General features: G+C 36.3%; 2 protein-coding genes across 12 annotated transcripts; one reads left to right on the plus strand and one right to left on the minus strand.

The window, feature by feature from the left end:
• Nucleotides 1-33524: 33524 nt before the first annotated feature.
• Nucleotides 33525-53528, plus strand: GNPDA2 (glucosamine-6-phosphate deaminase 2). 7 transcript variants are annotated; one of them, XM_085545476.1, is made up of 7 exons: nucleotides 33525-33553; nucleotides 34675-34836; nucleotides 35153-35250; nucleotides 35719-35901; nucleotides 36251-36435; nucleotides 36531-36705; nucleotides 39023-40333. In XM_085545476.1, the coding sequence occupies exons 2-7, from the start codon at nucleotides 34709-34711 to the stop codon at nucleotides 39079-39081; spliced, it is 828 nt and encodes a 275-aa protein (XP_085401602.1). In that variant the 5' UTR covers nucleotides 33525-33553; nucleotides 34675-34708; the 3' UTR covers nucleotides 39082-40333. The 7 variants fall into 7 exon arrangements, with proteins under 7 accessions (XP_085401602.1, XP_085401599.1, XP_085401603.1 ...); XM_085545473.1 differs by lacking the exon at nucleotides 39023-40333 and adding an exon at nucleotides 53295-53528 and having other exon boundaries at nucleotides 33552-33651; XM_085545477.1 differs by lacking the exon at nucleotides 39023-40333 and adding an exon at nucleotides 53295-53528 and having other exon boundaries at nucleotides 33552-33643.
• GUF1 (GTP binding elongation factor GUF1) lies at nucleotides 37878-56498 on the minus strand. Of its 5 annotated transcripts, XM_015862440.3 has the most exons (18): nucleotides 56236-56498; nucleotides 55540-55651; nucleotides 54019-54167; nucleotides 53697-53777; nucleotides 53164-53241; nucleotides 52160-52243; nucleotides 51638-51702; nucleotides 50964-51167; nucleotides 49276-49415; nucleotides 48006-48129; nucleotides 46909-47041; nucleotides 46115-46258; nucleotides 45609-45742; nucleotides 45028-45129; nucleotides 43302-43421; nucleotides 42461-42497; nucleotides 41284-41428; nucleotides 37878-38002 (listed from the first exon to the last, which is right to left on the minus strand). In XM_015862440.3, the coding sequence occupies exons 1-17, from the start codon at nucleotides 56371-56373 to the stop codon at nucleotides 41291-41293; spliced, it is 1983 nt and encodes a 660-aa protein (XP_015717926.2). In that variant the 5' UTR covers nucleotides 56374-56498; the 3' UTR covers nucleotides 37878-38002; nucleotides 41284-41290. The 5 variants fall into 5 exon arrangements, with proteins under 5 accessions (XP_015717926.2, XP_085401596.1, XP_085401595.1 ...); XM_085545470.1 differs by lacking the exon at nucleotides 46115-46258; XM_085545469.1 differs by lacking the exon at nucleotides 37878-38002 and having other exon boundaries at nucleotides 41005-41428.
• Nucleotides 56499-68734: the final 12236 nt, after the last annotated feature.

Genomic DNA, 68734 nt, shown 5'->3' on the forward strand with positions numbered 1-68734 from the left:
CTGGGGTAGAAAATTACTAAATTTTCTTTTCTCTTAAATCTTGCTGCTAGCTGTGCAGAGGTAGGTCTTCCATTTTCCGCTCTCCTGTGCTAAGTGCTAAACTGCTTTCTGGCTCCTTCTGCCTATTCTTTCCTTTATATTTATTTTTCATGTTCAGTCTGTAATGGCACCATCTTCCTTCCTCTCTCATGTTGTGTGTCAGCAACTATCCTAGCAATCACAATATAAGGGAATCAAAATTTAGCCTGTAGTTCCTCCAGAATGGTCAAGGGTTCTATCAGCTAAAATGGGCATTCAGTCTTGATGACCATCTATCTCATACATTCATATCTTAGAATCATAGAATGTCTTGGGTTGGAAGGACCCTTAAATATTATCCAGTTCCAAACCCCAGCCACAAACAGAGTTGCCACACACTAGGTAAGGTACTAGATTCACTAGATCATACTTTATTCCCAGTCACAGTTCTTTACAGGGAGTTCTAATAAAGAATAATATGCCTACACAATTGACAGCTTTTTGGATCAGGCTGAACTAATTATCCAACAGTTATCCAAGGCCATTGTCTGACATGTCATATGAAAACCTCTGCTTTACTTGGAACACTTGCAAAGGCTGATGAAACTCAAAAGTTAAACCTAGAAGAAAAATATTATTTTCTTCTTTGTGGGATATCTATAATTTAATCATTTTAGGTATTAGAACTTGATTCTATTTTTAGCACTCTTTTGTATCATTCATCAAACCAGAATCTTCTGAGAATAAAACATCTGAGCAGGTTAGCGGAATTTATGCTACACTGCCTCAGATTATCTCTTTGTAGAATTTTTCCATTCTTATATAAAGCAAGGACTATGCAGACACAAAATGAGTTCATTTGGGATTTTTTAAGTACCTTAATTACTTATTAATATGTATATATACCATAACATCAATAGAGGAAGAAAGAATTAGAGAGAGAAAGTGAATAAGATAGAAAGGACCATAAAAGGGAAAAATATATACGCTTAGAGTAATGGTTTATCTGCTTTAGGGACCAGGTTGGGTAAGATGCCAACAAGATGCAGAGATGGCCTTTTTTTTAGTTTTCTTCAACAAAGCGAAGGTGAATTATCTCCACAATTAATAGCAAGTGGCTAAAAATATTGGTTTTATATATGCACTAGTAAATAATTCTTCTACAGTTACTGAGAAATCTGCAGTTTCTCTGGAGATTCTCAAGGAAAAAGTCTGCTCAGCTGCTGGAATAACTCTGGCAGGTAACTACATGTTATTGATCTGCATTTCCTCAATATCCAGCTAAGGGACTCAGAGTACAATTTTTTGTTCTTTGTGCTTCAGAGCTATTGCAGCAAAAGCTCCATTTAAGCAGACTTACTGACTGTGGTACATTCAGATGGATGACAGTTAACTGTGAGAAGTCTACAGGATCCTTCAGAAAATGAATTACTTATGCATATAGTGAGTAGAAATAAGTTACCTGAAGATCACGTTGCTCTAACTGTTAACTTCAATCAGAGGACAAGGGATGTCTGACAGGGCATTTTCCCTCCGAATGAAATCATAATAAGATGTACAAGGTTCAAATATGTATACACATAGGAAAAAATACATAGACATTCTGCAAAAAAGCCATAAGAAGTAGTGAACACTTGTAACACTATGTAGGAGCCACAGTGTGATGTCTTAAATCAATTGCCTCTTGTAATACTTTTATAAAATTCCAATTCTTATTCTTCCAAAACCTTAAAATAATAAAATTGTTTGAGTTGAAAGTGATGTTTAAAGACCATCTAGTCCAAGCCCCATGCAACGAACAAAGAGACCTACAGCTACATCAGGTTCCTCAGTGCTCATCCAGCCTGACCTTAGATGTCTCCAAGGGCAGGGCATCTACCACCTCTCTGGGCAACCTGTTCCAGTGCCACACCACTGTAAAAAAGTTTTCATTTTTACAGCTCTCCCAGTCAGTTCCTGAAACACCCACAAACAAATTACTCCTCACTACAGCCAAATCCCATGAAGAGCTGGGACTTGTAGTCTCCTACATAGAACCAAAGACCAAGTAAGGCAGGTACATGAGAAGCTCATTAATGCTGATTAACAGAAACTACTAAAGGTAGTGGTGGTATAGGCTTCCAGTATTCCTCATAGCTAGGTGCCTGAGTCTGTGTGGTAGAAGCAGCTCTCCTTGTGGGATACTGGAAACCAATATCTGCATGTTGGAAATAAGTGAGTAGGAAGTTCTTTATTTTCTTTTAAAATGTACCAAGAAGAATCAGTCATCAGTCTCTTTTATATAAAGTGGAGGTAGAGAAGCTGAAAAATGAGGTATAAGTTGTTTGCATGTATCTTGAATACTTCAGAGTTGAAGCTTTGTATATGTGCTTTTTGCTTTGAGGAAGATTGGTGAATTTGAGATGGGTCTATCCGTTTTAATAGGAAGTGAGTTGCAGGGAAAGAAAACTCTCTTCCCTGTGGGAGAGAGTACATGGGAGAGCAAATTAGGAAGGAAGGAATTGGAATTTTTCCCCTTCTTTCAGTCAGGTTGGTATAACGTAAAATGTTTTCAACAGTCTTGAAAATAGTTTGATAGGAAAATATATATGTACATATAGCCTAGTAATACAACATTATGGTAAAAAGGCTTGAGGCTTTAATGAGAGCGTTTGGCTGAATTTTTTCTTGACCTTACCACAACAACATTTTTTTCATGAATATGCATCTTCTTGGCAGACAGTGGTTTAAAATGATGGTTTTCTTCTCTGTGACAAAGGAGAAAATGCTTTTATTTGTCAAAGGGAACATGGGAATAAACCTAGTCTTCTTCCCATGGTAACATGGGCATTTCAAGAAAGTACTGTGCTAAGAGACCCTGAAAAAGCATGCGCTATTTGTCTTCTTCATAGAAATAAATACAAAGGTAAAACCTAAATAGACTGTGTGCAACATCTTGGGCGTTAAGAGAGGAGTTTGAAGACTTTTAGTTTGTTGGCACTTCCACTAATGCTTGGTTGAACAGGGGTGCTTAATACAAAGCAGAAAATAACTACTTCATTTCAAGTGAAATATATATTATCAGAATGTGATCTGACAGTGATGCAGCCTATTCACAACATCCTGTGGATGGACTGACTGGAACACATTTTGCCTTAGGAGTTTCTAAAGTGAACAAAGAACACAGGTGTTTTTATCTGAAAAGAATTCACTCAAGCATTAAGTAATTTCCTCAGAAGAAATCCTGACAAGTCCTTTGAGAGTTTAAAATTTTATAGAGATTTCCTCTCCACCTTTTAATTTGTTTTGATATTTTGACTAAACACACATTTTATTCTTCAGTTTATTTTACATGTGTTTTTAGATCTTTGGTCAGGTTCTATGAAAGAGACTGTCATCAATTAGTTGAATTGAATACAGACAGTGAATTTCATGTGTTTCCAGACCAGCTGAGTGTGAAACCATCTAAATGCTGTCTTTGATTTTTGGTCTGCCAGCAATGTGCAGGTTAGCATGCCTCTTTTAATAGTGCAGTCCTGTGTTCAGCTGGAATGCTGATAAATCCACATCATTCTAACAATCTCTGTTTCTGAGCTCTTTATATTTATTTCAAAATGAGAAATGTAGAATCTGCATTGAAAGTTTTCAAGTCACAAGTACACAAGATGCAAGGTCTTTACCTGCAGAAACAGAAGTATTTCAAGAGCCACAAAAACAGATGCTTGTGTGTGGGTTTATCACAGCTCTTAATGCTTCACTAGGCTTTTAGCAAGTATCTTTGCTTCCTTGTGTTCATTGCCTAAATGTTCATACAATACAGTATAATTTTAAAAACAAAAAATAAATTGTTAAGTACACATAGACACACATATAATAATAATAATAATTAATTTATAAAAGAAGACAGTAAGAGAACTGATAGCTAACTCCAAAACTGAAGGTCCTCTTGATATCAGGATGTACATATGTATTTCATACAGTGGCGTAAACATATTTTGTAAAGTTAAAATGGTAAAAGCATTTTGGTAATTAAACCAGATTTATTTTTTTTTTTTTAAGTTCAAAATCACTAACATTGTAAACACACAAAAAACTTGTTAATCCTAAATTTGCCAGACTTCTTCATTTTAACTCTAAAAATACATTAGGCAGTGGCTGTTGTGAGTAGCTAAGCCCCTCCTGAAACCCTAGGTTGCATGGTATAAATGCAATGGTATAAATTGCTTTATAATGTTGATTTTGAGAATGTTAAATCTTCTTAAGATCAGTTTTGCTGTGCACTTGACTAAGCAATGTGTAGGTGTATCTGTAGATTGTCCTAAATGGGATTGCAGGAGTTACCCACTACTACCATTTCTGCTCACCTGAGCCTCGTGATGGCTTGCCTTGGTATAAGTGTGACTGCTCAGCTTATTATTGAATGCCACTAAGAAATACTTCTGTAAATGGGTACCCTTTATTAGCTTTTTTTTTTTTTTTTTAATCGGAACTGGTTTCTTGTTTTCTTAAAATCATTTATTTTCTTAAGATCATACATCTGTACCCATGCACAGCAGATTCATCCATATCAACAACCCAGAGTCAGTTCAATTGCATAGAGGTCACGTTTGGAGTCTGTCTAGGAGAAGGCAGTATGTCTTTCCATGGCCTTTCTGTGCCAGTATTTTAATTGTTATTCAAAGTCCAGCAATGCTATGCTTTTAATTTAGTTGATAGATCCGCTAAAACCTGTGAAATAAGAAATGACTGAGCCCATTAAAGGGTTTGAAAAATGAAGCATTTCATTTGGGAGCCATTAGGTTTCAGTGCCCCTGAATCACTTACTGGATTTTCAGCTTAACAGATTTGATTTATCAGGACAGAACTAAGAAATATTGGTCTTCCTGTTGATGGCCTGAATAAATGCTGTGGCATGGAATGACTCAACTTGTAATGGCAGCAACTAAGCAAAGCTGATGCGCTCTCATAAGCAGAGCTCAGAATGGGTTCACATGGGGCTTGTATCTGGATGTTAAACAAAAAGATGCAGCAGTCAGTCGGCAACATTTAGAAACAATGTAAGATATTGTAAATTGTAAGAACTTGATCTCTGTAGATCGAGACAGCTTAGAGTTTATCCATGATATCAAATTACTGCAGATTTTAAACTTGTTACAGCAAGTAATTTTGTCTTTCCATAAAACAACAATAACAAAAAAGAAGTAGATGAAGGAACAGAAGATTCATTTGTCCTAAATCTGATTATACTGATTGTATTTATACTACAAAATTCTCAGCATTTCAGCTAGGGACAAAACACTGCAAAAGATCCCACATTCTGTCTGTGCTTGGAAGTGTTAAATTTTAAATTGAAATAACTACTGCTTTTTCCTAAATCATGTGTGAAAATATTGGACAAATAATGGACAACAAATAATGGAAAATAATGAGTCTGTGTTCTTTGCTGTATTCAATTTGAGTGCACAAATTGATATTTACTTGAATGATTTTGTTAATTTTATTTTAAAAGAAAATGAACAAAACCAAAGCTCACATCTTAGCAAGAATAATTGCCTAGTTCAGTTTAAATCAAAAGTCATAGCTTTCTTTGGGACTATAAAAGGAAAGTTTGCCAAAGCCATTAGTGTTAGAAGGCTCGTGTAGGAATTGCCATGGGCTGACATGCACGTAGCATTTGTCTTGTGTGTGATCTCAGAAGTCCTGGACTCTTAAGCAAACCTATTAATGGGGGAGAGAAGAGCAGGGTATGTGAACATCATGTGAAAGTATATAGTACCCCCTGCTGACCAGGAAACACTCCTGACCAGCACTCAGTAGATGAAGCATACCGAATATTTATCTTCCTGCTCTCATTAGAATATTAGATGCACTGGAAAGCCAACAGAAAATAATTCTTTGTCATTAAGGTTGTTTTTGCAGAAAAAAAAAAAAAAAAAGAAAAGAAAAAAAAAAAAAGTTTTTAACTGGTATTGCAGCTGAGCTTGAGTTGAAATGACCCCAGTTTGCACTGTAGCTCAGCACAGTCATCCTAACTTGAGTTTTCTATAAATGGGTGCTTTTAGGGGCAGTATTCCCAACTCCTGGGGCTGCAGAATATGGGAACACATTAGGCAACTTGAATACCAGATTGCTTCTTTCTTCCTTCAAAAGGCATTGGTTCCAAACAATTAACAAAGCGTCCCAGCAGCCCTTGAAATATGAGACTACCTGGATGCACTGCACCCTCTCTTTAAGTCTGGTACAATCAGTCTGATTACAGTGAGGGGGGAAAAAAAAATTATTCAGCTACCACTTGACTTGGATGACACATGGAACTCATTGCTGGACTTATCACTACCTTTTGAAATATAGGCTATCCATCAACTTCTCTCCATATGTACCCAGAAAGCCATCTGTCAGGCAGGCTGATGTCAGCAAATTAAATATGGTGTAATCACCACCTGCCAAACGTAGCTGCAGTTTTAAATTATAGTGCAGCTTCGAGGATGGCATTACTAAAGAACTGTGCAAAAGATCTTGCCCCATCTGATTATACACTTGTGCCTTAAATGCTGAAATGAGTTTAATACCAATAAAGAAGAAAGCATATCTTTTTCCAATGTGCTTTACTATAGTACTTAATATTATCCTTTTTGCTACTCCATTAAAAATTCATGAGGAGAAATATTACAAGATCCTGTATAGCTTGACTTCATAAAGTTGCATAGGCAGGATGTGACTGAAGAAAGCCAACTGCTTCTAGAGAAGGAATCACATTCTTATGTGATTCTAATATACCACTGTGGGGATACAAGAAAAGCTGTTCAGAGCAGCAGATGTGGAGCAAGATAAACAGCATCGTACCATTACAAATACCTTTGTAATGCTTGTAGTTGCACTTTTATTATACTGTCTGCAGAATTACTCAAGTACTTCTCACTCATCTAGAAAATGTTATCGTTAATGTAACTGAGCAGAAATCTGTACTCAGCCTTGGTGGTTCCCTTTCAGCTAAGGAAGCTGAAAAAGGAATCTAGCTGGGAGAGAAGATAACTCAAAAACCAACTCAGTAAACATCATGTAGCCATTAGAAACATGTGTGCTCATAGCTTTCCTTCAACCAGAGCATCCCAGACGTAGAGATGGCACTGAACTGTCTTAACACTGCACTGTCAGAGAAATGTGTAACAAGGAAGGTGTTGAGGTCAAATATGTTATAGCCAGATGGTAGTTGTTCCAAAAGTGGGGTGTTCTAAAATTGTCTTAAACTAAATCTTGAGATGTCTGGAAAATTTCTGGAAAAATTAATATTTAAACAGAGCAATATTTACTGTATTAGAATCAATTTAATTAGAGGCATGTAGTGAGAACTTAGTGGTAGATGTTAAGCCTGTTTAGTGCAACCTTGTGTAGCAGCAGGATCTGTTCAATATCCTTGAATTTTGTGTTTTTTGTAATAGTTAGCTTTGGGGCTAATCAGTTCTTCACAGTGACACATCAGGCTCTTCTGTGAAATGAGACCACTTTTAGCTGAAAAACCATCTGTCCAATTGAAATTACTCTCTTTGCCAAGCATCTTTATGAATTTCTCCACTCTGATAATCTGCTGGTATATAGTCAAATTAACAGTCTTTTTAAGGTATTTCCTAAGATTATTGCAACTGTCTGCAGACTAAAACAAATATTTTTATCACCTCTCTGCTAGGTCTCTCTTTCCATGGTGTGAATGGAAAAATCATTCAGGTTTATGAGGTGCAATCTGTTTTTCCCAGGCTCATACTGTTGCTGTTTATTTAGCAGTTTTCTGCCTCATGCATTCAGATTAATTCCCTTATCATTTGGCCTATTGTTTTCACCATCTCAAACTAAGTGATAATGTTCTAGGCTTTGACCTTTATTACATATTGATACCACATTTCCACTCTCAGCTGTTTCTAATTAATTTTAAATAAGCATATGCTTATGTTATCTGTTTCTCCTACTTGGCAGCTAGGAAAAAAAGTAAGTTAGCAGGGGTGTGAACTTGCTGCCTTGGGTCTTGGAGGAGTCACTGCACGAGCCTGAGGGCAAACAGTCTCTTCCAGGGATGCTGGCTCCTCAGCGCTCGGCAGTTGGCCCTAGGATGATGTCCATGGTCCATTTGTTTTACAAGTATAAACATAAACTCTTCTCACCTCAGAACATAGTGGCCACATTCCAACTGAGATCTGTCTGCTGGCAAGGAGTTTGTCCAGGTCCTTTGGACTCATATAGTCTAGCATATACCAAACTCCTAAAATACTATGTGCATTCAGTATACTTTTCTTAAAATGGACTCCTAAATAAATACATACAGAAAATCAGTTTATACATGAGGGATGTTTTGCAATCCAGATGGCTTAGGTTGGATTTTCTGCGCAAGTTCCATCTTCCAGTTATACTGCCAAAGTCAGTAAGTAGTATCTCTAATGGCAAATATGAGGTAGAAACTTGAATTTATTTACTGAAGTGTTTTCACTTCCAGTCAGTCAGCAAATATATAGAACAGGATTCTGTCTTAAAATGCATCAAATTATGTAAGCAATCTTTTTTAACTATATCCTCAGACATACCAGAACCCACATATAATGAAAATCACTGCTGTCACGAGTAAAGCTTAGGATTAGTCATTAAATCCTTAAAAGTGATTTGTTTAAAAGGTAATTCAGAAACTTAGTAATGTATTTCCCTTCTTAAAGAGAAAATGAACCCATATTGGGTTTTACAATGCTGACTGTCAACCTGATAATTGAGTTGTCAGATTAAACCTCTTAGTTCCAGATTGACAGCATTTTCCTAACTTCTAATTGCTACTACAAAAAAATTAAGACTTGTCTTTTGAATCATCTTGATTCTATATTTATAGCTTACAACTTCATCACCTTCCTTCTCTTGCAGTTTTCTTTCTCATTCATCTTTTCTCATTTATTTATGCCTCAGCACTCTTCCATCATGATGCTCCTCCATTCTACCTACAAAACACAGCAATGTGTTCCTGTAGAAAAAAATGCATTAGGCTAGAGTTGTGTTGCTTTACGATGTCAGATAAATATGTGAAAGAATTAATAATTGTATCCAATCCAGAGCAATCTTTATCTGTAACCTATAGGCACAGTTGGGTTGTTGTTGATAAAGATTATTGTCTATATACTAGGGCTGCATTTTGTGAGTCTCTACTGAATTTGAAATTTTGCTACATGGAAAAAGTTTATGATCAGTTACATTTTGCTTTATGGAACAGTCATATATATAAAGTAGATGCATTTTCCCATAAAGATGACTAATGGTGACAGCAAGAAACAAGCCGAGTTGATCTGAGTCTTTGTCACCTTAGAAATAAAAGCACAAATACTGTAATCTCAGAGCCTTTCTGGTTTGGTGGTAAAAAGGCAAACATACATTTGTGCTGATACTGTCCATTCAGAGCCAGAAAATATTATTTAGAGAACAGAAACACTAGCATAATTGAAGAAGTAAGCCTTCCAGTTTCTTCATGGTGCTGGACAGTGAAGAATATTAATAAACTATTGAAAATCAGTTGTAAGATTCTTCATCTTTTTTCTTTGTATTTAATTTCTCCACTGAAGCCTATAATATTCATTGTATAGCTTATTTAATATTTAAAATACTAGCATCAGATTTGCAGAATCAATTCACACACATGCCTTTTTATCCAAATGGTAGAAAAGGCAGAGGAAATTTAGTGATATCTGAAATATGCCTTTGAAGATGGTATATGACATCAGCTACCTTTGAAATAAGCATCTCTTAGATAAAGGTGTTTCCTTTGGAGTGCATGTCTTTTAAACTTACTAAATCTGAAAACAGGATATGAAAATCAAATAAGAATAAGCTGAAATTCTGAATCGTCTTAGTAGTTGCTTCAACTTTTAAACAAATCACATGATTTCACAATACACAACAGCCTATCAGAAAGATCATTCTGAACATGATCTGTAAGCATAACTAGCAGTTCATTTTCTTTTATTATTTTCAGAGGTTTGGGTTAGACATTTGGAATTACTTCTCTGAGACGGTGGGTCAGGAGCTGGAATGGGCTGCCCAGGGAGGTGGTGGAGTCACCATCCCTGGAGGTGTTCAAGAAACTTTCAGATGTTGTACTGAGGGACATGGTTTAGTGCAAAATATTGCTGATAGGTAAACAGTTGGACTGGATGATCGTGGAGGTCTTTTCCAACCTTACTGATTCTATGACTCAAGTTTGTTGACTGTCTGATGAAGTGAGAGAGTCGGAGGCTGCACTCTAAAAGACAATGTGAATTACAAAATGCATTTCTATTTTTCCTCACTCAAAGACACATTTAGTTCAATCTCTTGCTTTCAGCATTCCAGGTCTCAAAATTAAGGTGATGTAAGGAAGTTGGTTAGACTTCATAAAATGATTTGTATATGCACTGTATTTCAACTGCACTATAACAAAATTAAAATTTTAACTTTGGCTGTTGTCCAAACCTTTCCAATATGCCTTCCATTTCCTTTGTAGTACATCAATTAGAGAGGTCATCTCTCTTCTCAATTAAAGTTAAGGAGCTGGTGTATGAAAAGCACCAGCTTTTTCTGAAGGAATTTTCCCCACTGCTTTGTATTCCTCAAATTTAATAGTGATCACACTGATGCTTGTGATTCTTCCTTACATATTCTTAAATACTGATACTTTTACCATTAAATTGTTTGGGTTTTTTTGTTTTTTTGTTGGTTTTTTTTCTTGACTGAAGCACTCTGAGAAGCAGTTGTCTAGTACAATCTGACATTCTTTCAGGAAGATATTTCCCTCTGGTTTGAAAATAACATATGTGTAGGATGAAAACTACTTACTGCTTAGAGGATTAGCTATTTTTAACTATTTCAAATATGTATGTTTTATTGATGTTCTATAAAAGATGAATGTAAAAGGCTTTTTTTACTTGTTTGAAATTCTTGGGAAAAGTCTATAACAGTTCTTCTGATAACAGAAAGAAATTATGCCACAGAAATGTATTCAAAAGTGACATGGAATAGATTCTGTTGTGAAAGAGAAATAATAGATATATCCCAGCTGAGTTTCTGGACTCTATTACTTTTCATTTACTTTCATCTGTTCAATCCTTTGCAGTGCTCTGTGGCATCTGATATAATACATCAGGGAAATTACAGCTGTTTTCTAAAGCCTCTTTAAATGGAAGTGCTGAATGAAACTAAAGACTCAGCACAAAAGTTATAGGAAGAGATGTCTTTCCTACTCGCCCAAATTTAAGGGTTGTACTGCAAATCACTGTAAAGACTGAGGGAGGTGATTCTATCCCTCTGCTTCGTACTGGTAAGGCCTCATCTGGAGTACTGTGTCCAGATGTGGTGCCCTCAGTACAAGAGAGATGTAGAATTGTTGGAGAGCATCCAGAGGCTGGCCATAGAAATGTCCCAAGAGATGGAATACCTCTCGTATGAGAACAGGTTGAAAGAGCTGGGGCTGCTCAGCCTGGAGATGAACAGACTTTGAGGTGAACTGATAGTGGCCTTTCAATTTCTAAAGGGGAGCTTCAGGGAAGAAGGGGACAGACTCTTTAGCAGGTTCTATGATGATAGAACAAGGGGAAATAGATTCACGCTTAAAGGGGGAAGATTTAAGTTGGATATAAGGAAAAAGCCATAAACACTAAGACTGGTGAGACACCTGTAAGAGGTTAACCAGAGATGTGGTGGATACTTAATCCCTGGAAACTTTCAAGGCAAGGCTGAATCAGGCCCTGGGCAATCTGATTGAACTGTGCATGTCTCCGCTCTTTGCTGGGGAGATGGACTTTTAAAGGTTTCTTCCAACTCTAGGGGTTCTATGATTCCATGTTTCCTTCCTTAATAACTGTAAAGTCACAACCTTGGACTGTCAGCACCTTCCAAGGTAAAGATGATCAGAATACTGAAGTAAATAAACAAATGTTGTGAATATTGCTTAAAAAGAAAAAGATATATAAAATGCTATATGTTAGTGAAGACTTCTTGTTAAGCTTTTGATAAAGCCTAAAACACACAAACAAACAAACAAACAAAAATACACAAACAACAATAACAAAAAAGCTTTAAAATTCCCAAATATTCAAAAAATAGCTAAATACCTTTCAGTGTGATTTTGTATTTTTTCTTGTGTCCAGAATTACAACTTATTCTTTCACATTTGATTATAATCTTTCTCTTTCTCCTATACTTGTAGGAAGAGGTTAGCTAATCTATATAAAGATTTTTGGCACTAATCTCCGTGCCAACTGGATTATATGTAATTAAAAGAAAACCACCTGCAAAGAAGTATCTTATTTTCTTGACTAATTTCTGTAGTGTAGTTTAACAGATCCTTGCACCACTACCACAGGATTTCTGTGTTTAGAAGACAAGAATGAGTGCTTTATTTCATGAGAGAAACATAATATATATAGCCTGGAGGATAAGATTTTCCTTCCAAGACTTTGACATTTTGTACTTTCTCAGTCAGATAAACTGAAGACTGAGAATGAGGTTTCTCTGGTGACAGTTAATTGATTTCAGAAGTGCAATTATAGAAAATCTTTTTAGCGTTACTATTTCTTACAGCAGTATATTATGAATATAACATTATAAATAGCACAACTTATTATATGGTACAGAGAGGAAAAAATGTATTAATACAATTCTTTGCATAAGGATGTTTTGAAAGGTCTGTCTCTGGTTTCCAGCTTAGATTGTTTCGCATGTATTTTTTTTTTTTTTTCATGGATACTGACTGGTCACTGTTTCCAAATTTCTTATCACTTTTGACAATTATTTCAGTCTGGATTAATTTTTCTCATATATAGATAGACCAATCAAAATTCCAGCTTTTAAACTGATTCCATATTTCAGGGGAGTATTGACAGAAGGGAATTTGGTGCACTAAAGTAAAAATTTAACAACAGCAATCCATTTTTATCTTTTTTTCCAGAGGATTTGAGCCAGACTTATTTAATTCTATTTTACTTCTATTTCTCTCTTTTGAATAAACATACGTAGCTCAAATTCTTAAACTTTTCAATAGCTAAAAATTTTTTTTGTAGCTAGGGTCAAGCTGTGTTTTCCTTATGTTGTTAGCAGTTTAAACAAAGCAAGAAAATGGTGCTGTCTTCTAATTACTGTATATCAGTAAGACACTTTTAGAAGATTGTTAGACAAGCAAAATGCATATGCTACATGTGTCTGTGAAACACGTGTCTTAATCCAAAGGGTAGACACTGAGATCAGAATGTATGAATTATGATTTTGCAGTCAGTACTCAAATTCTCTTCAGTAGAAGAAATTATATTTTTAGGTTTTTTGTTTGTTTTTTTTTTTTAATCACACTTATGCATAATGGATGAACTAGGGGGAAAAAAAAAAAAAAAGAAAAAGATTGTTTTCCATGGAAAGCTACAGGGCCTTCCTCAAATCTCAGGGAGCAGCAGGCTGTAGTGCCGCTTCTCAACACCATCTGTTCTTTGAGTTTTAAATGCTTCATGGGAATTGAATTGTTCGGGTTTTCCTGTTGACAGCTCAACTTCAGCAGTATGCTCTCAGGCAGCAATGAAAATCTAAGCAAATATATATTATCTCAAAATTTTATGTTCTTGAAAGGGTTATGCCATATAGTGAATATAAAACACATATCAATAAATGTAAACTATATATTAATAAATTGTCATTTAACACAGTGTGTAAGTACACTGGCAGTTGGGGGGGAAAGCTGCTAGAGTGATTCCACCCTACCAGTCACTTTGGATGCATATTTCAAGTATTTAAGTGTTCTTAAAACAAAACAAAAAAAGTAGCCAATTCCCATGAAAGAATGAAAACTGTTCAATATTAAAAAGTATGTCCCTTTCTGCAGGAAATCAAATTTTAAAACCATCTGTATGGAGAAAGAATTCTGTGAGTGGAAAAACATGAAAAATGCTTAGAGGATACAATATGCATTTGTAAGAACAGCTAGTTTGCAAGAACTAATAATTTGCTGGCATAGGCTGATTCTTTTCTTCCCTTGCATTGATAAAAATCTGTCTTTCAGTGAAAAACAGATTAAAATCCTGCTTATCTTCTGTGGTGGGTATTATTTAATACATACTCCCATTTTACCTCACTATTACCTTGTTGCCAATGAGAGATAATTTTAAACTATGCTAGATCTCTTTTCTTACACTTAAAACTCTGAATGCTTATTCAAAGCATACAGTCTGATGAGAATGTGTCTCTTCATAACATTTTTTTTTTTTTTTTTAATGAAGTGACAGATGATGCTCATGTTCCCAAAGCACAATCAGATGTAACATTTTGGTTCTGCATAATCATCTGTGGGGTTTTTTTGTTTCACATTTCATGTGAAACTGTGATGGCATATTGAGGGGGGAAAAAATAAATATGTAAAAACCTGGTCTAATGTACAAGTGAAAGCACATATTTACTGAAAAAATGCAGAACATTATATGTAATAATTGTACATAACATTGCTGTTCATTTGCTGCCCTGTGTATTACTGTTTCCATTTTCTATTTATTGCATTTCCAGTTTGTCTGGATCTGATGTAGAAGCTTGAAAATTGAGCAGCAGAATATTTTCTCACCCTCCCCAGTTCTTGGAAGAACAGTTCTTCCACAGCTTCCATACTGATCCTTTCTGGATGACTGCATAAGATGTATTTCTTCATTTCCTAGGGAATATTGCAGTAACAAGAATTTCTGTGGGAAGAAACAAAATAAACAGTGGGGGAAAAAAACCAACGTGCAATTCCTTTCTCACTCTGAGGAGATTTAAATGTTAGTATTTAATGTAACATCTTCAAATGTTTGGTGCCAACATTATGCAAACTAGGAATGCAGAAGATAATTTAGGTAACAGGACTGCATGCAGTAAAACCTCAAAAATAAATGATAGATATGAAGGTGTGGGTTTTAGGTCTAAATTCTGATTTCAAGCTGGAATTACCAAGGTTTGCCTCAAATTTCTCAGCACATCTTGTCACAGCTGTAGCACCTGTTTTATCATGTTGTGTTCTAACCCAAATGCAAATCACATAGCAGGTGTTAGGAGTAACAGTTACCCTAAAAGCATTCTGTTAGAGATATTGTTACACTTAGCTTTCATGTATCTTCAACAAACTAGGAATAAGGCCTTCAAGAGCTTTAGTACTCTGAGATGAGAATGAACAAATTGCACTTTGTGAAACCAGTATGACAGTTTTCACAAATTGCCATTCATATCAGCTCTAATTGGATGTGGAACATGCTGTTCAACTGAGTACATACTGTACATTTTCTGTAGAGCCTGTTAGGTGACATTAACAAAAAGCAGAATTCCTGGTCTAAAAACCTAATGACTCCTGATTTTTATTATATTTCTTTGAAGAGTCATAATATCTAAAACCAGCAAAGCATTTCTGTCAGCAACTTCTGTCTAGTTTTACTTTGTGGACAAAGTAGAAATTGACTGACTACTACCTTAGTAGTATCCTCACTTAAATTTATTCTTTTATTTTCTTATTAATAATGAGATAACTTTGTGTAAGAGATCTACCAGGGCTCTGTCTTATTATTTTTCTACTTCAGTGAACTCAACTGACTCTCTTTGACTCAAAGAACAATTTTGCAAGAGAAGAATTCTATCTCTTAGCACCATTAAGACTGCAGGCTGAACAAGATGCAGATCACAGAAAAGACCTCCAAGACTGTCTAGTCCAACTGACCAGCTACCACCGTTATTTCCACAGTAAACAATGTCCCTTAGTACAGCATCTATGTATTTATTGAATGTCCCAAGTGATGCTGACATAACCATCTCCCTGGACAGCCTACTCCAGTGACTGACCACTCTTTTGGAGAATAAATTTTTCCTGATATCCAACCTGTACCAATATGAGCTTCCCTAGAGTGACTTGAGGCCATTCACTCCAGTCTTATCACCAAATGACCCCTTTCAGAAATGCTGGAAATTTTGAACTACAGAAAAATGCAAAAGGAGAGACTCCCTAAAATCAAAAAACAGCATAGAGGCAAGGGGCAAAATAATTGGGATTCAGTGCCAGCAGTAAGAAGTCAGAGTATAGAAGCAAAGGCAGCATGACTTTCATGTTCTCTCCCCAGAGGCTGTGGCTGGAACATCAAATTCTGACCATGAACTGCTAGAATAAGAACAAGATGAGTGCTGAACTGTGGGATGGCATGCCAGCATGTCCCGGAGGGCTGCTGTGTAGTCAGCTGCCCTTTTAGCTGTTCTGCATTTCAGCCTTCATTGCTACACAGTCCTACTTTTTAAAACCAGAAACTGAAGTATTCCATTCACCATTTCTTAAATGAAGCAGAAGTTTTCTCCAGTGCAAAAAAAAAAAAAAAAAAAAAAAAAAAACCAAAGTGGAGCAGAATTCAGGATTCTGATGTACACTTAAGTCATAGTGTAATCATGAGTGTTGACGGTATCTGGAGAGCAGAAAAGACGGTAAGTGTGATCATATCATGATACTGGTTTTGGTTGTGAGAATGAAAATATGGTTAGCAGGTAGGACAGGAGAGTGAGGGGGTTACGTGGCAGAGTTCTTACGCAAGCCCAAGCCCTGGTCCTTGCTCTTCTATGAGGTGAAGGGAATGCACACTTGTGTGTCTAGGTGTGATGCCTTTGTTTCTGCGTAGGAGTCACTTGCTTTCAAATTCATGAGGAAACATTGACTGCAGAAAAGGTTTATTACAGACATTCATTCATGCCTGGTGAGTCAATTTCAAAGTGGCCTGCAAACTAGAGAAAAGGCATTTGGCTGTTGCTAAAATGGGTTTTAAGTTAAAGAATTTGTAATGACAGCTATTCCCTGTGGTATTTGCAGTGGTAATATTTCACTGAACAGGAAATAAGCTATATATTTCTTAAAGGGATATATTTATCTCACATTTAAGATGACGAGCAAAAGAGGGAAGGGTCTTTTATCTGACATGCTAGAGGGAAGAAATGCTATTCAGATGGTCCTGTACAGACAGAGGTGGGGCTGTGCCAACCTCATGAAGTTCAACAAGGCCAAGTACAAGGTCCTTCACCTGGGTCAGGGCAATTCCAAGCACAAATACAGTCTGGGTGGAGAATGCCTTGAGAGCAGCATCCCTGATGAGAAGGGTTTGTTGATATGAGTTGATGAAAGAGTCATCACTAGCTGGCAATGTGCTTGCAGCCCAGAAGGCCAACTACATGCTGGGTTGCATCAAGAGAAATGTGACTAAGCAGGTCAGGGGAGGCAATTCTGCCCCTCTACTCTGCTGTCATGAGAGTCCACCTGGAGTACTGCATCCAGTTGTGGAGTCCCAACACAAGAAATATATTTTGCTTCTGGAGTGGATCCAGAGGAGGGTCATGATTGGGGGCTGGATCATCTCTCTGTGGGGGCAGACTGACAGAGTAGGATATTTTCAGCCTGGAGAAGACTTCAGGGAGACCTTACAGCAGCCTTCCAGTACTTGAGGGTGGTCTTTCAGAAGAGATAGGAAGGGACTTCTTATAAGGGCACGTAGTAGTAGGACAAGAGGAAATGGCTTTAAACTTCAGTGGGTAGATTTAGACTAGAAATTAGGAAATAATTTTTTTTTTTTTTTTCTGTGAGGGTGGTGAGACACTGTAGCAGCTTGCCCAGAGAGGTTATGATTATCTCAAACACTTGTTATTTCTTTTGATCCAGTCCTTAAACATAATTATGTATGGAAGTTTCCTTCCTGACCAATGTTCCGCTAATACTTGTGGCTGAGTTTTCTCTCATGTAGAGAAGGACTCAGATGAACTCCTTAGAGACTGACTATTCTAGCTTTATTCTGTTGATTCATTTGAATAAATAATGATAACTGAAGAATGTGATTTAGTTAGCATAATGGAAAAAAATTAAAACTAGATAGATCTGCATGGGTGTGTCATGAGAATGCTCACGCACAATTGAAAGATTCATTAAGTTGATAAATATATCATAGAAAATATATCTTCAATAGTACATAGACAGTTTAGAGGCCCACAGTTAAAGTTGTGGTGACACTTACCCAGAAAAAAATTTTATACTGTTGTCAGTAGTAAACATAGAAGTTCTGCTATGCTCTTGTTCTGGGTTCCAATGAGATAGATAAGTTTCACTGTTGTTTGTTTATATTGATTTTTTTTTTTTTTTTTTTTTTTTTTAAGATTAATGGAGGAAATCTGTGCACTTGTCTATGTTACATACTACACTAATCATAGAGGAATATCTGACAGAAAACCATACATCATCATTCTCTACTCAAAGACTAATAATTTGACAAACACCTGCTGCAAATTAATGCAAACGTACATGGCAAGGCAGGGCTCCTGTGTCTTCAGGCTCCTATGTTGACTACCAAAATCCTGCTCCTCCAGGCAGCACTTGCAACTGCTACTCACTGTTCAGTCTTCTTCTGTCCTTTCAAATGCATGTGAACTGTTAGCTGAACGGTGAGTTTTAGAAAGAGAATCCATGGCTAATTCTTATGTATTTCTGGAGGTTTCTCTTTGTTTGTTTTTAAATACATAGATTTATGTATCCCAAATATTTGTCTTGGCAACATGACATTGGCTAAGATAGATGCAAAAATGAAATATAATAATAACGCTGAATCAATTAACAGAAGACAGACAATAAGCTTTAAGAAAAACACAGTCTCAGTTGATACAGCATGTCTTTGAAGCACTGAATGAAGTCAGTAACTTCATTAAGAGGGACAAGTAAGGTAGTGAAGATCAGTATTTCACCATTTCGCTTGGCTTCTCTTACTCATTGCCTTACTCTGTCTGTTGCCTGGAGTCACAACAGAGGTAAATAGTAGAGCAGAGATTAGAAAGCTGGTTTTACAGTTCCTAGAACATATTTACTTTCTTAATGTGTTCTAGAAGTATGCCTTACTCTGTTCAAGAGACCTGAGGGTCTAAGGAATCAGTAAATCCAGGAAAAAAGGTGTGAAAGTAAAGCTTCAAAGCGGTGTGAATTAAGCTGTTTTTTCACTGGTTTAGGTACATTATTTTCCTGCAAAGTGAAATCTGTTTCTGAAAATCATACGCAACACACTACTAAGGAAGGACTGAGTTTTCTATCATCTTTGTAAATGTCTTTAGAAACTTAAGAATGGAAATAATAAAAGTTTGATTTTTAATGAAATAGAAGTTTGCTCCATCTGTGATCTTTCTAAATGTGATGTGATTTTGAAGTTCCAGACATTTGTTTGAAAGTACTATGTTCTTCCCTATTCATTCAATTTCTAATAGCTGCTGACCTATCAAGCCATTAAACTAAGAACATTTTCTTTGTTAAAGGATGACACATGGGAAGACTGCAGTTATTCCTCAAAACAACTTTCACTGAAGTAAATAGATTAATGGGGTTCAATCATATTTAACATTGATTGCTTTTGCTAATTCTGAAGATATAAAGTAACTTTGTATTATCACAGTGAATGTATATAATAACAGAAAAACTGTTAAAATGTTGCTGCATCTAATCTACCAATTTCATAGATTTAGAACTGTTTTGAAAGCCATGTATCGCATACTTGGAATCAGTAATCCAGGAATATTTATTCACCAACATTACTATGCTGGTGGTAGTTCAGTGAATGCTGCCTCTTACTCATTTAGTGGCTTAACTGCTGTCAGAAAATGTTGCCATCCATTTTTATTTTACGTAGCCAAGTGATTTTTTTCATCCCCTAAAAATATCATTAGTGTTATTCCTATAGTAAATTATGTATGGCTTTTGAATATTTAAAATTTTAGAGCTTTTCATCCAGCCCTCACAATCTGATATTCTAGTAATTTACATATTCCAAACATGATTTATAAAGCAAATATATGCTATTCTTATCTGCAGGAAGAACATGTTGTAATTCATTTCTATGATTTTTTTTTTTTTTCCTTTTATTTGCCGTGACAACCTAAGCCTTGATTACTCAGTATAAATTCTAATTATTAGGGAAAGATGACAGATTCAGGATGGAGAAAAGAAGTAAGAGGCCAAAAGCAAAAGGCTATTTCCAGGATAAAGAAGCTATCAAAATGCTAATAAACCCTATTCCAAAAGGGTAATATTGTTTCTTTGTTCAGCTTTATTTATAAACATACAAATCTGCAGCAATGGTTGCACAGACTAAAAAGCACCATGTCCAAAATGCACATTGTTCCAGAACCTACAGAGAATAAAAGCCCTGCTCAGTTATAAAGTTTTCAGAACAAGCACTGGAATGAAAAATGACAAAACTCTCTGGAAATCTGAAGTTTGATACAAAAGGCCTTCATTGTACAGAGGTTATTCTGAATCAACTAGACAGGAGAGAACTGAATATTTGTTCTCATCTCGGTCCGGTGGGTATTCCACTGAAGATAAGCAATAACTCAGCACCAGCCTTTACATTCTCCTAGAAGGAAAGAAAACCATCTGACTTATCTGATTACCTGATGGACAGGCTGGGTCATATATTGAAAGAAGGAAGTGAAAATTCTGTGCTAATTCTTGACATGTCATCACAGCATCTCAAAAATTGCCAGGAAAGCAGGAAAAAAAGAAACTGATTGAGTGGGACATGGATGGGGAAAAAAATAAAAGGGAAAACCAGAAAATGATTCAAGAGAGTACAGTAATGTTGAAAGAACATTTCTAACTATTTCTTGGGGGGAGGGGGTAGGAAGTGAAGGGTACAGCAGGAAGAATACAGACAAATGTCTGGAAAGAATGACTAATGAGAAATATCTTTTGCACACTTATGTGCCAGGATGTTTGGATAGGTGTTCTTTAAAAGACAAGAAAAATTCAATACTTCCTTTGGGGACATGTTTTTCTCAAATGCCAAGGGCTTTTAATTTTTATTTGGTTTTAATCTTTTATTTTGGGATAGTTAACAAGAACATACAAATGAAATCTTGAGGATAGAGTGGGTATGCAGGTTTACATGTACATCATTTCAATCTTAGGTAAGCAGCTTAAAGAAACTTTGTGTCCCCTTGTAAGAGATGCTTAGTTGAAGTGAACCAAACATGCAGGAGACACGATGTGTTCCAAGGACTAATTAACACAGCAAAATACACTAATAGATTATAAACAAACAAGCTGTTTATATCAGTCCTAATTTAAGTTTGGAAAAGTGTCTGAGGAGGAAGAATGAGAGATTTAACTGCCTAAGGCAGCTTTCTGTGAGTGCTTCAAGAAACTGATGTTAGCCTAGACATAGAAAAAACAAAAATTGCCTCATAGCTGTAACTGCTGCTAAATCTCTTCTGCTAATCAAACCAAGCCCACCACCAAGAGGCAAGCTCTAAGTCATCCCTGCCTAGCCCCAGTGCTCAGGAGGGGAGAGAACAGAGCCAGGATCACTGCAACTGTCTCTAGCTCCACATCTGGCCTGGTCTCATCTCTGCATCCACATGTCATGCCCTAATGCTGGGACATCACAACACAGAAGAAATGCCAGAAGTCTTCTGCATTCTTTTTGCATACCTGTATCCACATCAATCTCAGCCTTGGCCAAAATAAGGAATGGAGATGTATGTTCTGTAGAATTTTAAGTAACCCTCACTGTCAGACTGTGGCTTCACTTTCTGGCTTGTACCTGTAGAAGTAGCTCCTATATTAGGAGAAAAGGGAAAAACTGAAGTTCTGTCTCCATGTGCTACTATATTATTATCAGTGCCATTAGTAATATGGTTATTTTTAATGTGGCATGGTTTGGGTTTGTGTGCTGCATGAAGTTTATTGAATCCATACATATACATGTATGTCTCAGAACAGTGTTTTGGGAAGGCAGGTATTATTTCACTCAGTAACTTTCACATTTGTGAAGCTACATTGCCTATTATATCTTCTTCACTGAGTTACTAACTTCAGCCAGTGATAGCAAATCAGAATTCAGTACCTAGAAGTTCTGCAGATAAAAAAAAGCTATTTCTCCTGTTGTGGGCTCATACCAGTAGGGAATATTCTTGTCTGGAGCTGCTGCTTGTCTGGGATTTTCAGCAGCTTTTCATTTTCTCTTCTGTATTTTTGTCCTCCTTTACATAAGGGGTTATCTGAGGCAGACCAAGTCAGTGCAAAGACTTAAGACAAATAGCTCCAAACTTGATACTTAGAATGAACAGCCCAATTAGTAGAAAGTGTACCTTTCTGTATACTAGAAAGATTAGCCACAGTAAGAAGGAACCCTTTGGAGTATATATACAGACAGCTCCAGAAAACAAAACAATACAATACAGGATTACTTAACTGTCCTAAAAATGTTTGCTGAAATTCTGTTTGCCCCAGGAGAAGGAAAAAAAAAAAAAAGAAAAAAAAAGAAAAACAAAGAAAAAAAAAAAAAAAGCAAATATCCTGAAATCAACAAACACACACCAGGTTGTCAATGTCTAACCAAGAACCTGAACTTTGTTTCCATTCTCATCTAAAGCAGGGTACAGAGCAGCTAGAGTAGCCAAGATCCTCTGGAACACACTTTGTATGTCTCAGGGTTTTCACCTTGTTCTCAGTGCTGAGAACTGAGTAATAGTTCTCATAGTATTGAGCATTTTCTTCCAGCTTTATCTATAAGCATGGGTATATTACTTCAGCGTCTTACTCTGTTATGAAGTGCTGACATACAAAGAGCATCACTTGCATGCTTTGCAGGTCCACAAGTGTGACAGATCCCAGGTCTTGATAAATTAAAACATATAGCAGGATGTCTTCCCACCCATTTTCAGTAGACAACACACCTACGCTTAGAGGAACTGAGCAAGCATGGGATGATATTTCTGCCTCCTGTGAGGCATTCAGAAAACTGCGTGGAACTTGGCAGTTGAAAAAGAAGTCTCTGGCTTGAGGTGTCAGTGAATCTCTTTGACAAACTTGTTGGGATCCGCTTCTGGTCCTGTCTCATCTTAAACCCTTCTAATCCCACTATTTTCACCTACAATCTAACACCATTAGATAGAGTTCCAGAGCCAAAGCAACACAGGATACTACAAGAAACAAACAAAAAAAGCAAACAAACAAACAATCAAAAAACACAATTTTGATACATTTTTAACTATGGTAAGTAAAGAATTCATTGGCATCACTTTTGCTACAGATATGAAGAGATTACTTTTTAATGGTATAGATTTTGATATTCTGATATAGTATATATAGTATATATGTTAGGCAACTGTATTTTTAGAACTGCAGTCTTGTAACTTCAATGTTAACAATTCTTATAATTGCTTAAAAATCTTATCTAGGCAGAGAAAATGGAAATTCAACATTCAATACTCAGAATGAATACAAGATTACATTTATTTCAGAGAACGACTGTACTCAGAAACAACCAGCCACAGGAACATTATTACTTCCAAACATTTAAAACAGATAGTTCTGTTATTCCTATTTCCATCATACATTGTGTACCTTCCTCCTTTACTTTTTTTCCCCTCAATTATATGAGGAATAACATCCATATGCAGGGGATGTCACACATGCAGCTGCTTCTCCTAGCTTAAGAAAATTTCTTACTTTGGCTTGCAATGAAAGATAGTAGCACCAACTCAAACCACCTTGCATTTGCTAAAGAGTAAGAGCAACGAAAGTGACAGACCTCAAGTACCATCCTTTTGTGCTTTAAGACATGAAATACAGGCTTTTCTTCAAAACCACAAATGTGGCATGATTCTGGGTGACTGTTTTAACTTAAAAACTGTATTTCAAGCCAGAGCTTAGTAATTCAGGATCCTTGAAAAAAAGAGCAGATAAGGCTGATCACAAATATCTTTCAGAGTATAACAGTTCCTCTAACACCTTCATTTTATACATACTATAAAGAATAGTCTTTCTCTCCTTATAAGCCAAAGTCCTTCCCTGCTGTTTTTCAAAGATAGTTATATAAATGTCATTTCAGTCAGCTTAATGACATTCAGTTGATCTTTCTTAGTAGTGTGCAGAGTAAGAGTTTTCTTACCCTTTCCCACACATTGTTAACTCTAATAGCAGATTTAGCATGTTTATGAGAATGATTCAGGGATGGGGGAGGAGGAGAACCAACAATAAATGGAGCGAGTTGGGAGAGCTAGGTAGGAGTTCCTATTTTGTTTGCTTGTTTGTTTTATGTTAAAATTGGCTGACATTCTGGGTAGACACAAACTGTTGAACAAGACCAATCAAGGGTCATATCTCAGAAGTGATGATGGAGAAGGGTTTGAAGTTTCTTCAACTTGATTGGTCATCAAGTGAGTATGAATTTGAAACTGCAGTTTCTTTTATATCTCTGTAAAATAAATAGAAACTGCACCTCAGACAAAAGACATGGATAGAATCAAATGTGATTTATATTCATAGGTTTTTATTATGTCTCTGTGGATGTGTGTCAGTCACTCACTGATCCCTGTAAATTAAATTTCAAAGAGCAGTTGGGCATGCAAATAAGATCTCTGAGGGGAGTTAACAGCACGGTTTACAGATGGCACTAGGCGAAACAAGAATAGAAATTAAAGAAATCATTACTATTTAACTGCAGTATTGCCCATCTCTACATATGAAGACAATGTAGATGCCTGTGACTGAGAGCTACTCAAAGTGGAGGAAAAGAAAAACAAACTCAAGAAGCAACAACTATAATCATGAAATGAATAATACTCTGAATAGTTATTTGAGGTTTAAATGTATATATTCATGCAGCTGGATGATGTTTTCTTGCTTTTTTTTTTTCCTGTGAGTGTATTCAAGTTGTACTGTGTACTACAAAATTAATCTGAACAATCTTATTAAAAGAACAACAAACTAAAATTCATTTCTTGCTTTCTAAAGATCAGAATTACCAATATATTAGAGCAGAATTGCTGCTCTGCATATCCTAAGATATTAAAGACCTTAAATTAGGCAGCTGGAGCTGGTTTGACTTGCTGTCCTTTCAATCCTTCTAAAATGTATTTTCTTCAATGACACCAGACTTTCAAAGTTCTTTTCTACATCTCCAGTCTCATTTGTTACTCTCTTATCTCCCCTGCTTTTCTTAAATCACCTTCCACTTTATATATTATTCCATTCTTTGGTTTTGCTCATGCCTTCATGATTTGTCTTCTAAATAATTAATGCTTTGGTACATATTGAACTTTGTAACATATTTTCCATTCTTGAACCATTCCAAAAACTTCACTAGTAAAATGGTAGGATAAGAGCACATCGAACTAGAAGTTGATTTAGTGCAGTGCTTTCTGTTCCTATTGTAAGGTCACAATTGGATTTCATTAGAGACTAAGAATAAAGGTGGTGGCATGCTGTCATTGTTCTGTTCTTATTTAAAATTTTCAAGAAAAATAAAAGCTAGCATTTAAAATGCCAAGAAGAGTAAATTACTAGGCACTAGAGATATTCACTTAGCAGGACTTCAGACAGGTCAAGCCCTTCAGCTATACTAGTTTATACTGGATTACACTGGTAAGTGCATTATTGATGTATCACGCAGTGGGGATCTTTTCAGACATAAGCTTATTGATGTCAGCAGCTGACTGGTGTGCAGTCAAATTGGATTCTAAGGATGGAGCACTGAGTCATTAGCAGCAGAATACTGGATCAATCTTAAATCATTCCAGAAGAAATCCCTGTGCAATACATCAGTACAGTCCCATAGCAAGAGTTGATTACACACCAATACCTAATCTTCCCCTGACATTAGGAACTTTGAATTTGCTTTGCTTTCTTCTTTTAAGACTGTGTTGATTTAAGTCAGGCTTAAAGCTTCTATTGCACCCTTACACTATTCTGCTCATTTAAAATATGGGAATAACACTTAACTGTGTTCTCTTATATTCTATACAACAAATCTTTCCCTCTTTAGTAGGAAATAGTTATATAAGCTATTTGTAGCAGTAAATAAAAACCTCTTACCAGTCTTCCCAAAGCAGACTACTGGGTCTGGAGGATTAAGATCAGTCAGACCACTGGTCTCAGTAACAGCATCATCCTCAGTTATTCAAGGTCTACTGAGTAGAAAGAAGAGGGGAATTTGTTCTTATCTAAGCATCACCCATTACTTTCCTTGTCTTTACAGCGACACATCTCCTTCTATTCCTTATGCTTTCACCAATATAAAAGAAATTGAAATGCTCTGGAGGATCAAACATTAGCATTGTACCAATGCTTAGATTTGCAAAGGTTACAAAAACAACTGTACCATCTATTTGGTACTCCTGAAAAAAAAAAAAAAAAAAAAAAAAAAATTCCTTATGGCAGGTAGGGATGCTAGGGATCCTTTTCATTCCTTTCAACATTTTTTTTTTTTCCTGACATATCTTTATTAACTTTTCAAGTGTTTGAAAGGAAGAAAAAACATCAGGTTTTTTTTTTTTTTCACCAGAAGGTCTAGAGCAGTATTTTTCTTGTTATCATTCATAACAGATCTGCAGCCTTCTGCTCTTTAACCATACCTCTCTAGAAGAAATGGTGCAACAATCAAGAGAAGTTCTTAAAAGAAGAAGGAAAGAAATGGATGGGTATAATCAGAAGAGAATCATTTAATCATCTCATTGCTGAGGCAGAAGTCAAGTCACCTCCCAGTGGGACATCCCTTTCACTTACTTTTTCACTTCATGCAGAACACCTTTATAGACGTGAAACTCTAAATTGAAATCTTGTATGTCTTGCTTTCCTTTTCCATAGTTTTTAAGCAGTTTATGACTCTATCATATCCTGTTTTTGCTAGTTGGGAAATGGGCCTGGTCAGAAAATGACTCCAAACAGTTAATGAACAGTGGAGGTACAGCATGTACTTAATATTCTCAACACACAACTAATCAAAGAAATAGGAAAAGAAAGCTGTTTTTCTCCTCTTACACAGAAGCAAGAAAAAAAAAACTTTTATCACTGAGACAAAAAGACTGAAATCTGTTTTGTCTAGAGAAGGGGGAACAGAGAGGAAACATCACAGTGGTCTTCAAAAACAATAAAGGATTCTGCCAAGACAAAAGGAATCCTTGATACTATGACCTTTGTGTAATGAGTAAAAGAAAACATCAAATGACACAAAGTGAAAATCTGGGTTACACATCAGACCAGACTTTCCAACTGCAAGGATAACAGAGAACTGAAGGAGACTATGAAATATCCAATGGAGAAGGTTTTAAATGGAGTAGATAATAATCAGCCTACAATGGTAGTACTATGTATGATGCAAAGTGATAGACTAAATGGTCTTTCACAGTCCCTTCCACTTTTTTCCAGAACATCTTTTGTCTCCATGTGGCCCAGATTGGTCCTTGGTATGGAACACTCAGCTGTTTTATTCTATATGAACGATTTACCATTCTCATTATGCATCTGTTTTTATTACCGAATAGTTTCAGTGACATCAGAAAATAAAGGACAGCACTTTTGTATGACAAAATAAGAGAGACAAAAGAGAAGCATTTCCTTGAAACAGAAAAGGTCTCAATTTTATGTTTGGGTTGCTGCTTTCTGAAAGAATCCTTATCATACTACAAGTTATGTAATTAGCACCAGCAGCAGAAAACCATGGTCTAAAAAAACCACTCTCAAGGAGAGCTCTATAGCTTCCATACATTGAGCCTGCTATGTACAGGGTCACCAACCACTGGACCGGACTGCCCAGAGCCACATCCAGCCTGGCCTTGAATGCCTCCAGGGGTGGGGCATCCACAACCTCTCTGGACAACCTGTTCTAGTGCATTAAAACCCGAGTGCAAATACTCCTCTTATATATAACCTAAATCTCCCTTATTACTTTAAAACCACCCCCACTTATCCATTGCTATCAACCCACATAAATTGTTGTTCCCCATCTGGTTTATATGCTCCCTTCAAGTACTGGAAGGTCACAATGAGGTCTTCCCAGAGCCTTCTCATCTCTATGTCCTTCTCCACAGAGCTGCTATCAAGAAATTCTTTCCCCAGTCTATATAAATATCTGGCATTGCCCCAGCCCAAGTGCAACACCTTGCACTTGGCCTTGTTGAACCTCATTAAATTCACACGGGCTCACCTCTCCAACCCATCCAGGTCCCTCTGGATGGCTTCCCTTCCCCCTGCCATAGCAACTGCATTGCATATCTTGATGCCATCTGCCAGCTTGCCGAGGGGGCACACAATTCCATCATCTGTCACTGATAAACATGTTGAATCCAGTAAGGAGAGTAGCCACATATGATAGATTGGAAGAACAGCAGGAGAAATGTTTACTATTTCCACAACAGGAGACACAATGAGAATTTTATTTTTGCATTAAAAGCTTCATTTGGATCTTTCCTCCATCAGATGGTTCAGTTGCTTTTGGAAGCCTATACATAGACTATAAAACAAAGCACAGCACAGCTTTTAAGCTCTTGCCATCTCACTGAATACATCCCTTATGGCAAACATTGCATTTAACACCATCTCCCCCTTCCTGAGATCCCTTGCGATGGGTCTTGAAGTTTGTGAGACCATTCCTGTTCCCTCTATACCTGTATGCATAACAAGTTTCATGCAATCTTTGCACACACATAAATTTGCTAAGAAACATTACTTGGCCACAGGATAAGAGGACAAAGGGTAGAGCATGAACAGCCAGAATTTCCAAAGAGCAGTTTATGAAGAAAAAAGTGGAATTGGAGAACAAAATCCTTTGTGAAAGGACCAGTTCCTATGTACAGAAACAGCACAGGGGTTTTGACTACCTCAACAGTTCATGAGACATATCTCAATTTGGTCTACTAGGGAGAAGGCTTTCTGAGGGGAAAAGGAATTTAGCATTGTGTGCCATTTGTTTTTGAATTGGAAACAGCTGAAAGGATGAAGATAACTGTCCCTTATTCTTAGTTAGAACAGATGACACATCCCCAGAACTACCAGAAAAAGCCTTCCTTTAGCATAAGAGGATGTCTGTACGCAAAAAAAAATTGCATGATTCTCAGTACTGTCTTACCATAGATCAGTGAATCAGTTAAGAGATGACTCTTTACATCCGTTTCTATCTTCTAAAGTCACTTGTTTGTGGATTCACACCTTGCCTAAATTGAAATCAGCAGGAACATCTACTCCTAGACATTTTCTGGCTGTGTCAGTTGCCAAAAGCAATTACAGAAACTCATGGGGAACACTGGATGCAAGTTACTGAAACAGATGTCAGTTGTAGCAATACAGGCATGAGACTGAATATCTGAACACAAGGAACTCCACGTGTCATGTATAAGTTACAACAGCTGAAGCCTAAAATCAGACCAACAGCTAAAAATTACACTTTTTAACTACCATTCATATTCAGAACACTCCCTACATTTACTTGCATTGTGAAATCCGGTATATATCTCAGTATATCTCAGTATGAAAATGAATTTTTATTTCCTCTGGTAGAAACCTTATCAGAGGTAGGTAAAGCAGAGAAGTAGAGATGTGACAATAAGCAATTAGACATAGAGGCTCACTCCTGTTGCAAGAGAGCAGTCATTTTAGCAATAAAGCTAATCAAATTTTGAGGCCAGTCATAAAAGCAGATTCTTATTTCTTGGATCTATTGAATTCTAAAGCACACGGTGAGAAACATTTCTACAAGCTTTATGTTATCATCACTCACAAATACGCACCATTTTAAATTCAGATATTGGAAAATAGGAAAACATCTAGGAAAATGCTGAATACACTAATCCATGAAGACAAGACTATCTTATTTTAAGATCTGGTAGGAATATACTCCATTTTGCTTCTGTTCACAGTTGTACTGTCACAAGCCCAGTCTCCAGGCCTTCTAAAGTAAAAACGCTGACATGAGAACAGGATCAACATAGCAGAGTGTTTTAGCATTGTTTTGTATGCAGTAAAAGTCAGGCTTTGTACTTACAATTCTTCAGATGCTTTACAAATCTTCAGGTCATCCAAACTCTCCTAGAGAATGTTCTCTACTCCCTGATGCGCCCCTCAGAGAAAGCTATGGGAGGTAATATGCAGCCTGCTTTCTGTATTATCAAAACATCCTGAGAGAGTGCTAGAGAAACCTGAAGATACTACTCCAGCTATCATCAGACAAACTGCCAAACAAAGGCAAACTTCCAAAGAGTTCAGAACAAAGCATAAGTTTGAAAGAAAAACCACTGATGAAACACAGCATAAGAAAATAGGGCACTGTCATAAACATTGTTTAGCATAATGAAAATATGATCTTAAATTAATTTGATGAAAATGAAAATGATTTTAAGGAGGCCAAAATGACAATAAGAAACAGTATGGCAGCTCCAAAAAACTGGGAGCTGTTTTACATAGAGTTTGACAAATTAATTGCTGAAAACTGTCTTCAGCAGTTGTCTGTGCAGTTGAAACCAACATTAGGAAAGGTTCTATCCTTCCTACCAGAAGGCCTCAGCATGGTAAAGCCACAGCAGAGAATGGTGTGAAAGGAATGCGAAATGAAGATGTGCATGCTCTTCAAGGGTGACACAATGATAATGGAGAGGCATTAGAACCTTAACCAAAGACTCGTGACATAGCACACCTCCCTGCTCACGTCAGTTGTTTGGATGTGACCAAATCACTTTCTTCCACATCCACAGGCAGATAGATCTTCTCTCCAGGTACTGACTACTCAGCACACAGTATTTGCCTACATCACCTGCTTTTCATAGATAGTGACTGTGATTTGACTACACTGCTAGAAGATGCAGGAGATGTTGGAGAAGTGGATTATTTCTGCATGTTCTGCCTACTGTGGTCACTCCTGACATAACTTCAAGTCTCTCTGATTGCTCACTAAAAACAATATTTAAAGACAAAAGGTTGTGTAAACCATAGATTTATTATCCATCCCAAAACTACACTACCCTTGAGGTGCATTACGAGTTGCACTTTTTCATATTCTGTCTCTTGGGACAACACTATCTGAGCTGTTGAATATGAATAGACATTATGGACTTTAATATAAGTTGATTACATTCTATATATTTTTAGATCTTCAAAAAAGAATGCATATTTGGAAAGCCAAGGACTTTGTTAAAGAAATAAAGGGTGCAGTACCAGAGAGTCAATCCTGGCCTCAGGTACTTTCACTCCTCTTCTTGCAGATCAGTACCCCTTTAGTTGTGAGGTAGCAACAGAAATCAGATAAGCCAATCAAATAACATGCTGAAGTTGTTCACTATAATAAAAAAAAATACTTTCTGGAGGGTTTGTTGTGCCTAAATACCCTCTCTTATCCCATGGGCTTGTTCAGCCTGGAAAAGAAAAAAGGCAGGGAGACTTCACTGCAGCCTTCCAGTATTTTAAGGAATCTTCTATCTTCCCTCCCCTCCCCTCCCCTCCCCTCCCCTCCCCTCCCCTTCCCTTCTTCCCCCCCCCCCCCCCCCCCCCCCAAAAAAAACAAACAAACAAAAAAAAAAAAAACCTACTACACATTGGAAGAAATTAACTGGAAAAGTCATATATAGATTCCATTTTCTAAGGGATAATGTCCTGCTTTATAACTATTAAGGTTTTATTATATAGCGTTTTATCAGTATCGTGGGGCTTTTGTTGTTTTTATTTGTATTTGAACGCAGTAGGTTGTTAGTAGTAGTTGAAAAAGGCCATTAAAAGAACGAAAAAGAACTGGAAAAAAAAACAAGCCAGCGATTTGGGGAGAAGCAGAGCAGCCCCAGCCGCTCCGTGTGACCACAGCGCCCCCTGCCGGAGATGGAAAACGCAGCACCTCCCGTATAACAGCAGTCTGCTAAAATTATGGCATCTACAGGGGAAAAAAATACTAAAAAAAAACCACACAGAACTACCAAAAACAAACAAAAAAACCCACAACAAAATAAAAATCTAAGGATAATATTTGAAAGACTTATGGGTGAGGACAAGACGTTATTAAAAACTACATTTATTTAAGCTGCTCTAAAACTTTGGTGAGAAAAAGTTAACAAGAAAGGAAGACAGAGATAAATATATGTAAAATAAGCAGAGCGTTACATTTGTGTCCCTACAAGCATTGATCACAGACACCAAAGCATGATTTTTCTTAGCTTTCTTTTATCATCTCCAGAAAACACACATGAATTTTTAAACCATAGTTCAGTTTCGTGCCAGTAATACTAAAGGAGAACACTTTCATTAGCACTAGGGACTCACGTGTTTCTTGATACTTACAAATGCTATTTGTACAGATGCCTTATTCTCACCCTGATGCTCAGCAGACTGCATTTTCAGGAGTTAGATGTGATAATCCTTATGGGTTCCCTCCAAGTCAGGATATTCTATGATTTTAGAAGTGCAGGCTTGCAGACAGTGGTAATCAGACCATCCATTCTTTAGTCAGGCTGCACAATAGGGAAGACGAGGCAACATGCTGAACAAGCACCCGTATTTAAATCCCTTGTTGTTCACTCCCACTCCTTCTTAACAACTACTGCATGTACATGGCATCTCTTATTTCTACCTTTAGAAACAGCTTCACATCACAAAAGATCCTGGGAAAGTCAGGCGGATTACATACTTCATACATTTCAGCTTAGCCCTATTCATGTAAGGGCTGGAAAGGCTCAGTTATTCAGACCACAAAAGGAGCACGTTAAGCGAAAAGAGACAAGAAAGGACAGTCCACCATAGAATGGGTGGACTCAGGGTGGTGCCACCCTGGGCTCATATAAGGGCCATCTACAGCCAGGAAAGTATTTGCTGGACTAAGGCTGCTTCTTGTGATAGAGGGCTGTCTGAATAGAGACCACCTTCACTGGATGGGTGAGTTCAGCTCTTCATTCTGCATGCGATTATGGGCCTGCCTACAGATACTTGGCGTCACTAAAAGTTGCTAGAAGTAATTCTGCTTCTTTATGAGTATAATGCTGTTGGTATAGCAGCATGGTCTGCCATTGGATCATGCACTTATGCCTATGAAGCAGCTGCTACTTGAAACAGGGAAAGATTTCATTTAGAGAGAATACTACAGGCAACTTGACAGCCATGAGAAACTAACTTAATGTTATATCCAAAAAGAACATGTTTAAACTCTGAGCTTATGTTACAGACAGTGTGGTTGACTACTGGAAAGAAAGGCTCAGGACCTAGAACTATAGGGGTATGCTTTTAGATCTATAGGTACGTAGGTGTGTAGAAGAAAGGTATTAATCTGCTGTATACATAAGCAATTTACCTTAGGGTGTATGTAGGTAAAGAAAAACAGAAATCTATGAGAAAAACTGTAATATAACATATGAAAATCAGACTCTGTTGTTGTTTTCTGAAGCTTTTCTGGCAACACTGACGGAAACTCAGGGCATGACTAGAGAAACATTAGTTATAAGGAAACAATCTTTTACAGTGAGGGTTGTGAGGCACTGGAACACGTTACCAAGGATATATTTGATGCCCCATCCCTGGTGATTTTCAAGGCAAGGCTGGATCAGACCCTGTGCAGCCTGATCTAGCTGTGGTGCCCCTGCTCATTGCAGGGTCGTTGGGCTGGGTGGCCTTCAGAGCTCCCTTCCGACTCTAAGGATTCCGTGAACCACGACAAAGCACCCTCCATCCTCGAGGCGTCCATACTGCGCCCTCCAGAGGCCGCTGACCCCACGCATGCGCCGAGCCTCCCGCAGCACGGCGACGTCCGCTCTTGGCCAGGTGCTTCCGGATCGTGTGTGCGTGAGGGGCGGCGGCTGGAGGCTGTTCGGGGGCTGCTTCCAGCTGGCGGTGCTGAGCGGTCTGCCGGGGGTGAGCGGGTCCGCACGACTTCCGCGTTCGACGGGAGGGGATGGGCCCGGGGCATGGCGGTGCCCGCAGGCCACACGGGAGGGGGAGGCCGCGGGGCCCGCGCCGGGTCTGTGGGCGGGGGTGGTCCGCGTTTGGCTTCCCCGTCTCTCCACCCCAGCCTGGAGTAAGCACCGTCACCCGTCCTCGGGTCGCTCGTCAGCCCTTAGCATCGCGGTGTCTGGGTACGAACGGGGATGTAGCTCGTTAGCATCTCTGCCAGACAGAGCCGTGGAAAACTGGTTTTGTTTGGATGCAGGAGGCTGTCATGTGTTGTATCCGCCAAGCCTGTGTGCTTTTGCTGTTCTGTTAGCATAGCTGTACTCAAAGCCTCTAAAGAATTAATTACTCCAGTTTGTTTCATGTTGGGTTGTAAAGAAAAATGACCTCACTTGTGTCCTTCTGCAACGTGTTGAGGTTTTAAGTCTGCAACACGCATGTATTTTTTTCCTCATGTTGATAGTCATACAGAAGCATTTTTATGGAGTTAGAACAGTAGCAAAAGGAGCTTTAATTGTTAATTTCCAACTTTCCCTCTGAATATAGGAGTGTGAGTGAGGTTATTTTGCATCTTGCTTTTGAAAACATTTGACACTCAGCTGGCCACAGGGAACAAGATCTAATCTTAGTGTTCTACTTGAAAGACAAAGCAAACATACTTCTCATTTCTAATAATTACTATCTGGGAAGGCTAATGTTCGAGATGACTCGTTTCCATTTTGTCTGAGCTTTATGGGTTTCATGTTAAATTAATTGGAATGAGAGTTTTAAGAAGTGCTTTGATAGGAATGTATCACTTGGATTCTGTGACTTATTTGTTGATGGGCAGTCTGGTTTGAACTAGGACAGCATGACTGCAGTGTGTTTATTCAATGAAAATAGCTCTTATACTGATGAAGTATGTTACCAAATAAACAATAAAAGGTGAATTTTACTGCTGTTTTACAGATATTGATATGATACTTCTATTTAAATATATATATTGTTTTCTCCAGGTTTACTTCATCATACAAGTTCTTTGCTGCCAGAATGAGGCTTGTCATTCTTGAAGACTATGATCAAGCAAGTGAATGGGCAGCCAAATACATCTGCAATCGTATTATCCAATTCAAGCCCACTCAAGGAAGATACTTCACACTTGGCCTACCAACAGGCAAGTTTTATTCAAAGCCTGATAACTGAGCAAACCTAGGTCTGTGTTTACATTATTGCTAACAAATGCCATATTAAAAATACTGCATTTGCTGAATATACTTCTGGTAATGCTTGAATGTATTTCTCATGTAGTGTGGATCTGTGTCTCTGTAAAACGCTTTGAAATGATTGAAGCAGGTGGAAAGTAGATGAGAAATAATAAATTTCTTTTAGTTATATTGAAAAACAGTAAAGTAAAACATGCCTATAAAGAGATCTAAATACACTGAAAGTGTGTGGATATGTAGTATAGTAGGAAAAACTTTGTTTAACAGGGAGTACACCTTTGGGATGCTACAAAAAGCTGATAGAATATCACAAGAATGGAGATCTCTCTTTCAAATATGTGAAGACTTTCAACATGGATGAATATGTAGGTAAGCTCTAGAGCTAATTTTTTTTGAGATCACGGTATACTTGTTTTTCCTCCTCCTCCCCCCTTATTAACTGTTGAATGTCTTAATAAAGCATGTGATTAGTGTGATATTTTTGAGCTTCTGTGTTAGACTAATGTGCCTGGAAGTGTCTTAAGTGTTTGTCTCTGTTTAATCATTAAAATGCAAGGAATTAATTAGTCAAAACAAATCCTTCGCTAAATTAAGTGTTTGAAAATTGTCACATAGCATTGTGTCTACAGTTGTTATATCATTCATGTATATCATATCACAAAGACTATATAGTGCATGTAAACATTACATGATGTATGCCAGCAGGAGTCTGTCTTCTCATTATAATTATGAAATCAGACAAAGCAGTATTCACACTACTCAGTAAAGGTTTGTCTTATGTTTAAAGCTGATTAAGTCTTGTAATGTGTTAATTTGACTTTAAATAAATGATTTCAGGACTGCCCAGAAATCATCCAGAGAGTTATCACTCGTATATGTGGAATAACTTCTTTAAACATATTGACATAGATCCAAATAATGCTCATATCCTTGATGGGAATGCTCCAGACTTACAGGTGGAATGTGATGCATTTGAAAAGAAAATTGAAGAAGCAGGAGGGATTGATCTGTTTGTTGGAGGTAATGAGAAAATGCTGTATGGTTAATTGTGATTGAAACAAACATACTGACTCTTTAGTTGTGATTTTTCAGAACATAGTTAAAACTCTTTTTTTTCTATTATAGTCTTAAAAGTTTTGTGACTAACAAAGAATTGGTACAAATACCAGAGCATAATGCTTGGTGTCCAAGTTTCTAATGATAATGTAGTTTAAGTTTTGAGTGTTGTTCTTTTGTTTTTCTGTTTGAAAAAATGGGGAACTGAAACAAAAGAATGAATCCTAAGACTTTTTAAAATTCTTTTGCAATGTTTGAGGATATTTGTTGACTCGCAGGTCTGGAATGATTTGCTTTCTTTAACTTTGAAAAGGCATTGGTCCAGATGGCCACATTGCATTCAATGAACCCGGATCGAGTTTGTCTTCAAGAACAAGATTAAAGACTTTAGCAATGGACACCATTTTGGCAAATGCTAAATACTTTGATGGAGACTTATCTAAAGTACCAACTATGGCGCTTACGGTTGGTGTGGGTACAGTGATGGATGCTAGAGAAGTAAGAACTTATTTAGTTCTAGTTGCATGTATCTGTTTTCAAGACTAGTTTGTGGTGTTGTGGGCGCTGAAGGTAAAAAGACTTCTGTTTTGCAGGTCATGATTCTTATAACGGGTGCACATAAAGCTTTTGCATTATACAAAGCTATTGAAGAAGGTGTCAATCATATGTGGACAGTTTCTGCTTTCCAGCAGCACCCTCGTACTATCTTTGTCTGTGATGAAGATGCTACGTTAGAACTAAGAGTCAAAACTGTGAAGTACTTTAAAGGTGAGCACTGAATCACAAGTTAGCTGTATTTAAAAATAACATATGAAGTCTGGGCCTTCTGGCCCATTATGTAGCTAACACATAATTGAGATACTAAATGTCAACTTTTACATTGCGAGTGGGGAAAGTGCTGGGAGATGTAACTTGTGTTCTTTACATATAAAAGTACAGTGTCATTTGATTAAACACTTGATGAATTATTTTGCCTGGTGTAATTTTCCCTAATCATAAGTCAGTGAAGTTCACTTGTGTGGTTTGTTTGTTTGCTTTTGATGAAGAAACCAATATTAGTAAAACCTGGGATTATTTCTTTATCTTGATCTCCAGGTTGGATGACTTCTGGTTCTTGGTGACTGCTAATTCTGGTACCTAGTTACTACAGTTCTTTTTACCATTTAAAAAGAACTCTCAAGGTACCACGTGAAACTTGATGCAGTTTTGATAACAAATCACCACTCTGTCTGAAAGCTAGAATAATTTTCACCCCCTCTCCTCCTTTGTTATTCCCCCCTAACTTTCTGAAACAAATAAGAAACTGAAATGATCCTATAAGTGTTCTTTTTGCAAAACGGATGGAAGATTGCCTTTCCCTTTTTTTCCTTTCTCACAGAAGGAAGCAGAAAAGTAACTTTGAATTTACTAGTTAGTCTCCACAGAAGTTAACTGGGAGTTCTTCTGTATTTCTGCATGCTCCTGTTAAAACACTTATTTAACTTAAGCTGAATAGGCAGGAAGAGTTTTCATGTGAAATAATTGCTTTTGCATCTGTCTAGAATAGCACTTTGCATATCTTCACTTAAATAAGCTTTGTTTCTGTTTCCAAAACCGCGTTGACTAAAAGGTTTTAAATATATTTGTTTTTACATATGGCAGTGAGAATATTTTTGTAAGCATTTTTTTGTTCCTCCGGGAAGTGGATAATTTTCGTTTTCATTTCCTGTTTTCTTTTTTTTAAACAGAACAGGAAATGGAATGTTTTAACTTCAGTACCCAGTGTAGCTGTTTTTCTTTGAATGAAAATGTCCTTTGTATCAAACTTACATTTGATGTTTTGCCACTTACTGCCAAACTTGTGAAACAACATTACTGACTTGAATTATCCTTTAGAAGATCTAAGAAACTTTTCCTTTGTGCTTTAGTCACATTGAGTTTATAAGTTTTTCTCTGTGGGGTTTGTTTTTTTTGATTATTTATTTACAAAGATCTGCAGCAAGTCATTAACTCCAGAAACAAAAGCTGGGTTCTTCAGTCTGTTCTCGATGTGTTGTTGGCTTTCTAGTATGGCTGTATGGCCCACCTAGTGGAGAAAAGAACGGTAGATTTGTAGAATGCATCAGAAATGAATTAAGCAGACTTAATGATTCAGACTGTAAGGTTAATTTGCTGTAGGGGATACAGTGCTTGCTGCCAGATACATTATATAGCAAGGGTATTTATATATTCTTTGCTACAGATGTCAATTAAAATGTCCACATGGTGTCACATTTCTTTTATGGCTTTTAAGAATCTCTGCTTTTAATTTTGCTTATTTCTCAAATTCGTAGTAGTTGAAGCAAATCTTCAGTATGGTTCTAAACTCTTTGCAGATTGAGAACTTTGCCATACATTGGTAACACTTTTACTAAGTTGTAACAAACTAAACAACATGACTTTTTTTAATGGATCGTCCCTGCACTTCAAAATCTTCCAGGGGAAAAGGGAGGGGGGAGGGGAAATGCACAAAACATCCAAGTTGCACCTGTGGATGATTTGTGTGTGATTAACATAAACCCAACTTGTTTGAATAGGAAATAGTTGAACTACTTCACTTCTATATATCCATTAACAGTCTCCTGTGCTGCTTGGTTTTGTTTGTCTAGAACCAGGACACGGTTACAAAAATACCACTGTGCTAGAACGTTGAAAATCAAGCTATAAAATTACTGTGTGTAAATCTGATTGTTATAACAGATTCTTTCATGTGTTGCTGTTAAGCATTTTTTAATTAAAAACAAAAAAGTTCTCTCATCAATTAAACACCTGATATGAAAGTATTCCAGATCTTTTGAACTGGTCTGTGGTCATTGCTATCACGTTTCAGTTTAGTAGAAGACTGTAATGATATTTAAGTGATACAGGAAAAAAAACACAATTAGCATATATATTATATATTGTCTTAATTACTTTTGATTTTAAACTACTTTGAATAGCTGTTCTCTTTTCAGTGAACAATTTAAAATATATACTTTGATGTTAGCTCTAAATGTATGGGTAGAAAGATGTAGAAAAAGTATCTTTAAAAATGATGTAAAGCAGGCGTTGTTGCTTTCCCCTCAAGGTTTAATGCATGTGCACAATAAACTCGTGGACCCACTGTACAGTATGAAAGAAAACTGAGAGAAGAATTCAAGAGGAACTGCATGTGGGTCAACGGCAACAGTTTTAGGTAGCAGATGAGTACACTGCTATGCAATATACTGAAAACTGTTTAAAATGGGAAATCCTAGGTACTGTATTTTTTAAAAGGTCCAATATATGTACATTCACATTCCTTCTCTATTTGGTGTTGTGCATTTTGCTTTAATATGTAGAACTCTGGCTGTTACAGTAACTAAATGGAACTGAACAAACCTGTGGGTCAACTGCATGTTATATAGGGCTGGAGGGGGGTGGGACAGTGCACTTATTTTAGCACAGCAATGCATTGCATCTGCCTGTTAGAGGAAGTGATAGATTATTTCCAATAATCTGTAATTGTGGCCTCCATTAGTGCAACTACATTTAGCATTTGTATTTCTAGGCAGAATGGTTTTGGCCTTTGTTAAATACAATGGACTTGTAATAGCTGTACAATTTCTACTATGAAATGTTCTGTTTACATAATGCACACTGAGCTTTTGCACTTGATTGCCTTAAATTTATCTTATAGAAACAGTGTTTGGGCATCTCAAGTCCTGCTGTACAATTCAGGCAAATAAAAATACAGAAACAGTGCCTAAAACTGTACCCAATTCTTAAAAGTGTTATAACTTACTCTGGTTACTTGCATTAAATGTCTGCCATAGCACTTTTCCTCACATGTATTATTTCAAATTACTTTAGGGTTTTTATATTTTTGGTAATTGTGCTTTATAGATAAGGAGAAATCTAAATGTTCCTTTGTGGGTATTCCTGATTAATTGTATTGGATGGTGTCATTAAATGCCTAGAAAGAGGTTAATTTATAGGTATGTGAAATCTGCAAATTTAAATGATCATGTATTAAAGTGTACTGTTAACCACTCTGTTATAATTACCTCTTACTGTATCACTATCAATATTGAACTGTCACAAGGAATGTTATTTCCTACTTTGAATAAGTAAAACTTTAAATTTAAACCTATCCTTTCCAAATCATTTTGTTTCTGATGTAAAGTGGAGAGGCTCATTACTTTGTCATGTTCGTATAAGGAAGAGACTAAGAACCCACAGGGGTTTTTATTATTTTTGTGATCCACTGGCAGAGCCTAACTTGAATTTAGTTTTTCATTTAAATGTTAATTTCTTGTTTTGCTGCTGTTTTGTGCTTTAAAAAAATAAGTGGTGGCCTATATGACATGCTTACTGAATTCTTATTAGTTTATAACATTAAACAGACCCTGAACTATGATATGTATTTGCTGCCTTAAATGATAGAAACAGATTTTGCTACTGTCAAAAAGTTAACTGAAATATTTGTTTGAAGTTGGTATAGACTTAACACAAAGTATGAAGTTATCTGTTGAACTAGACTGCTAGTTGAATTTCTTATTTTAGTAAGATCATTTTCTTGTGTGTAGATATGTAAAACCCAAATGCAGTTTGCTCTGTGCGGTCTACACTCTTATCTTTTCAAATAAAAAAAAACACAAGCAGCCAAGAATTAAATAACTATATATTCTAGCTTAAATCTTGGCCAGTGAAATCTGGGTAAGAATGGCTTCATATACTAGGTGATTTAAGTCAAGTTTTGGCACTTACAGATTAATCTAAAGACAAGAGTATGCTTTTGTGACACTGTTACTATAATAGGATGATAAACTTTTTCTAAAGTAAACTTTGTGTAGATTGTCTTACTACAGTTTTAAAGAACTTGCCAACAGCTTTTAGCATGTTCATATATATTGAACTTAAGTAGACCAGCATGAAAGACTTGAATCAATCTTGCTTGCAAGAAATGTGTAATTAGTTTTCCCTGATGTGATTTCCTCATGTCATTATTTCCTGATGAATTTTACTTTAGCAAGTAAAACAGAGTAGTCTGAGCAGTTATCACAAAAAAATATCAGATTTAGAAACAACTTTAAGGCAGGGGATTTTATTTTAATAAACTTTTTGACAGAGTTGCTGTTCTCATGATGCTAAAGCTTTCAAGCTTTTGTATTTAGCTTGTGAAGTTATAATAAAAGCTTTTAAATTCAAATAACTTTAATTTCATTATAATGTACAAACATAATTTAAATAGAAAATCCTTTCAATTTGTATTCCCACTTAAAATAAGTCAGATGTTCCCTCTCACAGTGATAAATTATTATACACTAACTCAAGTTAATTAACCCAAGAGAATAATCTGCTGCATACCACTAACTTATTTCTCAGGCTGTCTCTTTAAAACACGTATGAAGGCATCTCTTGGCACTTCCACATTGCCAATTTTTCTCATCAGCCTCTTCCCTTCTGCCTGTCTTTTTAAAAGCTTCATTCTTCTTGTAATGTCTCCACCATACTATGAAAGGAAAAAATATTTTAAGTTACAATGTTTAATAAACACAAGGGCTTAAAACTAATCAGAAAGGCTAGCTACATTATAAAATATCACCTTATAGTCTCAATAGTTATCTTAAGGCAGCAGTAGTTAAAAAGAATGGGAGCAAGTGAGCACTTTCATTCAGACAATTAAAGGTAGATTACATACTCTATATAATATTCTTATGTAAGCCTGGATGACATCAGGATAGAACTGTACTATGCTATGGGCTATTCAAATCTTACTGGAACAGCAACAGAATGTCAGCTCAGATACCCTGTAGCATCTTGGCTACCACTAGCTGTTTACATCCAAGTTAAGGAACTTCCTACATTATGATGGGATACCATCCAACCTAGGTTCCTATCAGAAGAATTCTTAATAGCTATAAGAAAGGGATACTTGTTTAATCTCCTCAACATGTTAACTTTAGCTAAGAAGTTAAAAACACATTGTGTTTTTTCTTATAGCTTTATTCAGCCTTGCTGACAGTCAACTATTAATATTTAAGGCCTCCTCCTGATTTCTTAACTGATCCCGGAGTAAAAATCTAATTGCAATCAGTCTGAGGTATTGCTTTACTATACTTAAATCACCTAAGAAAAAACTAGGAAATTCACTAAATTACATAATAAGAATGCACACATTTATGTCTACAAATATTATGAGATGTTAAGTAGACAGGTGTGAACACAAAGTATACACTTTGAAGAAGTCACCAATGTTTCTGATCTACTGCAAGTACCAATTGAAGGTTACACAAGTCGAATTTAAAAGTAAAAGTTTAAAAGTGTCTGTTAATATTCCACTGACATTCTAAAGCACAAGCAGAACAGATCTCTTCATGGGGATTTCTAAGGAAAGATAGATCACAGAATGACCCAGGTTGGAAGGGACCTCAAGGATCATGTAGTTCCAACCCCTCTGCCTAGCAGGGCCACCAAACACAGATTTATCACAGTTGCAAGACTCTTAGGTTTACATGCATTGGAATAATAATAAAATACCTACACATTTTGCCACAACATTTTTTCTGTAAGCTTTCAATCTGTAAAATAGAATACCATACATATTAACACAGTAAAGCAACTTCAATAGTAAAGCCAAACAGTGAGTTGTCAAAATGCTGCTTTTCTGCTACGTTTTTAAAAAGGAATGGAATTATGACATCTGCATATATGGTAGACAGAAGATAATGTTTAAAGCATTTTCAAGATGTTAATTTACATTTCTTAACACATAAAGGTTAAAAATATTGTCTTTTATCTGACTGTTATGATTTACAGCATTCACACTTCATACGTGCCTACACAGCACACAAAGTCCTACAGCATCTTTGCTTGAATCCCTACTTCTAATTACCACAATTTAAATGTAATTTAAAACAGCAAAAACATGATGTGAAATAAGACAACGAAGGAAGAAATTTGCCTTACAAGAAGTGTGTGCTGCTAAGAAATAGCTGTACTTGCTCAGCTTGCGCTTTTCCTTTGCAGTACCACACAGTTCAAGAGGGTTTGGTTTTTTTGTTTGGTTCATTTTGTTTATATGCTTTTGTGGTAGCGATGGACTTTTTGAATGACTCTGCCAAAGAAAGTCACTTCATCTCCTGATGATCATGGGCAATTCGAAATAAAATGCTTTCTTTCCAATTAATTTTACATTAAGTCCTTACAGTAACTGCTAGAAATCATGGTGTTTTTTTTTTCATAGACATCTATGAAGACACACAAGAAAAATAATATTTTACAGTAGATTTGAAGTATTGCATCATGTAGAACTAGAGAAGACATTAAAGTACATATTTCAAATAGCTTAATTAAAGGAAGGGGGAAAGAACAGTTTCACTTACGTTTCTCTGGCGATTATTTTCTTGCCAATAGCAGCCTGGATGGCTATTTCAAACAGCTGTCTTGGTATGGCATCTTTTAAACGCTCACACATAAATTTACCAGTAGCATATGCTTTATCACTGGAAAAGAAAGTTTTCAGAAGTTACTCCTTTGAGAAATAGTTATAAAATCCCTAAAATATATCCACAGAGCAATGTGTTTGAAAGGAAGATTTTAATAAAAGTTTCTATCTTTTTATATTCTTAAACTGACCAGATGATAACTTTACAATGTAGACTTTACTGACTGGTCTCAGTACATTACACATTTCACACAAACAAGTGGTAAGACTACACTAACAGTTTTCATAAAAATTTTAATCATGTTTGTAATAAATATAATGATAATTTACCACACTGGAGCTTTTCTGAGTAATTTCACAGCCGTAGCATTCCCTCTGGTCCTATCACTAATGTCACGAGAGAAGAGGCCGACTGCCAGCTCACTACAACCTCCCTCCAGGAAGTTATAGAGAGCAATATGGTCTCCCCTGAGCCTCCCCTTCTCCAGGCTGAACATTCCCAGCTCCTTCAGCCTTTCCTCATAAGGCCTGTGCTCCAGACCCTTCACCAGCTTTGCTGCCCTCCTTTGAACATGTTCCAGTGCCTCAATGTCTTTCTTGAAGTGAGGGGCCCAAAACTGGACAGAGTACTAAGTCAGTACTATTTCAAGTCTGCATATACTGCAGACTTGAAGAAAAACAAGAGTGATAAAAGGTCAAAAGATCCAATAAAATTGATACTTTCATAAAACACTGGGAGCAGGTAACTTTATCTAAACTTTTTTCTTTTTTTTCTCCTCATTTAACATTAAAGCAATAATTCTACAAGGTTGGCCACTCTATTTTGGATCTTTCCAATTTGCAAAACACTCTATTTGTCAAATTGCTGAACTGTGTCCTTATTAAAAAATATGTATTATAAATCCCATATATTGTAGAGATTTATTCTGCTCCTGCACAATTATTTTTCTCACGGTAAGAGTTTCATTTTCCTATTTCAACCTTCTAAATTTGAGAGTTTCAGAACAGTAGTATAAGAAGTATACAGAAACAAATAAGATTATATACTGACTTATTTCTGCAATTAGAAGCCAGTGTTTGAGTAAGGTCAAAAGAAAAAAAAGTCAGTATCAGGATTACTAAAAAAGGATCATGAAGTTATTTAACGGAGACTAACACAGACTTGAGCTGGAAAATAGAAAGGCATTATTTTCCTGAGAATCTCATGGAAACAATCATTTTAGCAAAGAGTTTCTGAGAGCATTACAATCAGTAAATATTTACATTTCCCTTGTATTCCAGCTAAAGACAAGGCAACAGGAAACTTGTTCAGAATAGGGACTATTCAAGGCATAAAAATAAAACTTATCCAGTTTTTAAGTAGTATATACCATAAACAATTCATGGCTCATCTCCTGGACTGGTTAGTTCTTAATTTTTTTTTCCAGCACCTTAAAAGACTGTCAGTTTGCATTTATATTTGAATCTCCTCCTTCCACATTAACACAGGAACATTATCACTTATCTTTCCTGCTATAAAATGCCTTTCTATTTTAGATCTTCTCTGGAAGCTGGTCATTTGGTGAAACTTTCAGTGCTGTTTCCACATGCATTTATCGCTCATATTTATTCACTATGAAAACATACTTGTTAATCCTTTGGAATAGAGAATGCAGCCAACCTACTTGTGTGTGATAGTTGCCAGTTCTTCAATTGGATTTCCATTTATAAGAATATCCATTTTTATAAGATCTGCTGCCTGGTAGCCTGCATCTTCATAATCAAAACTAAACAAAAGCAATTTAGAAGTTAGTGACTATGGTATTCTGCATTTGTTGTTCCATAAATTTTAGGTTTTGTGAACGCTTAATAGAACACTTGAACTTCCTATTAAAATAGGAGCACAGTTTGTAAAGTCTCAAGTATGACACAATTATTCAAAACTGGGCTCAACACTTATGTAAATTTTGTCTCCAAGTAAGCAGGAAACATCACCTGCTGCTGAGCAAGGTAAATTAGACATCTGCATCTTTAAGAGTTTATTCAAATACTTGTAAACGGCACTTGGAAATTCCTTACAGTTCCCTTTAATAAAGAGATGGGCATCCCAGGTGTCAAAGGAATCAAACACTAATGCTGCAGCACTCTCATAAAGGAATATTCTTTTTTTTTTTTTGCCCTTCCATACTTCCTTATCTGATACTTTATCATTTCTTCCCCTCATGGGAAGAGGGAATAGGAAGAAAGAAAGAGAGGATGTATTTACCTTGCATAGCCAGAAGACAGAGACTTAAGAGCATCATAAAAATCCACCACGATTTCATTCAGTGGGAAGAGGTATTTTAGCATAACCCTATGTTCATCAATGTACAACATTTCTTTCTGGACTGCCCTACGATCCTAGACAAATAAGAATATTTTCTATAAGTAACACACAAAACAGATTCAAAAAACCATAAGATTTTAAGAGTCCTGTTTCAGATTCCTTTCTTTCAAGAAAAGAAATCTAGTTACAAACTAGATACCTAAAGCAGGTACTTTATTGCCATTGAGACAGAACACTAACTTTCAGTATGAGGACTCTGTGGTGCAGGAGTAATTTTCTATTTACTTTACATACACAATTTCAAATACTTATCTTCCTTGAAAAAAAATTAAGAACTATTGTCAACCATTATCTACTATATTATCTAGTATCTTTTGAAGTATGATAAGTAGAGCTTAAAAAATGCAAGTGACAAAAACTAAAACAACATACCACAGTATACCAACCTGACACAAAACAATTATTTTCCCAGTATATTCCTGGGGTGTTACAATAGTGCCAAGAACAGTTGGCTCCAAATATTCAGATACTGAATGTTTATCAGGAAATTGAGCAGGATTGATAATAGTAATCTCTGAATTACCATACTCCTGAAAAACAACAACAACAACACAATTTTCCTTTAGTTGCTTTTTAAGCATTTTATCCAGTGGATTTTCATCTGTCTCCTGTTTGTTGAGCAAGGATATTCCCTATTACTTTATCCCAATAAGGCTTCTCCATCTCCTTACACACTTCCTTACCCTTGCATAAGACACAGCTTCAACACAAAACCTGTTCCAAGTGTTCTGTAGCTTGATGTTGGGGGCATTCTTCTGTAAGCAGAACTTTGGGTTCAAGCTCCCTTACAAGTCAAAGTGGATTCTGAAAGTTTAGATTCCTTTGCAAGCATCTCCCTTGTCTAGCTTTTCTAGTCTAACATTCCCTTAGGGGCGGGAGTTATCCTTCTGGAGTAAAGACACAAGGAAAGTCATGTTTCTTATTGTGTGCATACAATATCTCTGCACATCAAAGCAAGTGAATATTTCACTTCCACTAGCAAGGCACTGTTCTGAGCAAGCACTGTTTGAAAACCTGGAAACTTGGTTCTTGTGTCTCAGATAAGCAGTACAATACCCACAAGTGAAATTTTAAAGTTGATTATCAGTGATTCTGATGCTTACCATAAAATAATGTACCATTCTACATTTCAGAACTGTAGGTGTTTTTAAAGGAGGCTTTTAAATTGCTATTTACATACCTTTATCAACTTTGCTGAGGAAAGAACAGCTTTATATGGAACAGTAGGTGCAGTCAAAATAACAGATGTGTTATATTCTTGCTCCAAACGTTGATTAAAAACTTCCATATGCAAAAGACCAAGAAAACCCAACCTGAGAAAAAAAAAAAAAAATCATACTGGTCAAATATTTGTTGGTCATTCCAGTATGTTAACACTGCTAGTCTGGCATTATCAGACACAGCAAAGAACCTCTAAAATCATAGAATCACTGAGGTTGGAAAAGACCTCAAAGATCATCAAGTCCAGCCACAGCCTAACCATTGTACCCTAACTCTAACAACCTTCTGCTAAATCATATCCCTGAGCACCACATCCAAATGGTTCTTAAACACATCCAGGGACAGTGACTCAACCACCTCCCTGGGGATCCTATTCCATTACCTAACTACCCTTTCTGTAAAAAAGTGTTGGCTAACATCCAACCTAAACTTACCTTGGCGCAACTTGAGGCCATTTCCCCTTGTCCTATCACCTGTCACCAGTGAGAAGAGACTTGCACCACTCTCACTGTAAGCACCTTTCAGATACTGGAAGAGCAATAAGGTCTCCCCTCAGCCTCCTTTTCCCCAGACTATACAGCCTCAGCTTCCTTAGCCTCTCCTCATAGAGTTGATTTTCCAAACCCTTCACAAGCCTCATAGCCCTTCTCTGGACCTGCTCCAGTACCTCCATGTCTTTCCTGTACTGAACACAGTACTTGGTGAGGGCTCACCAATGACGAGTACAGGGGCAGGATGACTTCCCTAGTACTGCTCACCACACTATTCCTGATACGAGCCAGGATGCCACTGGCCTTCTTGGCCATCTGGGCACACTGCTGGCTCAAATTCAGAAATATATATATATATATATATATATATTCATAACAGAATGGAAGTCTAAAAGCCAAAAAATATCAATCACATCAAATTGCACAATCTACGTAAATACAGAACAAAAGAAAATAAAACACTTTTCATCTTGACCTATCATTAGATTGAATTAAAGCTCTTAATCTTGAAATAATTTCAATTAAAATTTTCAATGGACATATAAAAATAGTATAAAAGCCTCACCTCCATCCAGCTCCTAAAGCAAGGCTACTGTCACGATGAACAGTCACACTGGAATCGTTCAATGTCAGCCTTTCCAAAGCACTTTTAAGATTATTATATTCTGTTTGATCTACAGGATACATGCCTGTCAAAACATATTACATAGAGATTTTTTGATGGAGCTTGATTTACTATATACTTACCTTTATAATGTGAGCAGTATTAAATGGTAACAATAATAAAAACCAGAAATAGCTTAATAGCTTGCTTTCTGTTACAACTAGAAATTTGACTCTTTCAATCTGAAAATCAATTTTTTCTTCTAAAATCTTATAAAGGTAAAAAAAAAAACAAAAAAACAAAAAAACCCAAAAAAACAGAAAAACTTCATAATAGTAGACATACTGTACTCATCTACTTCTTCATAGCTACTAGTGAGTATAATATACTTAATATACTAGTGAGTATAACCATTTTAGTGCAGGTGTACAGTGTAGCCATACAATTTAAGCATTAATAAATAAGCAGACAAACCTCACTGAGATACTCCTTCAGCAGATAAGAGTGCACAGGAAGGAAAAAAAGTGCTATATCTAAGTTGCTATTATTCCTGTAATTTTTAAATGAATGGAAGAAATGAATAAAAGCAGTTGTATGTATAATTACTACTTGAAATAAGTTCCACTTTTCACATCACTGTGCTCCAATAATGTACAGGAAGCAACACGCATGCACAAAGAAAAGAAATCCACATTGCTTACAAGATTACATTTTTCCCTTCTACATTCAATGGCAGCATAATATCCACAACTCAGATTAAGAAAGTTCTCTCACAACAAATCTAAAAAGTGAATAACAGAATTTCTTTCTTTCTAAAGCTGTCTTCCATAGCATGTTTAGTAGTTTACTAAAGGTGGCAGCAACAGTCTAACAGAACTAATCATTAATAAGCACGAAAATCACTGGTTATTAAGGTGAAGAATTGAAAGAAGAAAAAAGGACTTCATTTTTGAAATCATTAATCTTTCTTTCCCAGATATGAAGAGTTAAAGGTACTAGAAGGAGTATTATTGGCTAGAAATACACCTTGGACTTGAAGTCATCTAAAAGCAGCCTGCAACAATCTTGCCAGCTGTTATAAAGAGCTATATAAATGGCATGTGCCTCTGTAGCTTAATTTTAGTGAAACTCTAATCTTCACAACTCTTAAATACATCTTAAAAGCTCTAATACTTCTCCCGCTCCTGCTATTTGAAAAAAGTGATTCCCTTTTAGTTAGTTTTCTCCTCACCTGCAAAAACCATTGGCTTCGCTGACTTAAAGCCAGGCAAAGGCTCCACTGGCTGTTTATACATAAACAGCGTGTCTCCTATTTGGGCTTCTGTTACTTCTTTCATTCCAGCAATCAGGTAGCCCACCTGTCCAGCATACCTGAATAAGATTGGTATTACACAGACACTTCTTGGCATTATGCATTTCCACTGTTTTTCCCCCACTTCATTTAGCCCAACTGGAAATTTAAATAAACCACCCTCTCCATGAGCCCGTAAGCAGTCCAAAAAGCCACATTTAAGCTATTTCTTCTCTGAGCTGATAATTTTGTCTTAAGGGACAAACCATCTGTTGACTTACATAACTAGTTTAGTTACAGTTAAACAGCACAGACAGCTCTGGATTTTTAATATTGTGCTACTCTCGGTTTGAAAGCTGGAACTAGAAACTGTTGAGGATCTACAGCGGAAGACAGAACAGTTCTCAGCTACCACCACAGCAACTTTCATATGTTAAATGGGAGAAACAACAAAAATAAATACCCTCTCAGTACATTATACTGTTAGGAGAGGAAACTGTGGTAGATGAAATTAGTAGTAGCGTACTAGTTTTGGCCGGGATGGAGTTGACGTGCTTAACAGCAGCCTGATAGAAGAGATATGTTTGGATTTGTTGAAAAATGGTGTTAATACCACACCACTGTTTAAGCTGAATAGTGCTTGCACAGCATGAAGGCTTTCTCCATTTCTCTCTCCGCCCCTCTCAGCAAAGAGGCTACAGGCTTGCAGCTATCACAGGCATGTCAGCAGACCCAAACTGACCAAAGGCATATTTCATGCCACATAATATCACCCTCAGCAATAAAAGAAATGTGTCATCTCTTTAAGGTAGATGCTGCTCATACACTGGCTGGATACCAGACTGATAGTAGGTGTTGGTGGATGAGTGCCTTTGCATCATTCTTTACCCCCCTCTTTTCTCCTACACTTGTTAAACAGTCTTTATCTCAACCATGAGTTTTCCCTTACTTTTGTTCTTCTAATTCTCTCCCACACTCCACTGATGTCAGAGAACTAAGCTAGTGGATGTTTGTGTATTTAGTTACCAGCTGGATTCAACCCACCACACACAGTAATGTAGTCTCTCATTTAAGAACTTCCCCAAAAAGTCATTAAAAAGCACTTGGATGCAAATTGATAATGCCTCTTCACTAATTCTGGTGTACCTGATTTTCTTCCCACTGCTGCCATGATGAGACAGTTTCTGGAAGCTGTTGCATTCACGGACCACGGACTTAAATATTTTCCACCCTCAAAATATGCTGCAGCAATAACTAAGATGAAGCCCCATTCCCTTCCACTCTCAAACAAGGTAGTTCCTAGAAATAAATTGGACAGCTGAATATCAAAAGCCAGTCTTAAGAACTAGCTGTCCGGATGTTTCATATACTATGTACACATTGATAAAATGACTCCCTCCCACCAGCTGTGTACAAAAAGCACTCCCTAAAGCTTCTGTCTCAGCATGACACTGAGCACTCAATTACAAATAATCATTACGATGCATAATAATAATCCACCAAAAAAAAAAAACAAAACAAAACAAAACAGCCTCTACCACACAATCAATCCAAAAAAGGAAGAGAAACAGATTTGGAATCTTACATCAATTTATCATTTCTTCAACTGAAAGAAATGTTTTACTTACAGTTTATGTGTTGGTTGTTCATCCGGAGTCAGAATTCCTACTTCATTAACTTCATATCTTTTATTTGAATGCGCAGACACAATCTTATGCCCTTTCTGAATCTCCCCACCAAAAACTGCAATGTTTGCTATGACACCTCGGTAGTGGTCAAAGGTGGAGTCAAATACTAAGGCTTTCAAGGGATCAGTAGTATTAAATTGAGGTCTAGCACAAAAGATTTAAGACAATTATTAAAACAATTAGCAGAGTGTTTTCTAGTCAATATTGAATGAATGAGCAACCCCATGCTTTATATCTAAGTGGAAGCTATATACTCACAAAAATATCAGTCTAGGAGCTCACCCCACTTTTTTCATTTCAGACTGAATTCATTTTCCTTCTCCACTTCTTAAGAACAAAGAATTCTTCTCTACTGATATTCATTATCATTTTAAGAATTCCAGCTCTGACTTATTTTAAAGATATCAAACCTGACAGGTCACTTTCTCTGCTTTGCAATTTAAAGCTAACTTTTTCAGCTTAGAAACTAGATTTACCCCATGTTTCTTTAGAAACTATTGACTTACAATCAGATGCATATCAAGCACAAAATTACTGCCAAGGTACTGTATAAAAGCAACTCATGGTTTCCTAGCTTTCCTTACAAGCCTTAATAAGTAAAATTAATAACTTACGGTGGAATCTTCTCAATGACCTTCTCAAGAACTTTTTCAATATTCGTCCCTTGTTTAGCAGAAATCTAAAATAAGCCCAACAACAATTTTATAAGACATCTGTCTTACACTCATTCAATATCTATTAAAGCATCACCTTCTCTAACAATAGTTTTGGTGGCAGGAAAGAACATTATCTATATAAATACTCACTACTATGAAAAGCAAATTTGATTGTAAATACCCCTGTTACATGTTTTCTCCTCCTGAATGGAAGTTTTTGTTAAGGTAAAAATGAAAATAATTTAGAGGATCCACATGTAGAAAACATTTTATATGTTGCCATTCATCACACATTACAATTTTTATCTGAGAATTATTTTTATCTGTCTGGTTTTTCAGGAGACAAGATCCAAAGAAATTCATACAATATATCATACAAAAACAGACAGACTGATTTACTACGTAGCTAATGAAAGATTTGTATACCTGCATCTGCTTTGTATACTATCAGCCACATTATAAAACTTGAATAGATCTTACCCTTATACATTCATCAACAGGGATATCAAACAGCTTCTCAAGCTGTTTTTCAACTCTTTCAGGGTCTGCATTCTTTAAGTCAATCTGCAAAACAACAAACTGCTAAATGTACAGGCAGTGACATACGTGATCCAGAACTGTAGCTCCCAAATGTACAAGTGAAGGATTCCTTACATCTTTACTCATAAATACTAAACATTTTTAGGAAAAGATACGTATCAAGAATGTTTCAATACTCTGCCTTAGTGCAAATAATTTACAGAAAATTGGACATGAAAGGGTTCTTCAAAAGTCTAAAACAAGTTCAGCTATTAAGTGGAAACAAATTCATAAATTAAATTACAGGTTATTACTATAAAATTCCAATCAATTATTTTAGAAAAAACCTTCCTTTTTTACAAAGTACTTTTTTACAAAGTACTTTGAAAGTACAAATGCTACCTAAGCTGTTTATGGTAGGATATTAAGCACAATATATAACTCGATTTAAACTAAGTATTAATCTTGTTATTCCAATCACAGAGATTACAAAAATTGTAAAAAAAACAATATGACTTTTTCTTTTTAAATTAAGACTGCACTTTTTATATTGAGCTGCTACTCCTGTGTGTCACCATTAACAACAAAATAAACCACGTGGAAGAATCTAACAACCATCATGGCAAAAAGTTTGAAAGTTACTTTTGTAAAAACCCACTTGAATATCCCCCAGAATAAAAACTAAAAAGGAGAAAGAAAAATGGTTCAGATATCAATACATTTTTACACAGTGCTTCGTTCCACAAATTCCACAGTATTCCACAAATAATTTTTCATTGTTGCTTACAAAACTGCTTCAACATGTACTTAATTAAAAACAGGATTTCCCAGCAATTATTAAAATATTAAAGACAACAAGCTGCTGTTATATACTTGTTAATTTTTCATTCTGTGCTCCTATTTCTTAGTAATCTATATATTTATACAACTCAACTATTTAATTTCAAACACTACAATCTCATTACCTTGTTTATGACGGGAATTATTTCAAGTTGTGCTTCAAAAGCAAGATAGAAGTTTGCCACTGTTTGAGCCTGAATACCCTAGAAAACATGCATCAAAGAAATTAACATGGGATCCTCTTGTTTCTTTTTAGGTAAATTACACATCATAGAGAAAATTATCATCCAAGTACTCTGAGAATGAATCCTTATTTAACTCCAACAAGAAAATGAAGGTAACCAAAAGCATACACAGAAGCAGCTGTAAATTCTCCAGATTGCCACTTACAAAGTTCAGGCAACAGAGAAAGCATCATCTGACTCTTCATTACTTCTGTTTCTATGGTATGGCTCCACAGTATCTATTAAAAGGCAAGCATTTGCCTGTGGCTTTTTTTGTTGTTGTTGTTAAACTCCCATTATGTCTTCTGAAACACTAATACATTTACGGAGCTAGACTACTGCAAAAATATTAATGGAAAAGTTAAAACTCCTCTCTAGCTTGCTTAAAGAAAATACTGAAATTTCAAGGAGAACACAACAATTAAGAACTGCACCTCATTTGCATCCACTACAAGAAGGACACCTTGGCAGGCAGACAGTGACCGTGAAACTTCATAGTTAAAATCTACATGGCCCTGTGGAGAAAAATAATATTCATAATTTCACATATTTCTGAAGTCCTTTGCAAAGATATCTACATTATGATGGTTGTTTGCATATCTGTTCATCCAAAACACAATTCTTGCCAAAATAAATTAAATAAAAGGAAAGAATGCATTGACTAAACACAAGAAGTCATCAATAGGACTCAGCAGATTTCTAAATATAAAGATGTAGCTTTGCGTGACCAAGACACCCCCTTTGTACTTAACTTACTGGTGTGTCAATAAGATTTAAGAGGTAGTTTACTCCTTTGTAATTGTAAAAAAGAGATGCAGATTGTGCTTTAACTGTAATTCCCCTTTCACGTTCCACTTGCAGTTTATCCAGCACTTGTTTGTTACGGTCAGTTTTAGCAATTGTTCCTAAGATTAAAAAAAAAAAAAAAAAGTTGTATTACCTCATTTAGAATATTAGCTCTCCAAATACAAATGAGCAGAAAATGTGACTTACACCTGCAAATGAAGTTCTTCCACTTGATTAAGGCAAATGTTCACTTGAAAATAATTTTATGCTTCAACTCTAACATTTTTTTAAATGGGCTTTTGCCTATGATGTTACAGAAGACACTTTCCTAAATAATACAAACCACAAATTAATGATCCAAAAGTTCCAAAATTATTCTGACATTTAAAGAAACTTCAACACTTATCAGTGGAGAACAGCTCCATGGTTCCAACCAGCACCAGTCTCAAGGGCAAAAGGAACATTATCATGGAGGTTTGACAGACCTGAATTCAAAACTCCATTCTATCACAAGCATCAGGTAAAACTGCCCATACTGAAAATCAGAAGGTAATGACAAAGAATAACTTTGATCAAAAGCTTCTCATCAGGTTTTGTTTTGCTTATTCCTTTAAAGAAAAAAACCCTTCCAAAGGGTATTTCCGAGTAGTGAAGTTAAGCTCTGCTCTGAAATTGGCCTCTACTTGGAAGACACAGAAGTTGCTTTACAGGTTGCTACAGGGAGCCCACTAAGGTAATCTGTGTCTCTCACTTCCAGATGAAATTGACTCCTAATTTCCCCAATTTGCTGTAACTTTGAAGATCCTTGAGCATTTCTGCATCACTTCTACTTTACTTTCAACAACACAAAAATGAAAACATTGAAGACAAAGATCTAGAGGATGAGAAATACCTTTGAAGAAGAAAGTAGCACAACTTTGCTAACATTTTAGGATAAAGGTAAGAGCAAATCCTCAAAGCAACTGAGAATCCATAAAACTCACCTGAGCATTCTTTCACCTGCTATATCAAAACAGAGCTGAAGATTTCTAAAATTTACTGTGCAGGACTATATCAGTTTCAGTAGCAGCAATCTTCACCACCATGAAAGGCAGTTCTATATAGTTTGCTCAGAAGAGGAGCATAAACTGTTACCTCCTCATACATAAAAATAGTTGAGGTCCTTCCATTTCAATCACACTCTTGTAAAGTATTCTGTCCAGAATTTCTAGGTCATGACAGCCCTTTCTGTCCATACCAGAAACTGGCAGTAAGCCTCAAACATGCACTATTTACTGTTTCCAAAATACATTCCCTTATTGAGGGTATTACACAGTTACTTAACTCTACTTACTGCCAGATTTCAACATGAATAAGAAAACATATTAACACCTGTAACACAGCACAAATGGAAGTCTAGAAGCAACCTGGCAGCAAAAGAGCAAAGAGATTAGAAAGTTAAGTAATCTACACCTATAAAAGGTAGTATATAGATGAAAAGAGAACACTTACCTGTAATTTCCAGCAATCTGTCTGCTAGCGTACTTTTGCCATGATCTACATGAGCTATAATACTGAAGTTCCTTATGCTTTCAACAGGATATGCTGACATATCTATTTTTTCCTGAAAAACAGAAAGTTTCTTTTCACAGACCACAGATACAGTCTCTGTGTACAAAGTCTTATAGTTATAAAACCCTAAATGGTTGCCAGTGATCAAAATGTTAGTATTTTCTTTTAGACACGGAAGTATATATACTTGCTATGACCCAAAATCAGTGAGTATAAAGCAAAGCATTGTGAAAATCATTACATTCTTATAAACACAGGCACTTGGAAAATGCTTAAAACAGTTTAGGTTTGTTAAATTACTTAAGACAATATTGTTATTAAGACAATACCTGGGGGGACTATAAAGCTTAAGGCAGCATTCCTTCAAAGGAAGAACTCTGTGGCATTACCTGACATTAAGACAGCAGTGCCAATTATATAATGAAGAGCACACAGACAACCGTAAGCAGTGTGTCTTGGCTAAATAAAATTAATAATAATAATAATAAGTAGAAAACACCTGACTTCCTTAATTTCTTAGTTCACACACAGAGCGGTCCAGCACTAACTTCTCTTTCTGTTAGTGTTACTCAGTCAAGGTAATAAAACGCTTTAAGGAAAGGTGGCATTGCCAGGAAAGGAAGGAAGGGGGCTCACCTTGTCTCGGCCGCTGTAGAAGCGCTGACAGGCCGCGAGCCCCGTAGGCAGCCAGACCGCAGGACCCCGAAGAGCAGCCGCAGGGCACGGTCGGCGCAGCCGGACCCACCACGAGACCGTCCTACCGGTGAGAGCCATAGAGCCAGGGCTGGACTCACTCCATCAGAACACAGACCTCAGTCCCATCGCAGTCCGCTGCCGCTCACCGCTCTCTCCGCGTTCTATTTCACGCTGCCCGCCCGCAGACACCGGATTTCCGCGGTGACCCCCGGTACAACGCTCCGCTCATTCTATGCGCCGGAAGGGGTCAGAACAGCTCCAAAACAACACCCCGTGATGCTCTTCCTCCTTCCTCCTCCACTTACGCAAGGGAGCAGTGCAAAGTCCAGCCACGAGGTGGTGATAGCATATGAATATATGTGAATATAGCAACCATTTTTGGAGGAAAACATAGTTCTTATGAATTGTTTGATGCACCGCAAATATTGGCTTACTCATGTGTAGTAACAGAGAACCTAAATAAATATATAAAATAAATAAATAAAATACAATAAAATTAAATTGCAACATCACAAGAGAGAAGAATAATAGCAAATCTAAGAAGGCTCTTTATTAGCGGGAATTAAACTGCACTTTACAGACTGCCTTCAATTATCACCCCCATAGAGCAATACAGACAGATACAAAGTTAAAAGAAATTAAAAACAAAGAAACAAAAACCCTTCAGAAGTGGCTACGTTGTCTGTTCAGACTAGCAACACACTTCGTTTTTTATTCTTTGTAATAGCAAGCACAAAATCTTGCAGTCACAAAAAGATCTGCAGAAGCAGAAGTTAATACAAACAAAATTGAATCACTGAAGATTGCACTTGCACTTCACATTTGCTGCTTAGAGAACCAAATCTGCTCCACCTGCACACCTGGCTGGCTGAACCAGCAGTGATCCAAGGAGTTATACTGGAGAAGTTGCCAAATGAGCTCATGCACTGTATCTTTCTTCTGCCGCTCACTTTTGTCTTGTTCATGTGGTGTGAACAGCTATGGAGTCAATGCCAGCCCACGCAGAGAGAGATCAGTCCTCTAGGCTGAGCCATTGGCACCGCCATGTATTTTTGAAAAAATGGGGACAATCAGGAATAGACCTGCTTTTCACGTATGACTTCTAGTCACATCAACATAATACATTAAGCAAGTTTAAATTGGTGGTCTTTCATTAGGATAGGATGCAAAAATAGGATAGTAAAAATCACAGAGAAAGTCATTTGTCTTTACCTTCAATTTTCAGCATGTATAAATATATTCAGCAAAAATTAAGATTTTTCATCAGTGTGTCCTGAGCTCCATATGCAACGGAGCATATTTACTATGGAAAAATGTACAGTTCAGCAGAAAAATAATGCTAAAGTATTTACAGGACAGTGAATTAGTAGCGTAAGCATGAACTTTCAAGTGATCCATTTATGTGTCAAAATGTGATGAATGGATGTACACAATTAACATTTCCTATACTCCAAAAGCCATTAGTTTCAATGAGAATAAATTGAATATACATATCATTAGCTGTATTGACTAACATTGAAGCCAACCATACTGAATGATGAATTCCAATATTTACAGACTCGTGATTGAAAACATAGGGTGGGGGAGAAGAGAGAGAGAGAAATGAGCATAAATTTCTTGTCTAATTCTCAGTGCATGTGTTTTACTGTAGCTCCATATGGATGCAGCACTGAATGTCTTATCAGTAATTATTTCATTTGAACTGCTAACTGTAATTCTGTTATAATTTCATATCTGTAAGTGTTATGTGTTATTTCCTGGCAATTGCATTCTTTAGAAGCAAATGTGTTTGCCGACTGACATGGCCTTATAGCCAAGTTTTGATAGGATTTGTATGTTTTCCTGCAAGCTGACAAAATTGCAGAAGTAAGCATTTGCATATTCAGTGATCTTATCATCAGCTAAAGTTTAAGTGTGATGGTCACACAGAATGGAATGGAGTACTTCAATGCAGTGAATAATATAAATAGTAAATAAACATTCCCTTGTTTACCATGACCTGAGAAAATATAGCCTAGAATTCTTAGCATAAATGCAAGCAGAAGATTGGTGTCTATAGAAAACATACCCTTTTCTATTCAACTGAGAACATACCTCATTTGGAAGCAATCTTTGGTAGCACTGGGGAACTGTGTAAGTGTGGAAATGAAAACAGATTACATCATGTTAGTTAAAAACAAAGAAAGGAGAGGGGAGAAGCATTTCTGCTTCTTTCAGTTGTAAGGATTTATGTGAAAAAGCATCAATAAAACAAATGAAATACTTCTATTGTCCACTTGAAGTTAGCTACATATGGAATAGTCCTACAAAATATCTTTTCTGTCACTATGAGCGGTCAATAATATTGAGTGACTTCCTTATCAATAACATCTGTAGAAATTTACTCTTTCTGTAGATCTATTCCTCTATGCCAAATTCAGGCTTTCAACTGCATAGCAATGAAACTTGGAACTTTAAAAATTAAACAGGAGAAGGCTCTGAGGAGACCTTATAGCTGCCTACCTGAAGGGAGCCTACAGGAAATCTGGAGAGGGACTTTTTAGAAAGGCAGGTAGTGACAGGATGAGGGTAAGGGTTTCAAACTGGAAAAGGGTGGATTTAGACTAGATACCAGAAATAAATTATTTACTGTGAGGATGAATGAGGAAAATGCTGCCCAGAAAGGTTGTGGATGCACCCTCCCTGGAAGCATATGAGGCCAATCATGGGGATTTGAGCAGCCTGGTCTAGATGCAGGTGTCCCTGTCTATATCTGGGGGCTTGGAAATAAATGATCTTAAGGGTCCCTTCCAACCCAAATCATTCTATGATTCTATGGAAGACTTTACATGACAGGACAAGACATTTAAAAAGTCCTCTTTTTTTTCCTCCTTTTTTCTCTTGCAGGAAAGAAAAAAAATGAAGTGCAATGTCCAAATCGTACAAGCCATTATATCTGCTTTATGCCTTTCTCAATGGGAGTTATGATGAAGGAAGAATGGCACAAAGTGATGGCAATGGCTGGAGTAAGAATTTTATTTCTTCAGATTGACAGTGAATTTCTGTTTTGGAGAATTCATTGACATTAACTTGTCACATTACCACAATACGTCAAGTTGGTCGCAATTTGCGCTTGAAAATGTGACTTTAAATACAACTTCTCAGCACTTTGTGGTGATGATTGACAAACAGTTCATTTCTAGTCTGGCTGACAGAAGTAGAAAATGTGAAAGTATTTCTAGCCTTAAAAATATAATAGCAAAGGCAGTTGGAATCTTACCATCTAGTCTTAAACAGACATAACAGACAGCAAGTGAAATAACACTGATTAAGAATACAAAAGTAATTACCTGAGATTACTGTAATCTTACAAAATGAAAAAAAAACAAAAACAAAAACAAACAAAAAAAACCTCACAATATTTCTTTTTTTTCTTTTTTCTTTTCCTAAAAGTTGTGTTGAAAAAGACTGTAAGGGAATTTGTAATCTAATGGAATAACTGTTTTTCTTTATATTGGAAAGGTTTGTCATTTAAGACATTCATCTTCTACACTCTACTTGCTGGGAAGAAATTACTTTGGAATTGTATTCTACATACTTCCCTGAGTTCATAATTCCAATGCATTTTACTGAGTGATGGTGATGAATATTTCTTCTCCTTCCTCTCCTTATACTAAGTTATTAAAATACAACCTGTGAACTGCAGCTTTGCATCAGCCTAAGAGTCTATTTTAAGATTTTCTTGAGGAGATTTAATGAGTGTTAGATGGGTTTTTATTCACTTGATTTGTGTTTACAAAATAATTCAAATGCTTAATAAGTTTCATCATTTTAACAAAGTGCATATTTAGAAAAAAAAAATGTGAATGGTAAAGATTTCTAACACAAGAAATTCTATTTCTAATGAAGCCTCTTTTATAAAGTAACATGGAATTCTAAAGTGGATTTTCACTCTTCTGTTATACATTTGATTTTACAGGAATGCCCTGCATCTTAGAGAATACCCAAGCAAAGTTCCATGAGTTTTTGATCCAAGCTATTACATTTCTCTATACTGCTCTTCTTTCTTTTCTAATCAATTAATTTTCCTCTCATGTTCAGATATTTCTCCATTAATTTCTTTTTTTAAATTGAGAAGTCTAGTAGCATACCATTCCCTTTATTCTTAATTTATTTATTTATGTGTTGAAGAATAACTTTTTGCCACAAAGTTTCTGAAGATAATACTGCCATCAGTAAGTGAAACCTATCTAACATTTCTTTTGACATCATCTTAAATACCTGTGTTAATTGTGCCTGCCTAATGATACAGACTGCTTTGCATCAGTGACTTGTCTTTCTGATTATCTAAATCATCCTCACTTTTTGTGTTGTTTTAAGACCATCAACAATGACCTTGTTTCCTAGAGCTAATAGACAGAATTGCTCAAGTCTGCACAACAAAGTGAAAACTGCTGGATTTCCACTGGAAGCACAAGTACTTGTTGATCATTTCCTCTCCCCATACACTGAGACCTTACAAGCAGACTAGTCAATTTTATGTGCAGTGTAAAAGCTGATTTGTTGCAGTTTCTTAATAAAAAAAAAAATTTAAAAAAAAATTGTGTTATCAAAATCAGATATCATATACAATCTACATTTTTTATATTGAGATTGTTATCTTTTGACCCAACTCGCATCCTCATAAGAAATCTAGTGACTTTGATGGGATATATTTTTCACAAATCCAGCTTGGCTGGCATTGTTATCCCCTTTTATTTCTTAATTAGAATCCCATAACATCTATTCCATTATTTTCCATATGATTGGCATTAAGCTGACAGGCCTATAATTGCTTTCTTTAAAAACTGAAACACATTTGCTGTCTACCAGTGCTTTGGAACCAGCAGTATTTTCAGAGTTAAGCAATGTTAACTGTGTGCAGAAAGCTCTGGATGGCACTTCTGGGTGTTTTATATGCAAGTTATCCAGATACAGCGGCTTTTGAAGTATAATGTTGCAACGTTTTCTGATATTGGTACTAGGATGGAAAGAGTAATGAGACATATATCCATATACATAACTTCTTGGTTTGATTTGGACAGAAATAAGTTGTTCTTTGTAATAAATATCATGTTTCATCTAATAAGTTAGTCACCTAATGAGTCAATATGATTGAATATTATTTTCTTCCACTGAATGGATTTAAAGAAGTCAGCACTTTAACTTTCCTAAATAACTCTTATCAAGTGCCTATAGTTGCTACCTCCTTATTTTACAGAAATTTCATCAACTCACACTTTTATTCCTGGGTGAGTTTTCTTTTACTTTCTATTCCCTTCTAAGACTAATTTTTAACCACCTGTCTTTGATGATGGCACTGAGACTCTAAGCAGCTAACACAATGCTTATTTGTTCTGGATTTCAAAGAAAGCTTTGTACTCTAGGTCCATATTCATATTCTATTATTTTTAATGGGTATTAGAGGCATAGTTTCCTGCAAGGTTACTTCATATTTTAAAATATTTAGAACAGCCTTCTCACAAATATATCAAATTTATGAAATTGCCATGTCAAAGCAGCCCAGCTTTAGTGATGCTCCAAAGAAATCCATTTTCGGGATGATATACTGCATCTGTTCCCTTACCCATCCATTCTGTAAGGGTTTATAAAGACTGTTCATTTACAAAGATTGTTTAAAAAGCCATTTCCTTTATGATCCAGAGAAAATTAAGATGCACTGACAGAATTCAAGAGCCCAGGTTCACCATGCAGTTATACAGTACTCAGATTATGCTAGGTAAACAATTATTTAAGAAATTCAATATTTTTCAGCATCTTTTTTCTTTCTTTTTTTTTTTTTAAATTCATGTGCTGTCAAGCAAAATGTTGTAGCTTATTTTGTTCAGTACCCCCTTTTCCTCTATCACTTTTTAAAAGCTGTTCTTATTCAGGTAACATTCTGGTCTTGCTATAATTATGAGTGTCCTTTCTGAGTTAGTGCTAATATCAGCTAATATCTGCTCAGTGAGGCACTGATCAATCCACTTCACATATTCTTAAAATACCTTTTCCATGTTTCTGAAGGAATGAAATAGTGAAATGTGAGAGTCAGCAGAGGAGATAGATAGCTTATTTGCACTAACGTATGTATTTGAGTAGTCACTAAAGATGATCAGGATATCCTTTTAGATAAGGACAGAACTAAAAGGCAGAACGGAAAGATCTGATAACCACTTACTATGATAATCAGATTCACATTGATTGTAATTATTTAACTTGTTTATTAAAAATAATTTTTAAAAAAATACACATATGGGATAGATCAATTGTGGAAATTATATCAAACCATAGAGGTAGTTTAGTCTGAAGAATACAGGAAAAAAGAAAGTCAAAAGATGTATTTCTCTCTCAACTTTAGCAGAGTTGCTCACAATCCCTGATTCTCATAGGAAGATGCAGATACATTATCAAAAGCAGCAATTCCCAAACTTACATCTGAAGACAGATGGGGAGCTAATACCAACAGCTATCCCGTCAAGGACTGCTGGTCCATCTTTACTTTCAAAACACAATTTCTGAGCTACTACAGCCTATTGAGCTTTTGGTATCTTTTCAATTTCTCTGAGGCATTGGCCTTTCAGCCCAATTTGCGGTTGAAGTCTTTGCGTCTCCTCTGTTGCTAAGCTCCCCAGGGCAATTGGTATTTCTTTTGGCATTGCTGTAAATAAGTCAGTCGCTGTCTGCTGCAGCAGCTAGTTCATTAGTCTTCCTTCAAAGGCACACGTCTGCTCTCTGTCCTCATTTCACAGATTGCTCAGCTGCACTTTGGGAATAAATGCTATGCATGCCACATAGAGTGTAGCTGGTGGCGTTTTGTTGTCACATCTCCATTTCTCCCCATCCCAAGGTCTTCCATCTTCTAGTTGGATACATTCTACCTGCTGCCTCACTGCAACCTGAGGTTAACTCTTCCTTACTTGTTATAAAAAGAGCTGGAATCACAATGGTATTAACTGGGAATACTGTAGGAATATGATAGTGCAGTCAATTTGCTTCCCTCAATATGGATTTCTTAAAGTCTCACTGCCTCCTCATGACAGGCCTAGAAACAAAATAGTGTTTTCTCAAAGGTGAAGTTCAGTTTGGAGCAGCTCAGCTTCAAAAGGGTGGGAACAAAAGGAATTTACTTTGCTAAACTGTTACAAGAATGAGTTTAGGTTCTTCTAGAAAAGGAAAAACCAGTTAGCCGTGATTAATTGACCTGTGCATGCAGAAAATATCTGTAAGTTCATGTAGTTCCTTCTTGTTACCTCAGCCACCCTCACAACTGATGGGCATCATCAGTGCTAGGAGCAGCAGCTCCTAGTTTTTTCTCTCAAAAAAAAAAACATCGGCCAAATCTTAAGTCTAATGCATAAATCCAGCAAGGAGTTTGAGACTGGTGGATGCACTAGCATTACTTAATGTCAAGAAAATCAAAGAGGACACATATGGCTTAATAGAGCTTATTTAATTATCCACAAAAACATAGTCTAGCTTTAATTTCCACATGTCTGATAGAACAAGACCTTAAATAACTTGATAGGCTTAACTCACACCTAATTTTCCATTATTAAGATATATTATTTAAGGTAATTCACCGCAATGGTTGAACAGAGTAAGAAAAACCTCATTGTTTGAGATGAATGCTTTGCCCAGTCCAATATGTTTTCTTCAGCAGCAGTGCGAGGACTGGGAGCATGCAAGCTTGGCAAGTGCTTTCTGTTTGACCAGAACTTTGCCCATCCCTTCCTTCTCTTCAGCATGAAGATTCGTAACCTTTTTAGGCTTCACACCCTTAATCACTTTTGTTGCCATTCCTTTTTAGGCTCCGCACCCTTAATCACTTTTGTTGCCATTCCTTTCTAAATCTAGTACTTCACCATCTCTGCTTAAGGTCGATTTTCCTGAGGCTGAAAAGACAATTTAGCAGTTCATTGTTTAAACATGAGGTCTCTTTATACGGGACAGTCCTGAGGATGACAGCAGTTATTCAGCAGGGCATATGAACCATATCTGGAGGAGCAAAATCCGTGTTCCTTGTTAATTCTATTCAATTTCCTCCAGACATAGATCAGGCCAAGGTCATTAATCTCTATTTTAATTGCTTTTCTTTCTCATTAACTTGTCTATGTTAGAAAGCCTGATTCATCCAGCTGTGGAGAAGGGACAATTAAAATCTTTTTGATGGTTATTGCCTAAAATCCAATCACAAGTAAAAAAAGTTTCTGAGCAGAAGTGGAAGGATTGCTCACATTAGACATTAGTATAAAGAACAGTTTTTTGTGTTTGATTTTTAAAATCTGATGTCTAGTGAAGGAGAGTTTAGTACCTAACTGCTATTTTTAACAGTAGAAGGATGCATGTCTTCTGTGCCATTACACTTATATTTTTTAGACTGTGTTTCCCATGAGCTAGCAATATCTACACAGCATGACCTGCCCAGCCAGAGAAATGAATATCCCTGTTTGAAAAGTATATTATATATTTCTGGGTATTTCTTCAGTCTGTTGCAAGAAGTAAGAATTAGTTAATAATGCAATTAAAGGCAGGCTTTTCTTTTTTACTTTTCAGTAAGGATATTTAGAAGGAATAAACTGATATGTAGCAAGCACTCTAGTAAACCTTACCATAAAACTACATTTCTTCCTTTCCTAGTTAACTAGCAAAACTATTATAGTTTTGTGGTTTTTTGTTTTTTGTTTTTTTTTTTTTTTGTTTTTTTGGGTTTTTTTTTTCCCTCTGTATTTTCTTAATGCTAAAAATAACGAACTGTGATCATTTTAATAATCACTTCCAAATGTACTTCTTCTCATCAGAATTTTGGCCCAGGTAGTTGTATATCTGTAGTTGTACTTGTATTTTGCTGTGCATCTTTTTTATTTTGATAAGAAAAAATACCTTGTTGTCATGTCATGTTTCTTGAACTTTTGATTTTGGGTCTACACCATTAAATTTGTCTTCCTTCTTTATGCATCTCTTATAGTGGTTACAGTGATGTAAAGAGTAACAACACAATAAAGCTGTGCTAAACAAATGCTGGCTATAAGTTTTTTCTTTCATAATCCATATTGTACTTTTACTAAATTAATTCTCAGAAAATAGTGAGAATGTTTGCACTTTTTTTATTTTTTTTTAACTTGAAAATAATAGTCATAGGCTATGTGAGCTCAAACACTTAAGATTTTACAAATTTATATGCAATGAGATCTTTATAGAAGATCTTAAATTACAACACAGGCTACAGCACTAATCTGCTGTTTGGATTATGACTGAGTGCACACTGTCACGACAAGCCTGTACCCTGGATGACCTTAGCCTGAATGAATGCTAAACTCACAGATCTCTGTTGCTTCAATTTGGCATCCAGCACTGTGGCACTGTATACAATTTGCTTCTGAAAAAAATGCATCTTCTGTACTCTTTTCCTTTCCAAATTGTGCAAGGTCCAAGAAAGCCTCATGGGTGATGGCAGATTTTTCTGCGCATAGGTATGTGCTCTGTGTCAATCTCCATTGGACACTGCAGATAGTATGCTGTGTCTGTTAGACTTTTGGCAAGGTCAAGACATACTCAGTTAAAGATAAATTCATTAGGAGGACCAGATTAATCATTAGTAAAGGCCTTCTCTTGTGATTTAGGTTTACTTCAAAGATTTGGATTGATTTCCGTTTCTTCCTTTCCTGTGGGGCAAAATAATGACAACCAACAGACTCATATCCTTTTCTCTTAGCTAAATATATCTGCCTTTTGCAATCTCTATACACATACAATAATACGAACAAAGCAGCATACGTCTCCAGAGGTCTATTGCCACCAACACCATTATTTTTCTGCTTTTTATATGATTGAGCCTGGCCACACTCCTCTGTGTTTGATTGCTTAAGTACAGAAAGGAAACTAAAATTTTGTTGGAGAAGTCCTTTAACACATCTGCATGTTTTCCAAAAAGCAAAGCTCACTTTCTGGAGTTAATATTCCCTTCAGGCAACTTGTGATCCATAGATTATGGACACAAAATGCTGTAGCTGCTCTTCTGGAACCTTTAGAGCTTACAGTGTCTGTGTGCACTTTTTCTAAAGAAATAATTACTCTTTGTCCTTAGGAGTTTCTTGACCTCCACACAGAAGAAACATTATCCTGACACCTTACCACTTACTTTTCTTGTTCACTGTACACTTTTGGAAGAATCATTATGATTGTGTAGCATGCAATGTTACAGTTTTGCTACCACACAAAGAGCCCTGTGAAAGGCATTTTGTGTTTGTTAAATAACATCATATTTTATTTTTTATGCTTGTCCGTGATCTCACAGACAAAACTGCCACAAAAGCAACATTTCAATGAACAGTAGAAAATTGCTGTATTTGGTCTCAGAAGCTTCAAATTCTGTTTCCAACAGTTGGCTGACTAAGTATGGAAAGACTCCATCTAACTCTCCTTTTAATCATAAAATAGCAACAATGCTGACTTCAATCATAAAACACTTCACAATCTATTGAGCAGAAGCCCTTAAAAAAACAAACAAACAAAAAAAAAAAAGCCAAACATAATGAATGTATTTTTTATGTGTTTGCTGTTTCAGTATGCCTGAAAATATGTACTCTACTCATTCAATGCAAGGGCAAGTCAATAGAATTAGATACCTGCATTTCATATATATCTTCAGAAAGAAGCATTTTTTCCCCTCCTTTTTAATTGTAATTTATTTTGATTTTAAATTATACTCTCCTGGAGTGTAAATATGCATTGTACTTTGCATGCCTTTCTGTTTTGGTCTTTCCATGAGAATATTTGAAAGAAACTGCTCATGACTGTGACTCAATAAGAAGTATGTGGGGGAAAAGAAAAAAAGAAATTTGCAATGACAATATTACTGGCTTTTCTTAACATAAAAGTCTTGACTACTGCACTGTTCTACTTATCTACCTGTACTGGCATTCTCCACAATAACTTTCATAACTGTTGGCTAGGTTTCAATATGTTTAACAGAGAGACATGGCTCTTAATGCAAATTAAGTTCGTACAAATTTCATGAGATAGGCTATCAATTAGGAGGTAAAAATCATGTTTGCAAAACTATAAAACAAATTTCATGCTTTTTAGACACCAAAGAATCATCTTGAGAACAAGCTCTTAAGTGTGCTCCAACCACAGAAAAATCCTCAGGTGGATATTTGCAGGTGGATATTAGATTTTAAAAGCGTTCAGCCACAGGACAGAATCTGTTGTCAGTCTGTCTCTCTTAGTTCTCATACCATGAAAATAAATTTTCTCTCAAGAAACCTTTTCTCTTGTAAGAAACATCATTGATACAAGCAGGTTTGTAATGTGTTTTGGTATATCCTTAGCCAGGTAGATTCTCCAAGGAACGGAAACTGACCTTTTCAAGGTATTTTATATGAAAGGCAAAGAAACAAGATGTTAGCTGTTTTGTATGGAGCAAGCAGTCCTAGGGCAGAAATGTTGTACAGAAAACAAATTTTTCAAATTGGGATGCTCTGGAAAAATCAGGAATGGTTCCTTTTCACTTTTTGGAAGACATTAATCTGAGAAGATCATTTAACCAAATTTTATATTCTTTTGCTGCTTCCAGCAGCTTATGGTGAAAATTGAGAGGGGACAATAAATGTTACGAGTCAGAAGTTGAAAGAAGCTAATGCAGAACAGATTCTATCCCAGTTGACAGACCATCCCTACCCATTAGTCCACACTGTGCATAATTTTATTTACCATTATGCCATATCCTCTCCACCAAACATTGCTTTTTCCACACCAAGGACCTCTTGCTGACCTGGCATGTGTACCCCATTCCAATTATACTGTTTATATCCTTCTCTCAGCATGAGAAAGAAAGGAGGATGAAACCTAAACTCTATTCAAGTTGTCAGTGAATCACAGATTTATACTGTGGTGTAATGATGTTCTTTGTTTTATTGTCTTCTCCCTTCCTAATAATTTCTTGCTCTGGAACTAGGGTTTTGACTGCCAGTGAGTACTGATGCATAAAACCAGTCACGCAGGAACACATGACTTCTCACTTGTTTATTCAAATCTAACAAAATATTCAGCACAGAAAAGGCAAATGCTTCAGATTTTACTTCTTCATTTTCTGCCATTTATTCTCCCTCTGAAGACCTATTGGGGCATTAAAATGGAGGTGTGTGAGACCTGTTGGTACAAAACTCATTTAGTAGATGCTTTAAATAATTAATTTGGTTAAAATTACTTTGTAGAATTATTAAATGTTATATTTCTTTGCAATTATTTTTCCTCTCTGCTTTGGTAACATATTTTAATAATGTCCCACTTATATAATTATTAATAGGGACTATAAATGTAGGTAATTAAGCTTAAGGCTTACTGAATTATGCCTTAATGTGATTAATTCTTACATTTGAAAAAGCTATAGAATAATTGAGTAATTATTATAATTGAT

Source organism: Coturnix japonica, chromosome 4 (genome assembly GCF_054131305.1).
Source record: "Coturnix japonica strain WE chromosome 4, WE-NBRP24, whole genome shotgun sequence".
Classification (NCBI taxonomy): domain Eukaryota; kingdom Metazoa; phylum Chordata; class Aves; order Galliformes; family Phasianidae; genus Coturnix; species Coturnix japonica.

Excerpts from the sequence above, each read along its gene's own strand:
- GUF1 (XM_015862440.3), bottom strand. The coding sequence starts at position 56,373 with ATGGCTCTCACCGGTAGGACGGTCTCGTGGTGGGTCCGGCTGCGCCGA. Across the intron at positions 53,242-53,696 it reads TTGTAGTGGATGCAAATGAG|GGTATTCAGGCTCAAACAGT; the intron begins GTGCAGTTCTTA and ends CATGTTTTCTAG. Across the intron at positions 49,416-50,963 it reads GAACAACCAACACATAAACT|GTATGCTGGACAGGTGGGCT; the intron begins GTAAGTAAAACA and ends AATCTTATTCAG.
- GNPDA2 (XM_085545476.1), top strand. The coding sequence starts at position 34,709 with ATGAGGCTTGTCATTCTTGAAGACTATGATCAAGCAAGTGAATGGGCA. Across the intron at positions 35,251-35,718 it reads CAACATGGATGAATATGTAG|GACTGCCCAGAAATCATCCA; the intron begins GTAAGCTCTAGA and ends AAATGATTTCAG. Across the intron at positions 36,436-36,530 it reads CAGTGATGGATGCTAGAGAA|GTCATGATTCTTATAACGGG; the intron begins GTAAGAACTTAT and ends TCTGTTTTGCAG.